The 72,089-nt window shown below is 29.0% G+C and overlaps 2 protein-coding genes across 5 annotated transcripts; both read left to right on the top strand.

The window, feature by feature from the left end:
• The first annotated feature begins 20,488 nt into the window (after window positions 1-20,488).
• Window positions 20,489-42,800, top strand: LOC110283572 (uncharacterized). Of its 4 annotated transcripts, XM_071183172.1 has the most exons (4): window positions 20,521-21,173; window positions 24,222-24,271; window positions 25,966-26,090; window positions 42,055-42,800. In XM_071183172.1, exons 3-4 carry the CDS (start codon window positions 26,051-26,053, stop codon window positions 42,519-42,521), a joined length of 507 nt encoding a protein of 168 aa, XP_071039273.1. In that variant the 5' UTR covers window positions 20,521-21,173; window positions 24,222-24,271; window positions 25,966-26,050; the 3' UTR covers window positions 42,522-42,800. The 4 variants fall into 4 exon arrangements, 3 of the variants coding, with proteins under 3 accessions (XP_071039273.1, XP_071039272.1, XP_042897836.1); XR_011637226.1 differs by lacking the exon at window positions 25,966-26,090 and having other exon boundaries at window positions 20,489-21,173; XM_071183171.1 differs by lacking the exon at window positions 20,521-21,173 and having other exon boundaries at window positions 23,908-24,271.
• Window positions 42,801-48,356: 5,556 nt separating this feature from the next.
• On the top strand, window positions 48,357-52,013 carry LOC122269340 (uncharacterized). The gene is made up of 2 exons (XM_043041911.2): window positions 48,357-48,722; window positions 51,398-52,013. The coding sequence occupies exons 1-2, from the start codon at window positions 48,563-48,565 to the stop codon at window positions 51,799-51,801; spliced, it is 564 nt and encodes a 187-aa protein (XP_042897845.1). The 5' UTR covers window positions 48,357-48,562; the 3' UTR covers window positions 51,802-52,013.
• Window positions 52,014-72,089: the final 20,076 nt, after the last annotated feature.

Below are 72,089 nucleotides of genomic sequence, written 5' to 3'. Positions count from 1 at the left end.
TAAAATTCCAAATAATATCACTTTCAAGCAGATTACAAGAAATCTAAAGCTATTGAAATTACTTTTCTATCCTATGATTAGTTCCACAGTAAAAAGAGAGTTTACTTTATTAATAGTAAACTGTAATAACTTGAAAATTACTTTTATGAAAAAAAGTTTAATTGAAAAGTTTGGGGTATTACAATTATAAGCTACATTTTCAAATTGTTTAGAAGAGAGTTCTTTAAGCGTGTTTTGGCTAAAAATACTATGATTTCCATGCCAACAGTAAGATTTTTCTGTGTATTGTGTTTTATCCAGAGGTAATATTGGAAATTTATAAAGTATTCATCTGAAAACAGTACTAAGAAACAGTTTGATGGAAATATATATCTTTTGGAAAACTGTGGTTTATATTGGCTCTATATTGCTCCAAGTTCTTAAATTTAAGTGAATAGGGAACGTAGATATATGTATAGATTAAAAATTTTAAATTTTAAGTCATGCTTGATGTAAGTATTTTGTTAGATTAAGATAACTGATCTTACCTTTACAATCTGATTAAACTGTTAGCAACCACTGAGTGATATTCAGGCCGATACCTAAAGTGAACTTTTATTTTAAAAATTTTAATTATAAAATTTTTCAACTAAATTTGTTGAATAATTTAATTTAATAATTTTGAAAAAAAAACTGGCAGTTTTAAATTTCTATTTCTCATGATCTATCATCCTATTAGTAAGTAACAAATTGTATTTCTGAAATTTTTATTCAACAAATGAACTAGCTAGTATTTAATTATTTGAATTCCTCTTTTTCTCTTAATTAGTTGTTGGATTTTGATAATTTTGTATTTCTTCACGTTTTAATTACTCTTATATGTTTTTTTTTAACAATTTAAAAAATATATATGAAAGGGGGTGATTATGGAGCACTCAGAATATCAGCACCCCTATTCATCTAAATGGTCTTGGTTTTATTCATTCTCATATCTTGATTTGTAATTTTCCCCATTAAAATTAAAGTATTTTCTAAATATCTATTTATTTTAACTCAAATTTTTTTTTGTTGTATTATCTGTGAAATAAATTTTAGTTCAATAAGGTTAAGTTAATTGCATTTTTTTTCTCAACAATTGGTTTGTCAAATTCCTTCCTCTTCTGCAAAATTTGTTTACTTCCTAAAAATCTCTTTATTTTGATATAAGTTTGTTTTTTAGTCGCTTTACGTGATTTTTATTATCTGTGAAATGAATTTTGTAAGTTTCATTAGTTGCATCTTTTGTTCTACAAATTAACTGTCAGATTTTCTATTGCTGAAAAGTCATTTATTTCCTAAATGTGAGTATCTTTATATTTTTATACAAATTTGTTTTTGAATGGCATGATTAATGTTGCTTGAAAATTTTTTTTTTATTCTGTATTACAACATGGTCCTATATCTCCGCTTAATATTGATCAATAATATTCAAATTAGACCAGGTATTATATTACCGGGTACTTGTGTACCCTACCAGAGGAAATAATTATAGGTCTAATAGGGGCCCAACATGTGGCCCTATAGGATACTATGTTACTATAGGTTACTGTTAGGTTACTCTTTATTTTAATACTAAAGTTTTTCGGGATTACGTGATCTATATTGTCAGTGAAATAAATTTTATAAATTTAATTGCATCTTTTACACTACAAATTAACTATGAAATTTTTCCCTGCTAAAAAGTAATCTATTTCCTAGGTGCAAGTATCTTTATATTTTTATGTAAATTTGTTTTCGAATCACATGATTTATGTGTTATCTGTAATAAAATAAATTTTATTTCAACAAGTTTACTCTCTCTTTATTTTAATACTACTTTTTTGTGTTACATGATCTATATTGTGAATGAAATAAATTTTATAAATTTTATTAGTTGCATCTTTTGCTCTACAAATTAACTGTCAGATTTTCTACGGCTAAAAAGTCATTTATTTCCTAGATGCAAGTATCATCATATTTCTTATATAAATTTCTCTTGGAATCACATGGTTTGTGTTATGTTTAAAATAAATTTTATTTTAATAAGTTTACTATTTCTTTATTTTAACATTGATTATTTTTGGGATTAAATGATCGGTATTATCAGTGAAATAAATTTTGTTTTAATTATAGTTTAATTTAGTTGCCCCTTTTTCTCAACATATTAATAATCATATTTACCCTACTAAAATTCGTTCATTTCCTTTTTATTATAATACAAATTTGATTTTGAATAGCATAATCTGTCACTAATAAAATCAATTTTGTGTCAACAAGTTTAATTTAGTTGCACCTTTTTCTAGAAACAAATTAACAACTTAAACAAATTAATTGACATTTGTTTCATTTCTAGATATCCCTACATTTTGTCCCAAAACAAATTTTTTTAGGGTGTAAAAAAAATTCATTTAAAAAAAATAAAATTTTTTGAAATGAGTTCAGTTTAAAATTCCGTAATCAGAAAACATTCAAAATCGTAGCATGTGCTTATACTTACCTGGATTCGTATGAGTTCTTGTTAAAGTCTTGCCCTGTATATTCATATGATACTTTTTTTATTCTAATTAAAAATACGATGGTTGTCCATAAAATAAGGTTCCCAACGAATTTTCACAATGAAAAACATGTTTATTGGCATTGAATAATACATGTTTGGAAAGCTTAGACTTCCCTCTTTTTTTCGGCATAATCGCCGTTTAGATCAATGCATTTTTACATGCAGTGTACCATCTTCTTTATGCTTGAGTCGTAAAACTCTGCCGCCGCTCCGCGAAGATAGCTTAAAACAGACAGAATTTGCTTAAACTTCTTCGGCTTTGGCGAGCATGGATGCTTCCACTAACGGGATTGTTCTTTTGTTTCCGGTGTCATGTAGTGGACCCAGGTCTCGTCCCCAGTGACAACAGAGTCCAAAAATTCCTTGCCATCGGTTTCGTAGGCATGAAGAAATTCGCAGGCGGCTTCCACACGTTGCCGTTTGTTGTCATAGTCATCCGTCCGCATTTTCGGGACCCACCTTGCCCAAACCTTGGCATATCCTAAGCGGTCTCTCAGAATGTTGTGAATGCAGGACTTACTGACAACAGGGATCATCTCGCTGAGGTCCCGAACCTTCACCCTTCGATCTTTCAGCATTGCTTCTTCCACTTTCGCAATCGCTTTGTCCGAAAACGATGGCTGACCAGAATGTTGTTCGTCATGGACGTCTGTAAGTCCGTCTTTGAATTCTCTGCACCATTTGCGCACAGTTTGCACACTCATACACTCTTCCCCGTACGCCTCACAGAGTTGGGAATGAATGTCCACCGGAGGAAAGTTTTTTGCACTCAAAAACAAATCACAGAGCGTAATTCGCACCTGGAGTGAGAAACAAATGGAAGCTTTATCTTTCACGGCTACCAAGACAAGAATTAACGTTGTAGATACCTCGCCGGGGCGGGAACTGGGGCAAAGGGAGCTAAGTTACACGCCAGTCTCAACAAACCCCGCTTAACAGCGTTCCTAGCATCCGCAGCTCCTTGGGAACCTTATTTTATGGACAACCCTCGTATATTAATGATTATCCTCTGGTTACTTATGCAGGGGGTAACTTATGAAACTTATGTAGAGGGTAAATGAAACAATTAAATTATCCTTTTTTCTGGTGCAAAAAGAAAAGATTTTTCATGGAAAAATAATTACAATGGATGATTTTCTTTCTTTTTTTGAGTAGTAATTTATTTTTGCATGAACTTTTTTATTGTATTCAAAATTTTTGAAATTTATATGCATTTTTTGATAAACTCTTTGTTTTTTTCATACAGTTTTTAAAAATATTTCATGGAATGTACTGTTTTTATGGAAATGATATTTTTTTTCAAATACATTGATATAAAATGCAAAAAGATTTTCCCAAATTCTGCTTAGTTGTTTTTTTTATTTAGTAGTGCTATTATTTTTAAAGTATTTTTGATTTGAGGATTTTTTAAACTATTTACTGTAAAGTAAATATTTCTTACTGTATGAGTTGTATATATAATGTTGTTTATATATGCTGCATAGATTAGTGAAATTAGTGATTTTTCAATGTATTGTTATTCAATAAAAATTATTGTTTATGCAAATATTTAATCTTTTTTTAAATATATATGTGATATAGTATTACATCTATCTAGAAACTCATTGCATTATGCACAGTTTAAGCTTTCCAGAGTTCATTTTTTTCTCTAAACGTTGATTAATTTTACAAAACTTATTCATATTTTTTCTTTGTTTAAAAAGATAAAAATCCAAGACTTTAAAATTTTATTTCCTATACTGTACATTATCCTTCTTTTTTTCAATCAAATTTAAAAGTATATATTTTAATTACTTATTAACACTCAATTCAACATCATAAGCAGTTTGTTTTATACAAAAATAATTCATACTTTCACAAATCTGTCAATTTTTAATTTTTTTTTAAAATTTTAAGAAGTTTCAGTTATTTAAAAGCTATTTATTATTGTAAAACTAGAAAAACAGGCGTTGCGTTATTTATTATTAAAAGTTTTTTTTTGTTCACACATTTTATTTTCTCTGAAGCATTGAAAACATGCGGATTGACTGTATAAAATATCTTTACAATTTAAGACTATTAACTAATATTAAGAACGTAATTTGTCACCATTTCAATAAGTTAACATGATTTTAATTACTCGAAGAATAAATCAAAATTCCGTTTTTCAAATATTTTACGAATTTTTATTTCTTTAATAATTAGTTACAATTTTAAAGCAAAAACTAAAAAATACACTTTGTTGCTTGAAAATTGAACTTTTTTTAGTGTTCATTTTCATTCAAATATTATTTGAATGCACACGAACTAATTTGACAAAACAATATTCTTATACAAAGAAAGCATGATTTAAAAAACTTCTTTCTTGCACTATTTTTATACATTCATCATATAAATATTTTTTAAAAAACTATAAAATATAAACTCACATAATCAATTTCTTAAGTCTATGTCATAATCAGCATTTCAATGAATTAATCAAAAAGTCCATCAATTTTTTGATTTTTAAAAATTTTTTAACAATAATCTCATATTGTATATTAACTATTAAGAATAAATTTTTGTTGTTTGGAATTTAAAATTTGTTAGTTTTTAATTAACAATTTAAAATTTGTTAGTCTTGATTTTCATTAAAATGTCCTAAAAATAAACATTATATTTCTAGGAAATATTATTATCAATTTCAAAATAAAATGGGAAACACTTAATTTAAAACCAACATTGTAACTAAAAATACCGATAGAAAGATATTTCTTCTTTTGGTTTTATTAGTATTTTATGAAAAAAGAATATTTTGAAAAATATTTTCAACACTTTTTTTAAGAATGATCTAGTATTTTAAATTAACTGTTCATTCATAGTTTTTCATTTTCTCCCCTTGGTTTTCAGTAAAATGTCTTATACTAAAGGTTTTCAGTAAAAAACACAGACACTGATATTCTAGGAACATTATTCTTCGTTTAAAAACAGAATCAGATACATGATTTGTTCTTAAAAATAAAATAAGATTAACTTATTCATTCACATCATAATCAACATCATATCTAATAAAATCAAAAGTTCATTGGTTTTTAGAAAAATATTTCTAAAATCTTTTTGAAAAGGTTCTGGTATTGTAGATAAATTATTTAAAAATACATTTTTCTTATTTACTATTTAAAGTTTTTCAGTTTTTTTTAGTTTTGGTTTTCACTGAAATGTTACATAAATACCTAGTGCAATTCTACGTAATGCTGTTCGTAATTTAGCAGAATGGGAAGCATGGTTTGAAAATTTTCTTTTCTGCTTCATCCATGCTTCGCCTCGCCAGTTTCATTATGCCTTTCATTTCTTTCGATATAGATGGCATATTTATGTCAGTCACAAAACCAAGGAAATCATTTTTCTGTGTTTCTTTAGCCGTGAAGCAAATTTCATTGTCTGCACCACTCAGAGAATTAGGATGGAGCTCAACATCTTTGTATTTAACGACTTTGTTCGATGCGCAATAAAGCCATGGTGTTCCATTCTTGTAGCAATTAGAACCATACTGGTTGGTTGCGCATCTTATCTCTTGCTCTTTACCGATTATGGGGTTGTAAGCTGTTGTCATGGAATTTGTAAGTCTTTGGTTGCTGTAATCTTTATCTTGACACCATCTTATGATCTGACTCACACATTCACCTTTACTGCTAAATCCATTGGCTTTAACGACTAAGATGGTTATTTCTAAGAGTAGTATGAAGACAGCAATAACTTTCTTGCAGGACTGAAGCATTTTTAGGATATTGAATGCCCAAACAATCCAAAACAAATCCAAAAAGTTGAAGTTTTAGGTTCAATCTAATGAATTATTGCTGGATGTCTAGACTTGCCGAATCCCAGAGCATTCAGACAGGTGAATGGTGTGTTATGAAGGTGCCGTTAAGACAACCGTGTATCAAATGTCACCTTAGTAATTATTTAAAATGGTATTCTAATCTAATTTGTATTGATTTATAAACAGCTGTTTATCGTCATAAAAATCTTTTCTAAGGTTCTCATTCCAAGAACAAGCTCATAGATAAACATATAATCACTTAATAGATAGTGTTCGAAAAGTAATAACCATAAACCTAAACAAACAGCGTTTTATCACCCATTATTAAAGATGTCACCTTATTTTTTATTAGATTCCATTAAATTGAAACGTGCGGCGCTATATTTAATTTCTTTGTTGTACCGGATAAGATATAAAAATATATAAGATATAATACTCATTCTGAACCAGAATTCTAAACAGCTGATGGTTTTATTATATTTAGAATTGCGGGGAGTGGCCTGATGGCTTCTCTGACATTTTCTTTTTTTGAATTCTTTATGGACCGTATAACTTATTAAAATAGACAATTATCTAGTATGAACTATTCAGAGCAGAATGGAAAATTTATTCTGAAAATCCTTACTTGAGTATTACTCATTTCTTTCTAACAATACCCATGAGTTTCTGACATTACTTTTTTGAATTCTTTAAGGGCCGCAGAACTTATTAAAATAGACAGTCATTTTGTAGGAATTATTCAGAACAGAGTGGTAAACTTGTTCTGAAGATCCTTTATTTGAACATCTAAAGCAAGAAATTTGTACAAATTCCTTTCTAACAATATCCATTAACTTCTGACATATATTTTTTCTAGCAATTCTTTATGGGTCGTAGATTTTAAGAGGATGCTATATCGCGAAAGAAATTCTTCACGGCAAATTATCTTTTACCTCCATTGATGGTTTAAAGATTAAAGAAAAGCGTGTTCAAGTAAACCCAAATTAAATTTCGAAGCTTCAAAATGCTGAAAAAATGTTTTAAAAGTACAAAAATTCAAACAGATTGACACAGGACACACTTTTTTCGAAACTTTAAATTTTAAATAAGTTTGGTCGATGAAAGAGAATTGGTAATAAAGAGTTTCTTCCTCGGTCCAACGTAATAGACAATCAAGTTGTAAGTACTATTCAGTAAGTACTATTGAAAAACTTGTTTTGAAAATCCTATTTTGATTAATGCTGCACATTCTTTTCTAATAATATCCGTAAGTTTCTGAGATCTTGACAGTTTTTTACTTGTTCTGAAGATGCTATTTTTATTAATGTTACACATTCATTTCTAATAATATCCGTAAGTTTCTGATATTTTGACAGTTTCCGACTTGTTCTGAAAATCCTATTTTTGATTAATATTCACATTCCTTTCTAATAATATCCATAAGTTTCTTACATTTTGACAGTTTCTGACTTGTCTTGAAAATCCTATTTTTGATTAATATTACACATTTGTTTTAATCATATCCACAAGTTTCTGACATTTATTTATTTATTTTTTATTTTATATCTTCACGTAATGAAGAAGACTATCGGGTTGATAAACTATTTAGAGCAGAATGAAAATTTTATTTTTAAAATCTTTTTTGCTCTTTTGTTCTTAATATTTTTTTTCTCCCTTCTAAATATTTCACATTCCTTTCGAACAATATTCATAAGTTTCTGATTTTCTTTAATTTTTAAAGGACGGTACATATTTTAGTGTATGCAAGATTTTATAAAACTAATCCAAACACAGCGAGAAGCATGATTAAAAAATATTCTTTTGAATATTATCCATGCCTTTTCTAATAATATCCATAATATTTTTAAATTTTGTGGATTCGTCATGAACAATAGATGACTCATCAACAACGTTGGTTGCTACATTTCCTAAGTAGTTATTATTTCGAATTTTTTCAGAGGTTGAGCAGATTTCATTGTCTGATCCAATAAGACTATTCAAACTTAGATTTGTGTTCTTATACTTAACGACATGATTAGACGTGCATGATATCCACGGAGAACCATTTTTGGTACATGTAGAGCCATGCCTATTTGACACACATCTTATCTGCAGGGTTGGACCATTTTCAGGGTTGTAAGAGGTTGTCACAACGCTAGAACCTTTTTGGTTACGATAATCGATGTTTTGACACCATCCAATAACTTGATTAACGCATTCAAGGATATTGTTTGTTCTTCTTGCCTCTGTCAGAAATAAAGTAATAATTGCAAATGCGAAATAGGTAATCAATTTTGTATTAGTTGGGAACATATTCAAGGATAGTTATTTTATAATCTAGAGATTTGAACACAGTGATATGAGATAAACAATCCAAGCATTAAAAAAATAGTAGTTAAAAGGTGTCTTATAGTAGGTATTTATATAATTCAATTTCAAAAACTGCTACTCTTTCTTCCTTAATGTGATTTTAAGTGCCAGTTTTATTGGTAAATTTATAGATAATCATTTTATACTAACTTTTATAGCTCGAAAAGTGATAACTATAAAGTTACTTAAAATATTCTCTTTATTCTTGTTCTTATTGATGTCTATTATTTGTTCTATGATGCCTATTTAAACATTTTTAATAAGAGTCATGTTAAAAAAATATGAACCGTAATAATATTTTTTAACTGTTAAGAAAACAACATTTTCGTATAAGGAAAGGAGAATCACAGAAGGAAAATTTTCATATAAAATACATGTTTACCATGTATCATTAAACAAGGTGTGTTTGTCAAGTTTTCAACGAATTGAGTTTTTATGTGGCAATTAGAATTTAAATTGGAATTTAAAAAACAAGAATCTTAGAGAAGTTAGCAAACGATTAGGCTTAAGTTTTATCATGAAAGATTCGGGAGCTACTCCCAGACTCAGAGTTTGGTCGGTTGTTCAACGTCGGTTATAAAATAAATTGAAATATTGTTTGTTTGAAAAATATATTTATATGTTTTTGCTTTTTTAATTATATATTCGTAGGTTAACTTCCTTTATGGTTAAAATTCTCGATGTAAAAGCATTGCTCAAAATGGAAAAAAAAACTGTGCAAATGAAAAACAACTTGTTTGACATTGAATAAAAGGAGTACGTATTTTCCAGGAAAGATATCTTCTCTAGAAATTTATGACTTACTAAATCGTTCAACAAACATTGATGAGGGGAAGGTATTGATTATATAATAGCTTTACGTTTCACGTCTATATTCTTAAAGGGATCTCCAGTATTCTCAAAAGTCAGATCTTTAAAATTCGATTTTTCAGGTTCCTTTTTAAGTTTTTTCGATTTAAAATTCGATATTATTTCGCGCAAAAAAATTTCCAACTCGCTTAAAACATTCTCGAAATATGGTGAAATACGCAAAAAGTAAAATGATCATTAAGGGGTCGAAACTTTTGACAGCTCAACTATCTTCTGTTTGAACTATACCAGATTGCTGTTATTTTGGGTAAGGAATCATAATCCGTCGTAAAACCGATATGTTTATTCAGAGAAAATACGTTTTTGCGTATGATTTCGTAACCTAAAATATTGTATGCACTAATTAATTCGCATATTTGCATAATAAAATAGCATAATTAGCATTAATTAGCATAGTCACCCCCTCGAATCATTGGAAGTTCAAGTACATAAAAATCCGATAATAAAATCAAAAATTATTCAAGGTGTTTAGTTTTCTCCCCATTTTTTTCAATTTTTTTTCCTAAACACTGTACACGTAAATCAGCTTCTCAAATGTACTATTAACATAATGGGAATTTGCTGATATAAATCTTAATCTTTTTTGTAGAAAGTAATCCTATTTTGTCTCAAAATGTAATCTGAATTTAAGTTTTTCATCCAGGTTTCGGTAGATTTTTTAAAAAATGGGGCTATTTAGGGTTAATTTAAAGGTTAATTTCCAAAATTGTTAGTAAACATTAGATAATTACCAATATCTTAGTAAATTTTATTTTAACAAAAAGAAACATACATAATTTTTTACAATATTCTGCATATTTTTTAATCTGATACACATTTAAAATTATTATTAAAAGATTTTCTGGGAAACTAAACTTTACTTAATAAAATTTAAAAACAAGTATTTTGAAATATCAAAATAAAACTTATCCTCAATTTAAGAAGTCCTCTTTTCGTTATTGTTTGTATTAGACTATTTTAATTGGTGCTTTTTCTACAGTGCTAAATGAGTTCCAGTGCATATCCAGTGCTATGCTAAATGAATTTTTCTGTTAAGTGAATTGCTATTTCTTCTTATTTAGGATCTTAAGTATTTAGTTTCAGTTTATGAAAGTAAACAATTACTTTTATTCACAGTTCAATAACATTTAATTAATGTTCACATTTAAAGAACATTTTAACACGTTCTAATAATATAGTACTTAAATTTTCTGATTTTAGACTAGGGATGGGAATTGATTTTCTAACAATGATAAGAAAAATATGCACGAGGTAAAAAATATTGAGAATATTTGTTCTAATTGCTATTTGTTTTGTTCATATGTTTCTTCAGTCAACATTTTATTTTATTTTATAACCGTCGTTAAACAGCCGCCAGCTTTTTATTGCTATAATCAAGATGTATTTCATCGAAACTGTTAAGAAATTGTGTTCACGACGAATTATGCCCTCGATAAATTGTAGTTGCTACGAGTTGTTCCAGCGGCAAATCGTCCTATGGACGAATTATCTTGCAACGCGTTGTGCCCACGCCGAAATGTCGTTGCGATGAGATATGCCTACGGCAGATTGTCGCTGCGATGGATTATGCCTACGAAAAATAGTCATGCGACTTATTGTGAGCACGGAGAATAGTGCTCGCGATGAATTGTGCTCGTGACTAATTGTCCTTGCGACGAGTTGTGCTCTCGTCGAATAGTCGTTACGACGAATTGTGCGCGATGGATTGATGTAGATCTGCAATCTGGGAATTATGGCCTCGATAGTTTGGTTAGGAGAGTCTAAAATCTGAACCTCTGTTGAATTTACTCTTTGTGTATTTCTACATATCTTAAGAACTGTAAAGAAAATCAAAAAAATTTTCCAATTATAAAAATTTTTTAGACAAAATAATTCCATGAAATTTTTTTAAAATTACTCTTATTATTTCTTACTGTTTCATTGAATAATAGTAAAAACATTGTTGAATTGCAAGGTATACAGACTTTTACAACATTTTAAAAGATGTAATTTTAAAATGCGGAATACAAAATTTGAACGAAATCAGTCGAATACTTGCTGAGAAATCGAATTTCAACTACTATACAACTTCATCATATTAGTAGTTCAGCTTATGAGACACAGCAGTTTGCTGCGATTCTATACTACTTATGAAAGTTTTTACATAATTTTTATAATATACTATTTTAGTTATATTTTTTAAAAGCTATAAAAAGAATTGGTGTTCATAATCGCTTGTAAGCATTAAAATATATAAGTAAAAAACCCATAAAGGACGTTTTTTTAAACTTTTTATCTACATCTTAATGAAAACGCACCAAACTAACCTTAATTTAAAAAAAAAAAAAAAAAAAAAAGGAAGCTTTTTTGCAACTTGGGAAAATGACCCGATCGATAAGTCTATAATCCCAAGGTCTATTTTGTAATGAAAAACAGTAAAGTTAGTAAACATTTATTCATTACATAAATTCAACTATAATGAGATTTGGATATTAACAAAAGAAGTGAGTCATATACAAATCCAATGACATTTGTAATCTTTGCGAAACAGGATCACTTGCATAGTAATATACTGAGAGACAATAAATTCGAATAAGAGAAATTTAAGTTCTTTACTAAAACAGATTTCTGAAATGACCTTTTACACTAGTAAAAAAAATATTTAAGCTCTAATATTCACTATTTTCTCTAACCCCAAGCTCTAACCGGAAACCAATTTTACTTAGAAACTTAAACGTTTCCAGTCGTAGAGCTCAAGTAAAGATCTCTAGGATAAATAGAATTCATTCAAGACGTGTTCTTTTATGTTTAAATTAAAGCTAAAAAGATATTTTGAAAAAGAATAACTAAAGGAACATACATTTTTAGAAAAAAAAACACATATTTATATTTATTTGAACATATTTATTTGAAAACATATTTATTTGAAAATTGATTTAAATGATTATAATTCATAATAATTCGTAATTTACGAATCTAATTTGTATCTTCATTTTTTGAAAATTGTTAATCATTATTACTAATGAGAGGAAAAGGTCAAACGTTAGTTTTGATGCCTTTCACACCACGCCATAAATATCGCAAGCAAACGATAATCTTCGTTAAAAATAATTGCGGATGAAGTTATTATTATTAATATTTTAAAATATAATCTAATTAAAGCACAGGGGGGGGGGAAGACTTTTAAACCATACGTTACTTTTGTTAGAAATTTTTTAAAATTTCATTTTGTTGAACTGCATATTAAATATCATTTTTAAACAAATTTTTTGTTTATTTTCACTTTGAAGAGTTGGCATCAGGTAAAAATTGTTCTATTATAAGTTATCACACTTTACTTTCGTTAAATATTTGTTTTAATGTTTTTCTAGTTACATAACAGTTTGTACTAAATTAAAACTTCTATTATAATTCTGAACTAGTTTGAAGCTGTGAAGTGAAAGAGAATGATGTGGTTAGTTATTTGACCTTTATGAATTAATTCTTGAATTTATTTCAAAGTCTAAAAAGAGTAATAATTAGATATTTTACAATTAAATACCAATTTTACATTTGTAAAGAACTCATTATAATGACGAATATTGTTATTAAATCATATATAATTTTTTATGAATAAATTCTTAAATTTTCGAATCTAGGAATGACAGAACTGCATAACTTACTTTCATATTCTAAAAACCATAATAATTAGATATTTTTAGTTCAGATATTAGATATTTTTAATGCAATTCTCGAGAGAGAGAAAGATAAGTTTTATTAACTTGAATATAGATTTTTTAGTATTATAAAAAAGAAAGACAATAATTAATATGTGTAAGAAATTAATATTTAAGGGAAGAAAAAATTAAAATGTTATTCAAATTTAACGAGCCGTTATTGCGGTAGCGTGGTTAAAAACATCAAATGCATTTAATTTGCTGAACAAAATTTGAAAGTGTTTCTAAAAATGCTTTTCATTCCCTCTTAGCTTTTTATAGTAACAGTTTTGTAGAGTATTTGATGAAAATATACTATTTCACAAGTGCTAAAAAACCATTATAGTAACACGCATCTTGCTTGTATGGATTTCTGAATCCAAGATGAATATCTTCATAACATATCTTAAAATTAAATAGTTGTGAAGAAATAGCTAAAATTCTAACAAGTCTCGCACAAAAAGCTGAAATTCTACATTATAACATCGCAGATATAATTACAGACTAAGGGAAAAGAGCGGTTTATGTTCATTTGTCACAAAAAAGACTATTGGGCTGCCATCTTGTACATTTTGAGCATTAGTAAGTTTTCACAAATCAATAACATGAAAAATCTATTCTCACAGAGAGTTATTACAATGTGAAGATGGGTCTCGCAGGGAAATAACTTCCTGTTGATGTCTGGGCAAGAAGAATAAAAAAAAGTTTAGTGAAGAAGAGGACGTGATGTATAGTGAGTATTGGTGAAGAATTTTGAGGAAAAATGGTTCTCAAAATCAACATAATTTTTTCTAACCAAAATTTGCAAATTCATTTCGAAATTTTTAGGGGACGAAAATAAATAATATACCTGTGACATTCGTGACTATTTTTATTTTTACGATTTTAATCGTATGCTTGCTCATGAAAATTTTCAAACCTTTGAACTCGTTTTTCTCAGAATCAGCTTTCATGAATATAAACAGTTTTCCCCTTGATCTTCAATTGTCGCCTATAAAAGCCTCCTACTGCTTCAAAAATTTATCTTATAATATGTGCAAAAATTATGCAGACTTTTATTAAAAAAAAACAATTTAAAACTAAAAAAAAATAATAAAAATAATAATATAGTTGAAGGTATCCAACTCCAAGTGTTGGTCTCATTGTCATTTCTCGGTAAGGTTGTTATCCCTAGTTTGAAAACTACTGATTTGTTTCTTGGTGTTTATTTTGTCTAAGCTATTTCGATGGGGGATAGCAAAAAGGGTATGAACTTAAAATGTAATGCATAATTTTGGTGAAACTTGCATTTGCATATATTTTTTTTCTTCATATGACTCTGAAAATATTTTATTGCAGCCATTAAAGCAAAACAGTTTAATAAATTTTTTGATTTAAATGTTTTGACTATTAAACAAAACAATTTAGCATGCAAGAGTCTATAACTACCAATTGAAAAACCTTATAATTTTTAATTATGATTTAAAGTAACTTACTAGAAGTCTTAATCAAAATAACTACTCACTAAATTTAAAAAAAAAATATTTCTTATTTTTTTTAAAGCATTGAATTAGTTGAGTTAAGAAAATATCATTAAATCAGTTCAGACAGTGCATTTTAATGAAATGGTTTGATGAACCAAAAACTTAGTACTGTTTTTTAAAACTTAAAAAAGTGGTAATACTATTTCATAAAATTGGTTCTTTATTCACTTGCCTTTACTTGAATAAATATCTTTTCAAATTTGAGCAAATAGTTTTATTTCTGTTAAGCACAAAAGAAGCAATAAACACAGTTGAGTTCTGCAATGAAAAAAAATTAATATTACCGCAAATGCGAGTAAAGTTTTATGCAATTAAGTTATATCCTAAATGACAAGTGGAAGAATTATGCCTTAAATGATAATTCAATACACATTTTATCCCTAATTTCGAATGAACAAATAAAGAAACTGATATAACATTAGTATCTAAGACAAATTTTGGGTTCAACACTAAGTTTTTAGATTAAATAAGCAACATATATATATTTCATAACAAGTAGAATCGCAGTAGAGGAGAGGACACAAGAAATAGAAAACGTTATTGATAACTAATGAATGTATTGTTAAAGCATTAAAACCTGTTTTATTCCTGGTGGAAGCAGAGAGGAAATGACTAAAGATTATAACTAACACCTTCAGCTTTCATTAAATAACCAAACTGGTTTTAGCTTTTTTAGTCCATCTTATTGTGATATCTTAAATTTCGTTTGAAGCTTTTTTCCTCATCTAAAAATCGATTTTTCTGTCCCTAACGTGTATATTTTCTTAACTTAATTTTTTTATGAATACAAATTCTATAGGATAATTATGAGAAATTTTGAATATTAATATAGTGTAAGACAATATATACATATACAAATTACTAATCATGTTAATTAGCATTGAATATGCACAATGTATTTATGCATTATATTCATTATACATGCATCTAGCAAACACAAAATTAAATAGTATTTTTTTGTCAATTTTTTAATCGCACTTTTATTGCAAGAAATAAAGTGATATTACTAAAGTAACTAAATTCTATCTAAATAAGTGGAAGAATTATATCTTAAGTGATAAGTCAAGCTCACATTCTATCTTATAATTTTTTTCATCACTATTGTTATCGATTATACTACATATTACAATTTTAAAATTTTTTCTACCGCTAATCAAATTCTTCTACATTTTATGCAAACGGGTTTTTAATCACAGAAAGGAAAACATTTTTGGAAAATCTCCTCATTTACTGCTCTCGAATTAGTTGAAATTCCAGATCCATTGCTGTTCACAGTTCTAGAAGCATCACAAATTTCGTCATCAGCACCCCTTCTAGAATTTTCACTCAGAGTTATCCCTTTATAAGTCACTTTATGATCAGGAGAACATTCGATCCACGGAGAGTTGTTTTTAGAACATTGTGTACCACGCGAGTTCGATATGCAACTAATAGCCTGATATGAACCATTGATAGAAGTGCTTGAAAGAATACTTTCTTGTCCAATGTTTCTATAATCTTTATTTTCACACCATTTTATTAAATCATTTATGCAGGTTATTGATTTATTAGAATCAGCTTGAGCCTCAACTGATAACAAAATCGTTATTGCAATAAACAAAATACAGACCATCGTATTTTCAATATTATAGATTCGTTTTTAGTATAAAAATTTCAATAAAGAATACAGATTCAGATGGGCAACTTTCAGTTCACTTTTTCTTGATTTTTCACCTATATTAGAATGAACAGTAAGTTTTAAGATTTATAATCTTTTGTTCACCTCCCTATTACTAAATGTTTGACCAAGACAAAAATGATTAAGTCAACTCAGTGCCCAATTCCTTCTTGTTTAAGATTTAGCAAAGGTAAAACAAAAAAACAATTGTTAGACTTGCAGTAATTTCAGCAGCCGATGTAGATTATTCACATTGATAGCTTTTAGTCCACTTTAGCTGAATTTCTCAGCAAGACAAAACGGAGGTGACACCAACTCAAAGCTTAACTCCTTTTAATTAAGCTTTCCAAAAACGGTAAAATGGATAACAAGCTTCAGATTTATAACCAAATGTCCAATATCTTTTTATTCAAGATTTAAGCAATAAAAAATACCAGGGATCAGGCTTTAAAAGGCTGTATTTTTAAAATTCACTTCAATTTTGTAACGACAAAATGGACAGTAACTTTCAACATGATTATGACTAATTTCAATTTAACGATCATAGAATAATTTATTCATTTTATACATCACATTGTGCTTCTGGGAAATATTTTACATGCGTGAGCTAATGGTGCAATTGCTCTTGACATTTGCCTTGAAATGAATTCCATTCAAATGTCACGTTCGTAAATAAAACTAAGCACGCTTAGTTTTATTACGAACGTGATTCAGTTTTATGTTTACTTTTAATGACTTTACAGGTGTAGAAAGATAACATTAAGTGTCAAGGAAAGTATAGCTTACGATACAAATTTTTCACGTTATTTCGCACAATTCATTAATATTAAGGTTACAAATTTTTCACGTTGTTTTGCAAAATTCATTAATATTTCATTAATATTACTATAAAAACTACTATGTACTTGGGGTAGGGATTATACAATTTTACTTATTCAAATGTTTAAGTTGCACTTTATATAAGCGCGAGAAACCACGAGCCGTGCATACTAACAGAATAAACTTCAGGAAATTTTAAACTGCATTTCATTTAAATCTATGCTCAAACTTTCAAAGAGTAGGTTTATTTTTATTTCTATTCTATTCAAAAGCTTTTGTAGAAATTAAGCTTAACATATAGCGCAGAATGCGTTGACGTGTGGATTTAATATCTTTCCCAAATATGAAACAGCATTTTCCGGGTTCCATGCGCGCGATAACGTTGTGATTTTTTCATTTGATTAATTTAAACTTTAATACCCTGCGCATACATGTAATTATTTAAAAATTCTCTGACCTAAAATTATTTTGAATAAAGATATACTAACAAAGGCAAAATTATCACCCATTCAATTTTAAAGAGAAGATGGAGATGGGTTCCACATACTCTTCGTTTAAAACGGAATAGCTGTGCTAACATCGCACCTACTAGGACGCTGATGGAAAACGTTAAAGAGGAAGTCCGAGTCAAAGCAACATGCACCAAGATCTATGCAAAGCAAAACTAAATAGATGGTAGGAGGTAGAGGATGGCTCAGAACAGGGTGCCTGAAGAGACTCTGGCCTTCTGTGCCAGTGAAGAGGGGAGGGATGGTATAAAAGTAGATTGCGTCATATTTAACATCTTTTAAATTAGTCCAGTAATTATATCAAAAATTTAGGTTTGAGAATAAAATTATTTCGGGACAGGCATGTGAGACATATTTTCCTTTGCATTTTTTCTGGCTGAAAAGAATTAAATCCATATCAAAACTACCATACTAATAATTCCGAAGTTATAGCACAAATTTGTACATAAAACGCTTATAACTATTTACTTATCTGATAAAGCTACCTAAACAAGTGATGCATTGTTTCTGCACAATTTCTAATGCTGGATTGAATGAGACTACACACGTCAATGGACCAAATAGTTCAAAAGGTTTAGGTATGAAAGTATTATTTGCGACGCGTACTTATGCATACCTTTGACATTTCTATCAAGGAACTATCCTAACATGTGATATATATATATTTTCCGATGAATCTTATATACTCAACCAATCACGAGACTATCACCGGACTAATAAACCTGTAATTAAAGCTGTTTGACAAACCATGGTTTCCGATGTATTTTACTTTCTGAAATTTTCAAGTTCCAAGATGTCACCCGCACGTTTCCCAATAAAATTCTTTATGATCTGAAATTCAATTTTATGTTTCATCATTTAGGATTTGTCTATGAATTAATGCATTTCCTTCTAAAAGAGTACATTTTCTTTAGTATTTCTGCAACCATAAAATTTTACTTCAAAATTTAAAGGAACTAAACTTTAAATATTGTTTTTCAGATCTAAATCAAAATATTTTAGAATTGTTTAACAGATTAACATCTAGTTTACTGTTCATTGAAGTTTCGTTGCTTTTTAAATTTAAGACTTAATTCAAGATGTTACTCAAATTCCTCTAAACTTATTTATGCCATGCTTTTGAGATTGAATAAGTTATGCTACTTAGCAAAGTGTTGGCTTTTTTCAACAAAGAAAATTTTATCTTAAAATTTGAAGGTTTCTTCCTAAAATAAATTAAAAATTAAAAAAAAATACCTATTTGAAAATAAAAGGCTTAAACAAATTCATGTGTAAGCAATGCATAGCTGAATAAAAAATTTTACAGTAGAAATATCTACAGTAGAAATATCAACCGGAGATAATTTAAATCTGTTAGACTCAGTCCATAAAATAAACCGCCCGGTGACTGAGTGGTAGCGCTTCGCGCTCCCGTGCCGTAGGTTCTGGGTACGATCCCCGGGATTTTTCATTGATTTTATGAAAAATACCATTTGTACTTCCAAGCCACAAACCGCTTCTGACTTATTACTACAACCTCCAGCTATCTATCAAGCCTCATTCCTAAACTACATTAATGGAAATGCAGAGCTATAAGCTAACGCAAAGAGCTCGTCGCTCTCTTTTACAATCTACCATTTTTGAAATACATTGTCATAAATTTCCTTTCTTCCCTTAAGAATAATTAACAAGTTTCCTTCCCCAAAATTCAACTACATTTTACTTTAAAATAGCACTATTATTTTCTCTTTTTAAAAAGTAATCTCATAAAACTGTAATTTACAATATTTGACTAAATAAGAACCATTTCACTACTTTTGAATGAGAACTCAGAAAATTGAAAACCTTTAAAATTAAACTCAGCATATTTAGGAGAGATAATACTAACAATCTCGCTTAAAAATATAAACACTTTTTTCCATGTACTCATCCTAAAAATAAGTCATTTTTTCATTCACAAAATTTAATCAAAATTATCAGAAATTAAACCCTTATTTTACATTTTTCAAAGTGATGTTTGCAATTAAATTAGAATTATTCCATTTTGTATCGAAAAAATATTGACAATGTTACTTTTAAGAAATTCCTGTTAATATATTTCATTATATTTAGTTTTCAAAGTATACTTAACTTATCCAGAAAAATATTCGTTTACATAGCTATTTCTGAAATTTTTCTAAATTCGTAATAATAATTTAAAATGAACTTTTATCGAATAGTTCAGTTATCACAAATCTGTTTTTTTTTTAAAATCTATAAAGGGATTAATTAAATAGTGCTAAAATAACCTGCACAATGAAGCATAAACTACCATCTCTTCGTATAAAAGTAAATAAAATCATCGAATTATTAACTATTATGAGTTGATAGTGTATCAATTAACTTTCGTCCCATTTAATTTGTATGATTATACCTTTTCATTAAATATCAATATCTGTTAAATTCATATTTTTAATCTTAAATTTTTTGTAATGAAGAGCTTCATTAAAATCGTAAGTTTACTTAACGAGGACAACCTCAGAAGTAAGGGCTCTAATTTTCACGAAATACAGAAACCCATTTAATTTCTACATTATATTTTTTTCCAAATATTTTTAAAACTATTCAAATTTTAAGCCTATATCCATACTTCTACTAGAAAATCCAACTTAAATTTAAGAATTCCATTTTACCCTCCATCGCGAAAGGTGACAATTCGGTTACAACCCTTTTAATTGCTCGGGAAATTCTTAAAATACTGAAACAATCAGGGTAAAGTCAAATATATTTTTTAAAAAATAAAATGAAGGTTATAAGTTATCTAATTTTACACATATGAGCATGCTCGGTTTTCTCCCCAATAAAAATGCCAAGTAATATTGACCCTATATGATCTGAAGTACAAGTGGACACTCTAAGGAGAAATTAAATAACGTTGTGATAAATTTTTTAAACATGAAGTGAAAAATATTTCGAAATAACCAAAACTATCTTAAATCCTAAATTGTACTATATTATTAGGTTCTTAATATGATCTATTTACTGGAAACAATTAGGCGTTTAAATAATGCTCTAGATTGAGAATGGGTAAGGACTGCTATCAATAAGCTGTGGATAATAAATCTGGTGATAAAAGTATAGTATTTTAATTTACAGAGTAACTAAAGCCAAATATTTCTATTTTGTTCTCTCCCTATCAATTCATTTGCATCTTTAGTTTCTAGACTGAAGTTAAAAGAAAGTTCTTAATTGAGAGATCCAGTTTGTTTCTGAAAGGAAAAGATACTACTCTGAAAGACTGTTTTCTTATAGAATGGGTAATTCGTTGGGTTGTGTACTTCCTGAAGAACGCGCAGCACACTGCAAAGCAACCGAACTATTTTTCCTCACCCATGTTTTGATGAAATCGAAGCGGACCGGACGCATGGGCAAACGTGCATAATGTTTTCAGATAAAAAATATACAGTCTCACCATTATAGAGGTAAACCATTCATTTTTTATGCATTTTAAATAATTTATGTATTAAAAAGCTACTCTTGGCAAAAATCCATTACACTGTGAACATCATGTAAAATTTAAACATTCTAAATTTTTTAAATTAAAAAAAAATCGCAATTCTAGTTTAAATAAACTTAAATCATTTTTAAAGTAAATTTAAAATGCTTCTTACACAATTAATGTTGCATTAAATAGGAAGACTAATGATTCAAATGGAATGAATCATAATTTTGCGGATTTTTATCGAACTTAAGGTGAACTGAGAAGTTTTCTTCATACTTTAATTTGTTCTCAAATTTATATTAGCATTAGTCTATATTTTATACAATGAGTTGTAACCGTAACAAAAATGTTATGTGTTATTAACATACCTATAGATATTAAAGTGCCAAAATTCATGAACAGACAGCATTAAAATAAGTTTTTAAATATATATTAAGCCCAATAAAAAAAAATTTAAAGTTTATTAGATTCAAAAATTTCCTGTAGTTTGTTAACTTAAAAAAAATTAAATTTGAACATTTTCAAAATTTCACAAAAATGCTGCTATGAACTGGCATTCAACGGATGCTTTTATGCAGTACGTGGACATCGATCTGCAACAGGAAAGTGTGCAGGTGTCGATCGGAAGTTTCGAATTGACTGGAGGAATGTGAAGCATGAAGTGGAGATGGTAGACGGCCGTTCTGCTTTCTCTTCATGTTTCACACTCATTCAGCAGTTTCGGAACTCCTCGGTTCATGCCTGCAAGTTTCTGCTGTGGAACAATGTCCTCGTACTGTGTCGAAAGTTTAAAGTTAAATCTCAGTCATTGCAGCATTCTTAGATTGTAGAATATAAATTTAATAGCTTCTTTATTAATACACTGCGCGATGATTTTGTAAAACAGACGAAATAAAATCATGGCATGACATAAACATGTAACTACATGCCATGAGCAGATTCTGCAGAACTTCCAAATTTGCTTTCGAATAATGTAATGTAAAGTGTGTAAAAAAAAATGCGTTGTGTTCCAAAACTTACTCGCACATTCACTGAAAGTTTCTTAAAATTTGTATAAAATTTAAGTTTATTTATATCTGATCTATTAATTTGTATAAAATTGCATTGTTATGGATGTTGAAAAAATAATTTTTTTTAAAATTGAAATTTAGTTTTTAACTTATTTTTAAAATTTCTTTGAATGTTTAAATCAGTACTATATTTCAAGATGAAACTAAACTATATAAACGAAAGTTGTTGTTTGTAATTATTTTTATATAATTTTGTGCAAAATTAATGTTGCACTTGAACAAAACTGTTAATGTTCCATATTGAAGTGTTTGAGTGGCTTTGATTCAAAATCTGTTAACTTCTATTAAGTTAAAATAAGGATTTAAACAAACCAGATTACACAAAGCTTAGGCCAAATTTTTTAATAAAAAATAGGGAAATAAATTAACAATGAATCCATGAAAAAGCTTCATATTATGTAATTCACTAGTTTCTTTTCGAAAATAGCAGTTAGCAAGTTTTTTTATCTAGAAAATTGCAAATAGAATGAAAGCTCTGTAATTCTTTATTGAAGAAAGACTGAAAAGTTGTTGTAGATTGTATTTCGATGTTATAGCATTGAGTGTACTTGTATATTTAGTTCAAACTAAAACTGTTTTGTGAATTTACAAATGTAATTCAATATAATTTATGTTCTTAAAGAGTATCAAGTATCACGTCTAACTGTTAGTGTATCAAGTCTAACTCAAATTTTTGTCACTGTTGTAAAGGATAGATGTTACCGTGACACTTTGACATTTTTAGAGTGCAAACAATTACTGAGCATTATTTTAATAAATTTAATTACATTTCAGTTAGGATACTTTCATATTTTGACATAAAATGAAGAAAAATGAAAACGAGTTTTATTATAAGCAATGTAGTAAATACGCATTTCAATCTGTGTCCATCTTGACACATTTTGGTTCATTCTTGTGGATCTGTGTGCAATTTTTTTAAATGCGCATTTAGATCTGTATAAATTTCATTAGACTCCCATTTTTAACTGTGTCCATTTTATTAAACACGCGTTTTGATCCATTGTCTTGAATACTCATTTAGATCTGTCCATTTTCTTAAATATGCATTTCATTCTGCCCGTTTTCTCAAATGCGCATTTCGATCTGTGTCTATTTTCGTAAATACGCATGGACGTAAATACGCTTATATTATGAAATCAAAAACAAGTTTTTTAGACCGCAATAAATGTTTTTCCTTTTATTTGAAAAATCTTAAGTTTATTAACTTTAATTTACTTTTATTAATAAAGATATTGCAAACAATAAATATTAGTAATATAAGTAAAAAGGCAAGGTCAAGTCACTTGGATCATCCAATAATATTTTATTTAAGAGTTGCAATTTAAAGGAACTAGTATTCTAATATTTAAAACTATTTTTATTAAATTTATAGTTTTGTGGAACATCTTAGAACAAAAAGTGTTCTTCCTCGTGCTACTACTCGTGACTTAAGGGGATTCATCATATTTTACAAAAGAGTAGTAATGTCTAGAAAATTCTATAAGCTCATAGATTATTGCATCAGAGAATGATTTTGCTGATTTTTGTTTCCGAACGCTATTTTTTTCAATAGCGAAGGTCACCTCCATAGTTTCCTGTATTTACATAACATAAGTTATTCCTCCTTTATTTTTTTGTTATTTCGCAAACGGAAATCGGACAGGTATTGAAAAGAAACAGAAAATACGCTCAAATATAATGTGTCAAATTTTGTATTACTTTCCTTTTATTCTTTATCATATGGATTTCAAAAAATTTAAAATTGCTTCTATTAATGCAGTTATTAAAATAGTTTTTTTTACAATAAACTTTTACAGGGGAAGTGTTAGATTATAAATTTAAATGCTTAATTTAAAGTTCTAAAATTTAGTTGAGCTTATTTAAGTTTAGCTTTATTAAGAAACTTTAGTTAAATTTTAAAACTGTCAAATACTCATACTAATATTTATTACTTCGTTTCTTTTTTATCGACTTGGCAGCTCTTTGGGGCCATGGTCTTCAAAACCTTTTAAAGTCTTCTCTCTTTCTAGTAAGTGTGTTCCGACTTTTCTCTTCATTAATGTAATCAATACGTCTTTGCTCGGGCCTGCCATTGGTTGGGGTTCAAGTCAATTTAAGGATTCTGGGTGTTAAAGAGGATGAGTCTAGCAAATTTAATGCGGTTTTCTTTAATGTGGTTAATAATATTACTCTCAATACAACCTGCATGGCTTATTATGTATTAAAATTCAGTGCATTTCACAAAACTGTTCTCTCGGACATAACTAGTAGATATTTAGGTTATTTTGTTATAGCCCAGATGCTAACTATGCGAGTAGAAACAGTTTTAATAATAGTTTTGAATATTTACCAATGCAATTAAATTTTGTTATGCTTATTAACGTACATTTAGAATTTTTTATACATTTAAATAAAGCTCCTGCCCGCTGGCACATTTTGACTCTTAAGTTACCTAATATTTCCCCTCATTTACAGATACTTTTACATTTTTACACACGTGAAAACATCTTTACGCGTTTATTGACACTTGAATTAGAGCAATTTTGATTTCTGATTCTGGCATACTAATAAGTTAATACTGTTATCTGTTGTGATCTGGTGTGAAATAGTGACTTGGACGGTTTATGTACAATAACTGCGTTCGGATACCAAACTTTTTCAAAACCTTAAAATTTGATGAAAATCAGGAGGTTGATTTATACACCAGTAATTAAGCCGAGCATTCGTTGATTGTGAATTATGGATGCATTGCAAGCATTGAGTAACTCCAACTATGAATAACTCTGTCACTTTACCTCTTCAAAAACTACATTGAATGAGTTATATACAATTTTACATTTTTCCTCATCAGTTTTTTGAACATGTATAGTGTTTTTTAGAAGCAATGCTTTAAATTTCTTTCGGGAAAATAAATTAACCATAAGAAAAGGTAATTTATTCAAGAGTATTTCAAACAAAATTTCACGCTTTTTAAGACTTCGGAATAACATTTGAATCTGTAATAACCTCCCAATGACTCGGGTTCGAATCTAACAGTGGCTGGTCTATACGAATTCAGCTCCCGGCTCGCACTGACTACAGTGCTGGTGTAAAATATCCCATGTGATGGACTGATCATGGGTGAGAATTCTCTTGTCAGAGGGGGAGGTTTTTCGGTTTTCCTCTCCATCTTCTGCAAAAGTGGATTAATTCAAAGTAGATGAAGACGTCACTTTGTCCCAATGCTTGATGCAACAGTTCCCTTCTCTTCTGCGTTGGGTTAAAAATTACAAGGTTAAGGAGTTGAATATCGATAGTTGTTAATTCGGAATCTGTCGGCTGTTAAGCGCCGGTTATTACATGAAATAAAATAATAAACCACTAAAGCTACGGTGTCTTAAGGGATAGAGCGATAGCCTCCCAATCAGGTGATCGAAGTTCGAATCCAAGCGATGACTGGTCGCACGAATTCTGTTCCCGGCTTGCACCGAACACAATGCTAACCTAAAATATTTATGTGGTGTGAGTACAGAGTTGTTTCATAGCTTTCACCGTGAAAACTTGTTCCCATGTGGTAAAAATCCTTTGAGAATGCAGATTTTCTTTCCAAATTTTACAGAAAAAACTTGTTTCTTGTATTGTAAAAAATCGTTGAGGGTACGGAATTACTTCGCAATTATTACGGTTTTGTACAGCCTATCAACTGCAGCTTTAAAACCGTAAATTTTACATTTTTTTTTATAGTGCATGTTGCTCTTCAATAGAGTAGAATCAAACATAGCCATACAAAACCCGAGCCCAAATTTCACTCCAGGGAATAGGAGTTTCTATGGGTTCTTCGCTCTACTTCCAATTTTTGAGATTGAGAGGTAGGGATCAAATTTCGTATTCTTGAATGTTTTTTTTTAGTAAATATTATGCTCATGTATTTTTAGGTACGTTTATTTCTTGAGACATCATGTATTTATATATACTTTTTCCATACACTTTAGACACCTCGTACTTACTTAAAACAAACTTGATATTTATTTTACTTGATATATAAGTCATGGTAGAGGCAAATCATTCTTGCGCGTAATTTTGGGAATTTTGAAATTGTAAAAATGTATACCTGTATTTTCAAATATTACCTGTATATTTGCAAATCTATTTCAGTTCTGTAATAAGTGTATGCTCTGTAAAAATATTTACAGAACCCTCTACCAACTTTTCATTTCTTTTGATATATTTTCTACAAAACTGCTGAAAAACTTATAAACATAAGTACAGAATTTGTAACTGAAGTACAGAAATTTGCAACTTATTTAAAAAAAAGTTTTGTGCGGAATTTGAAATGATGCATCATTTGTTTTTAAGATCTTTAAATATGTTTTGAAGTATTTTTTTTAAAAAACTGAATGATGATGGATCTGATTGCCGAATCAAGTTGATGTTTTGAAATTTTTATTGTAGATTTTGAGCAAAATTTCAATAAAAAATTTTAAGCGTTATTTTTACCTGTTATATTTAAAATGCAGTGCTATTCCCTTTATATATTAAAAAGGAAAAAAACTCTCAAACTAGCTGCAGTTGTTGACCAAAAGAAAAGGGAATTCAAATAAATTTTTGAGAACCATAAAAATCTATTATTATACTATCTATATTAGGTACCCGTAATAATAAATTGGGTATTTATTACAACAATTAAGTTTTACTCGAGTCAAAAATAGTTTCAGGAATTTTTCATGGCTTCAAAACTAAAAGTATCGGTTATTAAAATTTTTAAAAACTCGTGCATTTTTATAAGATTTTAATAACGATTTTAATCTTGTAATTTAATTTACTTTTCCTTCCAGTTTTGACAAATTTATGTCTTTATAATTTATATTTTAAAACAAAAACTAATTTATATACTTTTTATAAAAATGTTTAGATACGGTCTGACCACAAAAGAAAAAAAAACTGTACTACTGTTCTATAAATGGAACTGAACATACTGATTTCTGAAACAGGAAAATTTATAAAACAAACCAGAAATTTCTTTTGTATGTCTAATAATTGTTATTTCAAATTATTATTTCAAATGCAAAATTATAAATATAATTACAAATTATAAATATCAGTTATTAAATAAAAAATGTAATTGTCAATTATTAAATGCAAAATATACTTTCCTGTGATTAGAATTTATAAAATAGTTATTTACTTATATTTTTTATTGATTGCTTTAAAGTGAAAATCAACGATTCCGGCGAAAATTTAAAAATTTTTTAATGTCTGTATTTAAACTTATAAATATAGTCTAAATTTCAACGTAAAAATATTTGTTTCCTTATGTTGGTATTATTTGTTTTAATATTTAAAATTCGAACTCGAGAGAGTAAGTTTAATTCAATAAAGTTGACTTAAAAAGAAAAAAATGGATTAGGATTTATTTTATAAAAAAAATGATTGATTGATGCACATTCCTGAGAAATGAAAATGTAACAGAGCAAATTTTTTGCATTCTATTAAACAAAAAATTATTGAATATGATTTTAAGCATATGTTGTAAGTGCTTATTTGTTGTTTGTTTTGATAAAAAGTCTCCGTGGAAGGGTTAAAATTCAAAATAGTACATAAATACTATTAGAAAATTATTTTCTAATTTCACTAATCAGCTCAACTTAACGAATTTATTTTCTTATGTCTATAAATTAGTAGAGATAAAGTTTAGGTAATTATAAAGTATAAGAATAATAAATATACATTTAATAAATGAAAAATAATACTGGATACTTTATAACTTCAATTACTCTATCACTTTATAATTTAAATAACCAAAAAATTAGATAATTTTATGTCTGTATATATACGTTAATGAACTTTATTTCATTTTCGAGTTTAAATTTTCAAATTTTTTAATTCAAAACAGCTCTTTTTATTATTTAGCATATTTTCAAAACTTCTTCTATTAAACGACATTTCTCAAGTTATTGTATTTAATGAAAAGAAATATATATCTATCTTTTTTATTTCTTTATGTCGTACACAACTTTTTACACACATCCGGATATCTAATGAAATATGTAATTTTACACAGAATGCAACTGACCTTTTGACTAGATGCGTTTTTACAGTTTCTAATGCATGGAAGCTACGTGAGATGCAACTAAAAGAAGAAAAAAAGATCAATCGAAGCAATATTTACGGATGAAGTTTTTAAAAACAATCCAATTACTCTCTCTCGAGTTGGTTCGTTTGAGTAACACTTGCACCAGGCGTTTCAGTCGCAGGATCTTTGCCATCATATGGAACTCGAGCAAAAGGATTCCTTGGACAGAAAGGGAAACAGTCACTGAATATATGACTCCGCAACAGATCAAATTGCTCCTGCAGATCAGCCAACACATCAAAGAAGTTTTCCATACCCTTCGTGATCTCGTTTGTTGCATTTACGGGATTGAAAGAAAGGTTCTGTATGAACATATCATTGAACGCCATCTTGGTCGTATTGCAGATGCCATCGTCAACGCCGTCGGTAGAGTCTTTCTGAAGCTGCACACCTTGGTAAGTCAGTTGACGGTCTGGATTACAAGAAAACCACGGAGATCCGTTTCTGGTACAGTTTGTACCGTCCGAATCAGAGTTGCAGAAGACTCGGTAGAAGTTTCCGGAACTGTCAGTGAGAGAGATAGATATCATCGACATTCCAGTGCCTTCTTTTGGATATTGCATATTGTCACACCAATCGACCATTTTGTTTACGCAGTCGACTTTGTTATCGGATGTAAAGAATGGATCATCTTGGGCTGTTGCTGAAAAAATAGAAGCAACAGCTATAATCAAAACGAAACTAACTCGTTGATGCATTTTAAATCACAGATATGCTTTATAGTAAACAGTTCTAGCTGAATCGGTTCACTTTCGTAAAGTCAAAGTCCTCAAACCACAGATGATGTACTTTTTTTAAACAAAATTTTCTAATTAAGTTCGCTGAGAGTTGAAATTCGACAATCGAAAATCGCGCTCTTCGGTTTTCTAAGTTTCAGGTGAGGTTTCTTTTGAATTAAGCCGGTCGGTAGAATATGTAATATATACGTAATTATGACGTAATACCTTGGCCCTGAAATTTTGCTGCCTTGTTTATTATTTTGCTCAGTCATCCGCTCGCTTTCTTTCCTTTGTCGCAATATCTCTATTAGCGAGTTTTCAGAAAGAGAAAAAAAGCTATATTTTGAATCATTACACGTGAGTTAAAATGACGAACAAATCAACTCACTTTTAACACTCAATAGATGAGACACATTTTCTATTGTGTTGTTTTACAGGTGGTTTTTTTTTGCTAGAATTCTGCTTTTGTAAGACAAGTTGATTGTCATAATTTACGAGAATATTCTATTCATCTAAACAAAATGAACGTCTCTGTCAAATCATAAATGATTTATTTAATTGATCTTTAAATACTATTCCAAAAGCTATACGACGGATATTTATTCTTTTCCAAAAGTCTTTAATTTCTTGTGAAACATTTCAACATCTAAAACCAAATTCTCTCTTTTCATCAATTTTGCATTTTCTCCGCTGTCTAAGTTCGAGTGCGCAATAATTTTAATGAAGAATAATTTACTACCCAAATTTGATTTTGAAATTTAAGTCAGTTGTAAAATATGTGTCAAATCTGATTGCGTTAGTTTGATTTATCTTAGTGCATTTGTATTTCTATATATCAGCTTTAATTCACTAAAATAATATATATTTACGTAATTTAAACATGTTATTTCAACACATTAAACCTAATATATATGTTAAGCATATGTAATATATATTGAGGAACGTTACCTCTTCTAAAACCATATTAGTTATTTTCTTTTTCGATTTAAAATTATTTTTACTGATGTATTTTCTCTGCAGTACAAATCTGACTGCGGATTAATATTAATAAGAAATAGTTTTCTGCCCAAACCTGATTTTGGAGCATGAGTCAGTTCTGAAATATGTGTGAAATTTAACTACGTCTATTTGATTAAGCCAATTTTATTTTCTTCGAATTTAATTTTGTATCTTTAAGTTTAATTTGCTAAAATAATATAAATATTGCTTAATTAGCACATTGAACATAATATTTTCGTTAAGCATCTGTAATATATCTCAAGAAGCATTTTTTAACATCTAAAACCATATTAGTTTTTTTTTCCTTTTTCAATTTACTGAATTGTATTTTTTCTGCAGTTTTAGTCTCACTGCGGAGTAATATTAATTTTTTAATATGAAGAATGACCAATTTATTACCCGAATACCATTGATAATTTATTTCCCAAATCTGAATTTGAATATGGTGCATGAAAACTAATGATTTTTCATTATTAAATTATTATTTTTTTATTCAATATTATGAGTCAACTATAGAAGTTCTATAACATGTGCCAGTTTGATTTAGACTTTTTAACTTAACATGCATATAAAACTTTTTTTATAATTATATAAAAAAGTTTATGCTGCAATATATATAAAATTATGTAATTCATATATTATATGATACGGGGTCCGCGCTAAGTGTTCACCGTCTCTCCAGATGCGATAAAATTTGGCGAATAAAATTGTACTTTGGCTGAAGTATTGGCGAATGATTTTTTCCATTGGAAACAGAAATATATATTTAACTCGATCCTAAAAATTACGTCAAAATGAATTTTTCTAAACAAATCAGTATTTTTTATTCGATTACAGTAAGTTTTGGTAGATGCGCCGCATAGTCAATTAGAATTGGGTCCAAATAATATAAGCCTGTAACAAATTGCCGTAAAATACAGATTAAACCTAGTTCTGTGGGAAAACTTGGGGGATAATCATAATTTTTTTTTTTTAAGATTTACATTTGGCGTGGATTTCTAAAATTGGCGAATAATTTTGATATTTGGCTAATTTACTGGATAATAATTTAAAATCCGTAGCGTTTGTAACAATTATTAATTTAGTATATTAAAATTAAACTGCATTGCTGCTGATTTAAACAATCAAAGGTGGCAGGAAATCATTGGTTAAAATTCCTTTACAAAGTCACAGCTTTCGGACCGAAGGGAATTCTTCAAAATGTAATGTAATAGCTGTTTATTTGACTAGGTAGACTTTTATTTCCTAATTTATTTATATTTTATATATTGTATGAAACTATTAACTCACATTGGGCGCTAAATAGACCATATAAAGTTTAGATGTGCAACGATGAATAAATTAGTAATATATTGTGTGATACAAGGGCTCGAAAAGTTTTAAAATGTTTGCCTCTTGTCTTCTGGATTGGGTTCAAAATGACAAGGCTGCTGAGTTGAAAATTAGCAGTCGCAAACCCAAAAAATTGGGTCAGTTATAAAATAAAATAAAAAGTTTGCATGCTCTGCCTGAACATTTAATTCGATTGTTATTAAAGTTAACCTCTTCAGGATGAAAAAGAAGTGCTTCCCTTTTCTCAGAGAGTGTACGTACTAATACGAAAGCACCGTATTGAGAAAGGGCAAATTAGAGAGATGGAGAAGTCAGATGTCTTCTTACGTGGGCAGGGACTTCGCAACAGCATATATCAAGTCAAGTCAAGCCGTATTGAGATCATGTCAGAGTGATTTTGCTCTGTAAAATAACAATTAGCTGCGAAAAGTACGGGCAACTTGAGTGCATCATCAGTAACATCCTTTTTATCGCAAGATCCATTTTTACTGTAAAACTTTATACCATAATTTTAATAGAGTCAATATTTTTTTATCGTAGCTTGATTCGTGATTTAATAAAGTGCGACTTTCTTGAGTCAGAAAGACTCGTTTTTTATATGATAGTGTGAGCCATGAAGGAAGAAACGCGTAATCACATGTATGGGATCATGATTTTGAAGTGGTAAATTCAAATGATGTTTTACAATTGTGTATTCATTATGTTAGTTGTTGTTGTTTCTAATGACACTTGGGCAAGCTAAGCACACCAGCCATTTGTCTTTTACGAATTAAGTTAGGAAAGTGCTTCTTTTTTTAGACATGAGAGCATCGCAAGGGTGAAAGTATGTCTTAGCTCAGAATTCAGCGGATAGATGACAGCTTCATTCATTCCTGAGTCCACTTCCACAAAAATTCTCAAGAATATATTCCTTAGTTTTCCGCACACAAAATCAGAATTACAGCGTTATTTAGGAGATTTAAATGAAGATTATAATGACATTAAAATAACTATCTTAAAGAAAGATAAAAAGTAAAATATGGAGGATAACATACTTTATATTCAAACAAGATGATGGGATAATATATTCCACGGGTGTGAGATATTTAAAAATAATTTCACATTGCATTTTTATTTTCGTATGGATATAGTTAGAGTTACAATTAATAACTCACTTAATTGTTGTTCTTGTTGTCTTAGACAAGCCAAGCCAGTCAGCCAGTGACCTTTTCGCGAATTAAGTCAGGAAGGTGCGCCTTTCGTATAGCAAGAGAGCACCTTAAGGGTGAAAGTACGTCTTTCCAAGAGTCTGTTCGAGGATCGAACCTCGAGCCCTCCTAACAGGAGCAAACCACTTACCATCTCTAGCCACTGGGCTACCTCGCTCCCTATTCATTATTTTAATTGAATGCACTACTTTACATAATTATTATAAAAACAATTACACTTTGTCTACTGTTTAGTAATTGTAAAATGGCTATGAAGTTATTCACTGTTATTAAATTATGTAATAAAATGATGCATAATATGGTAATCTTATAGGATTGTTTTGTAATAAAAAGAATATAGATTAGTCTTCAATTTTAACTAATAAGCAAAAGCAAAAATGTAATTTTAGAAGAAGATAATACTATAATAACGAACTTTTAAATGACAGTTTTCTTTAACGTCCACCTTATGGTCACAAAAGAGTCGTTGGTAACGTTAACGTTAACTTCCACCTTATGGTCACAAAATAAATCTAGATCTTCTTTTTAACTGAGGCATGTGATTGGCTGGCCGATAAGAAGGCTCCGATAACAATGAGAAACAGATTTAGACCATTATCTTTTTATTTTATATACAAATTTATAGAATTTCACTTATTTAAAATTTTAACTAAGTTAAAAACTTTTAAATCTGAAAATAATGAAGAAGGAAATTAAGCTGAAAATAATAAATAAAAATTGCCTTAAGTATCACACAATAATAATTTGAATGACTTTAATATTGCTGAACGGGTTTTAACTTCACATAATATTAATTTTTACGTGACTTCTGAAATTTCATGAAAACGGAATTCATTCTAAAGTTCTAGTTTCATATAGGGCTGATTACATTTAAAAAAAAATATAAATTGATAAGACAAAATAATCGATAAAATAAATAAAAAATAAAATCACATAAAGAATAAAAACCACCCGTAAATCAGTTTATCAATGCACGCACCTGTATTCCGTGCTTTAAATTCACCTAATATAAACTTTTAATTTCCTAAAAATTGATGAAATTTCCTGAAAACAGAGCTCATTCTAAAATTTTAGTTTCTCATAAAGCTGATTACATAAAAAAATAGAAATTGATAAAATAGACTAATCTATAAAATAAATAAAAATAATGATAAATAAAAACCATATGATAAATAAAAACCACCAGATAATCTGTATATCAGTAATGTACTTAATAACATCAGTCTAAATTTTAAGGCTTTTAACTTTGTCTAATATAAATTTTTAATATCAAAAAAATTGCTGAAACTTCCTAAAAATAGAACGTATTCTAAAATTTTAGTTTTACTATAAGCTGATTAAACAAAAAATTTAAATCGATAAAATAAGTAAAAATAATTATAACTTGTAAAATAAAAATAAATTGATGAAATTTCCTGAAAACAGAGCTCATTCTGAAATTTTAGTTTCTCATAAAGCTGATTACATAAAAGAATATAAATTAATAAAATAGACTAATCTAACAAATAAATAAAAATAATAATTCATTTGATAACAAAAACCACCAGATTATCTGTATATCAGTAATGTACTTAATAACACCAGTCTAAATTTTAGGGCTTTTAACTTTGTCTAATATAAATTTTTAATATAAAAAAAAATTGTTGAAGCTTCCTAAAAATAGAACGTATTCTAAAATTTTACTTTTACTATAAGCTGATTACACAAAAAATTTAAATCGATAAAATAAGAAAAAATAATTATAACTAGTAAAATAAAAATAATTCATAATAATAAACAATAAATCAATCGAATAAAATAATAAACCAATCTAACAATAATACACCTGCTAACACATATCGTAATATGCGGATTTTAATTTCAATTAATATGAATATATAATATCAAAAAAATTTTTGAATTGATATGAAAACAGATTTCATTCTCAAACAATGTCTTTATATATATATAAGGTTAAATGCATAAAAATAAGATAAAATCTACATCTAAAACAATTCTTGAAGGAAACAAAATTTCGACAAAACAACGCATTAAAAAACAAATGTCAAATTCAAGTTTGATTCAAAGTTGGTTCACTCAAGATGGTACAATAGGAGGAGCGAGAATTGATTTACTTGTACATTACAAAAAAAAAATCAATTCCAATTCAATGCAATTTTGATGAATATGAAATTAGAATTTCAGTTTAAAATAGGAATGACATTTGAGGAAGTTTTCTGGACAATAGTCCGAAAAAAAAAATTGAAAGTAAAAAAGAAAAAGGAAAGAGAAACACGTTTTTTATTGTTATACAATCTTCATCTTAAAACAAAATAACAGTGACCTTCATTTCAAGTCAGTTTGTATGGATAGTCAATATTTGTTCGAATTTCAATATTGTATTGAAAGGTATAGTTGTTTATAAAACAAAACAGTCTTATTTGAAATAGAAGTATAATCCTTTTAAATATTTTTTCTCCATCAAACATATTCTAACTTTTTCTTTTCTTAATTTTTCTTGACTTTCTTATCTCTATCTTGGAAATCTTTTTTAAAAGTGCATTGATATGTATAGAGCGTTACGCATGAGATGGCGGCTTTACATTATTATAAGAATAAAAATCAAGCGGGTCAAACTCGATTTTTTGAGTGATTTTTTACGATAACCTAAAACTTAGAAAAAGGAAAGAAAATTTAAATATTTAATTTTATTAATATAATTGAAATAAATTGTAGTATTATTTAACAATTAAATGACGGTCTTGGAATCCTATAACGATAAGGCACAGTTTAAAATTGATCAGGAGAGTGTTTTTAGTTACTAAAAAAGAAGAGGTTTCGGCGTATTGCATTATTATTTAGTAGAAATGAAAGTGAATCGTGAAGTACCTATCTGGAAAAGAAATATTAAGGAACAGTTCGATGTAAAACTACCACTTTTAGAAAAATTGTGGTAGTTTCAACCAAACCTTTCTATCTGTAACCCCATTCTATCAATTATTTTAATTAATTAATGTTCATTTAAATACATTTTTAATTAATTTCTTAACTAATTTTTAATTATTTTTTTACTTAATTAATTTTTAATTAATTATTTGCTTACATTAGCATAATATAGTTTGAAATACAAATGCAACTATTTTACAAGAATACAAAATATAATAGTAGTAAGCATTTTCGGTAAGAAAAAGTGTAGAAATATTGCTAATAAAGGATTAAAGGGCCAAAAACTAAGTATTTTAAGTTTCAAAAAGTAATGGAAATGATGAAAGACTAATTTAGGACGTGTTTTTAATAAAGTAAAGAATTCCAGCTACAGCCAATTGTTGGCCAGTGGGTCACTGAGGTTAAAGCGCCACAATTTTATGACCAACAACATGATCATGGCAACATTGTCAGCATCGCAAAATGCCATTTATATTTTAGACGAGCTGTTACCAATCTATCTGAATCTATGAGGGCTTCAAGCCACCACTGCGGCTCGAACCCCAGCCCTTTAAAATGACTACACGATGATCCGTAACGGCTCACATGTTTTCAATAATACAGTCATTTTTTTATCGTATTCATTACCAAAAATGTATAAATTGAATTATTATAAATTAAATTATTATAAATTGACCCTACAGTCATTTTCTATTTTGTGAGAAATTTTACACCATACTCAAATTTATAATTTCAAATTTGCGTTCTATGAATAAACAATTGTTTAAATTCTAGATATTAATGTTAATTTCGCATTGTCAGCGAATTTCCTGTGGATTTTTCAAAGGTGTCATAAAACAATTCTTTAAAAATTTGAGTAGCTTTTCACGAAATGAGTCGGTATTTTTTAAATAATACAAAGCTACAGAAATCTTTGATTGTTTTTCTTCTAGAACAACATCAAATAAGAATATTGTACATTTCTTTTTAAATTCATTTGTTGAAAGATGACTTGATTGTGAAAATACTGTGTTTACTTCTTATTTACGTATTGTTTTGTCGTAAAATACGACCTCCATGTCTTTAACTTAACACTTGAATTATAATCTCTCTTTCTTTAAAATGCTTTTGTTTAAAAAGCATTTATATATTAACAAATTATATATCACAAAACTTTGAAAAAAAATCTATGCAATTCTTTAACGCAGTATTGTTTCAGCTAGTAATGTTCGCAACATGAAAGTTGCTCTTCCTTTAATGTATTTAATTATTAATTCTTGCTATCATAACGAAAATAAATTAAAACGACCGGTTTTTAGACAGAAAATTTATCCAAAAGCGCATTATTTCATTGCAGGTAAGTGTGTTTTAAAATATTACTTTACTCGTGCAGAACTAATCTTTGAACATTATTTATACTATGATAGATATTATTCCACCGCTGTAGATTAACTTGCTTTAATATTGCTTATAATCTCGTAAAAAAAGAGACAGCAAACAAATACTGATTCTGTTGATAGGAATGGTAGTAATTTTGTTGAATTAAATTAGTAAGAACCGCAAATCTGTTTTATAAAAAACTTTACAAAAGCGCACTAGAGAAAACAAAAACCAGCTTTATGTATTACCATACTCGCGCAAACCTAATCTTCAAGCATTGTTTATATTTTGATGGGTAAAAATCCGTCACTTATAGATTAGTTCGCTTTATTAAACAGGAGACTTTTTTTGTTTAAACAGAAGATAACAAATAAATACAAATTCTATTCATAAGAATGGTAATAATTATGAAAATTTTAATCATTAAGAGCCTTATGTGTTATCAAAAACTTTTCAAAATCGCTCAAGAAAAGTAGAAAAAAAGCCAGATTTGCTTACTTATTGTTGTATTCCGGACGATTTTATTGTAACCCTTCTTTATATTCCTAATTATTTTATTTCCGCAGACCACATAGCAACTTTTTTATCCATTAAAGATGAAGAGAAAATATTTCGTTATTTGAAAATTACGAAAAAGTTCCTCACAGTTAACTTTTTTGAAATATCAAAATTTTGTAATTCGATACCTCATTCATAAACAGTCGATAATTATGTTTAACAATTTAAATATTTATTTTTTCTTCTATAAATGCCTCGTAGCAGACGATGAACGAATAATGATATTTGCATTGCATATGTTGGTGTGATATTTGAAATATTGATTATGATAAATTCGCCAAATTTAGCGATAAAAAGTCTTGTTTGGTAAAACCATTGGAAAATGTGGTAAACAGTCCGTCGTAGCCCTGCTAATGCTTAAAGATTAGTTTTGCATACAGAGTAAAGAATTAGGCTCTGTATTTATGCCCAAAAATAAAAATTATTTATTATTTTATTGTTTATTATTTTATTTTTAATTATTTTGTTGTTTATTATTTTATTATTTATTATTTTAATTCATAAGAGGACTATGAGGGAACGGCGCAGGTTTGATAATGCAGTATTATATAGATAGTTTATTTCTGTAATCCTTTTGACTGAGTAGACATAATCATTATTTTTAGATGGATTACAAGTTATATTTCTATTATCTTCAGATTAACCGTGTAAGGTTTTTATAGTAACAGTGTAAGGTTTTCATTGTAATCGTGTAAGGTTTTCTTTTCTACGTGACCCAATAGTGGGTAATTTCCAAAAAATTCTTTCACAACGGAGAACTAACTAGAAATTTGATTCGAAAGTACTCTTGTCTTCCAAGTTGGATGTGAAGTTACAAAGCTAAGATAAACGGCTATTGACACAAAATCACCAATTTGATAAATCTTTCACCAATAGGGATGAAAAAGAAACTGTATAAATGTATAAAAACGTTTTTATCATTATTTTCATGAAAAAGATTTTTTTCATAATTCGTAGGTAAACAAATTGTAATTATTGAAAAGCACATTAATTATTATTATTTATAAAAAACATGTCTTAAAAATTGTAAAACTATGTCTTAAAAATGGTAAAAACATGCCATATATCAAATCTAATTTCAGTGGGGAACATAACAGGAAAAAAGTGCATGATGAAAAAGATATTGCCTAATTCAAAGGAAAAAAATGCAAACTTATTGATTGTCAATTGATTCATAATTATTAAATGTAAATTTATTTATGGAATATAATAAAGATAGAGAAAACATTGAAAATATAGGGAATTAAAAATATAGAGAAAACATGGAAAATGCAGATTAATGAAATGAGATGAAGAATAATAAAATATTTATAAAATGTATTTAAAATTTAAAAAAAAATTAAAAAGCCAGGAAACATAATAATGAAAAGATATAATCCGTCATGAGGTCACACGATTATATTCACAAAAAGGAGTGCAATAGTGTGTGGAGCACTAAAAAATTGAAACGATAATAGAACACATTAAGTGAAAAATATTTACGAAATAAAACATATCAATCAAAGAACAGAAAATAAAGAACAAAATATAAAATGAAATCTATAAAGCGAGTAGCGAATTCAAATGAATTTACACATACCGCAATCTGTAAAGAATGATTTGAAATATTTTCGTAATAAGATTGCCAAATTACAAAATATGAAAAAAGAAGCACAAGTAGAACTAAAATCGTAAATAGAGGGATCTTTTATGTCGTGTTCTTACTGCAGTACTGAAGCGTGCTTGATTTTTTAGTTTACTTTGATTTGCCCGAAAATGAATGTGCTCAAGCTAATAATATTATACCGGATAATTTAAAGTTTATAATTGAAAAGGTTGATATTTAGTTATGCAATTTTAATGATTTAAGAAAATTAGCATTTATTTTTTTAAAAATAGAGAGAAACATGATTTACCTCTTTTGCACAGATTTTCAACCACGGATTCGCCCGAATTGGATTTGCCCATGGTAAAAATATAGATTAACATCGAAATTTGTGATTTATTAATAATAACATGCAATTAACTCAATTATTTTATATAGAACTCAATTACATTAGTTGGGTATCCATTGTTTTTTTTAATCAAATTTTGAAAAAAAGTTTGTCTATTTGTTTTTTGGATAAATAAATATTGCTTCATATTCTTTTAATTCTATTCATTTGATTTAAAGTTGTATTGAAATAATTGTTTTTACAAGCATTAGAATTTCAAGTAATAAGTTTATTTTTATTAAAATATCCAGCCGACCAANCGCACTAGAGCTGCACAATGGGCTATTGGCGACGGTCTGGGAAACATCCCGGAGGATGATCCGAAGACATGCCATCACAATTTTGATCCTCTGTGGAGGGGATGGCACCCCCGCTTCGGTAGCCCGACTACCTGCGTGCGAAGTCGAGCACTTTACGGTAGCACAGTTTAACGAGGACCAATATCGCACACCCTCGGTCCCTACACAGACTGATCCAAGTGGTCAGCCACCCGCACACTGACCGTAGCCAGTGATGCTTGACTTCGGTGATCAGCTGGGAACCGTGTCTTAATGATCAGTTCACTGCGGGCCTAGTTAACTTTGATTTGCCCGAAAATGAATGTGCGCAAGCTAATAATATTATACCGGATAATTTAAAGTTTATAATTAAAAAGGTTGATATTTAGTTATACAATTTTAATGAGTTAAGAAAATTAACATTTATTTTTTTAAAAATAGAGTGAAACATGATTTGTCTCTTTTGCACAGATTTTTAACCACGGATTTGCCCGAATTGGATTTGCCCATGGTAGAAATATAGATTAACAGCGAAATTTGTGATTTATTAATAATAACATGCAATTAACTCAATTATTTAATATAGAACTTAATTACATTAGTTGGGTATTCATTGTTTTTTTAAAATAAAATTTTGAAAAAATTTTGTCTATTTGTTTTTTGGATAAATAAATATTACTTAATATTATTTTAATTCTATTCATTTGATTAAAAGTTGTATTTAAATAATTGTTTTTACAAGCATTAGAATTCTAAGTAATTAGTTTACTTTTATTAAAATTAAAATCTTTTCTTTATCGTAGAAATAAACAAAGCAGATATTTTCATATTTTTTAATACCCAAATCCAAAAAAATTAAAATTAATATTATCATCATGAGTCCCCCAGTGTCTTTTTTCCCCAATTTTGAAGTACTTTTGGAAATCGTCAGACAACAACCACAGTTTACGAACATACAGTTTAAGAAGATAAAAGTTTGTTTTCGACTTGTGAGATGCAGAACATTCTGTAGAAGTTGACGTAAACTGTTATGGAAGGCATGCATGTGTTTTTAAGTTGTTTAAGAAAGATAATTTTCTCATAAAAAGATTTACACAAATCTAAGTTGTAATTTTATAATATTTAATTTCGATCCTCGTTGTCTTTTTTAAGCCTAACTTGGAATTCATAATAATGTTCTCTCTGTGCTGTGAATGTTTGATTAGCAATTTTTATATTAAGAAATATTGCTTACATGCATCCTAAATTAATCATTTTTCTTAATATTGTACAGTAAAAATAACTTTACTGACTCTTATGAGTAGCATATATTATTACAATAAAATTTTTTAGTGTAACTGAAAAATAAATAAGGTGGCTGCTACTCTACACCAAGTAGTGTAAAATAGCTTCCTTGATTCTTGGTGTAGAGCAGAGTTTCTTAAACATTTTGGTCTTGGGATTCCACAATATTTACGATAAATTTGTGAGGCTGTTTGTGTTGCGAGAGGTGTTGCACAAATCAGACACACGCGAGGGTACTGTCAGTTTCCACACTTATAATGGAACTATTACTATGGTACTATTGCAGATTTAGGTCATTAACTTTAATTTTAGGACAAAGATTAATGTGAAAATTTTAAATAAGTAACTAATTTAAAAATATAGAACAATAATAAAAATATTTAAATTGGGTAAATTTGATTACTCAGTCAAATCCACTTAAAAGGCACTTAGTGGATTTAGACGGTCCACTTAGAAGGTCACTACTAAGAAAATTCATTTACTTCTATCAGCGCATCTGCAAAGATTAAGTAGCAATGGAAAGGGTGTGCGTGTTTATTTTTAATTACATTAACTCTTGGCAATTATCTTTTTTATTGTGTATTTTTATGAATATCTTTTTTTTATTATTAATTATTACATACAGTCTCATTATATATTTCTTTATATACGCTGAGTAAAACTATTTGGTTATTGTAAAAGTATTATAATAAGTTAAAGAAATATTAAAAAAATAATAAGATTTTTGCAACTGGTGCAGGTCTCGCGACCCCAAGTGAGGTCGAGATCCAAATTTTAGAAAAGGGGTTTTATTTTATGGTGTGGGGAAAAACTAGATCCAATGGTTATGTACAGTATTTTATTACACCACTTAAGTGAAAAATACGTGCAACATTTTTGGCATTGAGATACATTAAAATTTTTAACACTGTAGTATTTTATAGCATATTCAAAATTTCAATGGCTGGGTTATTTGTTGATAGGCTTATAGACGATAATATTTATGTTTCACTTTAAATTGTTTCTAAAGTTAGTTAACTTGTGTTGTTAATTTTTTTTTAACTATTTGATGTATCTTTGGTGCAGAAAAACAAAAGCTGCCAACTTCAAATGAAGCAACTACTTCTTCCAGCGAAGCAACTACTTCTTCTAAAAAAGCTACTACTGCTTACATCGAAGCAACTACCTCTTTCAACGAGGCAACCACTACTTCTAACAGAGCTACTACTCCTTTCACTAAGGCAACTACTACTTTCATTGCAGCAACTACCACTTCTCAGAGAGCAACTACTTCTTCCAACAAAGAAACAACTTCTTTCAACGAAGCAACTACTTCGAACGAAGCAACTACTTCGAACGAAGCAACTACTTCGAACGAAGAAACTACTTCGAATGAAGAAACTACTTCGAACGAAGAAACTACTTTGAACGAAGAAACTACTTCGAATGAAGAAACTACTTCCAACGATGCAACTACTTCAAACATAGCAACTACTTCTCCCAACGAAGAAACTACAACACTCGGCGAGATGTTCATCATCGTAACTATCTAATAACTGCAATTGCGAAGAAATTAAACTGTAAACAAATTTGTGTACACTGTAAACGAATTTAAGACTAAACTGTAAACAAATCTAAATTAGCTGTAAATTGTAAGCAGAATTAAGCTATTTTAATCAGTTTTACGCTTTAATAGAAATTCCAAACGCCAGTTAATTATCAGCTACAAAGTAAAAAAAGAAAATCAACAGAAAATCTTTTACATCTAAGAGTTGTAAAAAGGGACATTTTTGATAAAATGAATAATAAAATGAAATAATTTTTTATACAAATATGGCTGTCCTTTTTTTTTAATAATTCTCTTCTTCCATCAGTGTGACAGCCAAGTAAAGGCCAGAGCCATCCCAACTAGTTTTCTCTGTTTGTCTTGATCAGGCATTAGGTTTCTGCATTTATTGATACCCATGGTTTTGAGATCTCTTTCCATAGAATCAATCCATCTGTTGTTTGATCGTCCTCCTTTTCGGTTGCTTGTAAACTTTCCTAAAGTAAGCTTCATAACTGGGTCACCTTCATCCCCTCTATAGAGTTGGCCCCGCCATCTTATTGTTATAGGATTTAATAACTGAAATTATGCTTGGTTGCTTAAATTTTTCTGTGTAATTCATAATTGAAATGAATTCACCAAACACTGTTTTCTTTAACCAGCTGAGAATTTTTCTGTCAAATATTAATTACTTATTGGTTATTGATTATTACAATTACATAAATTTTCAGGCTTGTGTGCTCAAAATAGGCTTATAAACCTTCGTCAAGTAGAAGAAGCAGATAGCACAATAGGAGAGACAGCACCATATTAGTTGTTTATTTTCCTCAGTTTTTTTAAAGACCAGCATTCGTTGCCATAAAGTAATACAGGTTTAACTAGAAATAAATTCGTTTTAGTTTAATGGAAATTAGCTTTAATTTCAGTATTTTTCTAAATCCGAAATAATACCTATTAGCTATCGAAGCTGTTATTAATTTTTGTTTTGATATCGTTATTAACTGTAACAATTGTTCCTAGATATTTGGACTGGCAGACAAATCAAACCTTCAAATGTATAATTTGTCACATATAGATTACTGACTGTCATAAATTTGGTCTTATCCTGATTAATATTTAAACCCAATGTTTTAGCAACTGCCTCAAGTACATAGTACGTTTCCCAACGTCTCGCCTCGATTAAAATGTGGTCTGTCTGATTCTGAGTTAAACTATCCAGTGACCTCCAAGTTATCTTGTGTATATTTTTATGTTGAAACTGGGCGTAATAATACTCCCTGACTCTGACTGAATATTATTCCCACTTAGCAAATTCGCTGCAGAAGCAAAGTCTGCCAGCCTGGTTCCATTATCATTAAACTCATCAAGTAGGCTATGCCTGTTCATATAAGAGCCTGTTCATGTTCATAAACCACGTTTTGCATTTACTTCACCAAATCTTGATATAATTCGATGGATATTTTAGGTATTTATTTTCTAGGGTATTACAGAAATAATATTTTCATTCTCATTTTCATCTTTTTTATTTTCAGTTTTGTTGGCGCAAACACACATACAATGCTAATATTCTGAAGTTTGCCCCTTAAGCGCAATTTGCAGTTTCTTTCATTTATTGGCAATGAGTCAATAACTTGTTCCCTAATTCGTTTACTAACCTATTCGTTACTACCGATCGGATGAAACTGTTTGAGATATCTGAACAAGAATATTTTTACAAGTAGGGCAGTCAAAGATATACTCAGCCCCAACGTGGAGAACCAGGTTATTCCTCTTGATCTCCCTTTTGACCTGTCCGGCTTGGATAGCCCTACCAGGAGCCGAAGCTTCTTCCGGCTTAACTCTCGAGATCAACAACACACACTAATCACACTACTACTATTTTGGGAACTCCGTTGAGGTGGAAAACCTTGATCCAAGAGTTACGGACGACGTTTTACTATACCATTTTAGTGCAACGTACATGCTTAATTTTTGGTATTGAGTTACGCAAATTTTTTTTTACAGTCTAGTATTTCATAGTATGCTGAACGAAACTTCAAAATTTTAATAAGTAAATTATTTAATGATGGGCTTATAGATGGTAATATTTAATATTTAAATTGTCTCCAAAGTGTGTCAACTTGCATTGTGAATTTTTGTTAACTAATTGAAATTTTAAGAAATCTTTGGTGCAGGAAAACAAAAGCTGTCACCTTCAAGTGAAGCAACTACTGCTTCCATCGAATCAATCACTTCTTTCAACGAAGCAAACACTACTTCTAACTGAGCAACTACTACTATCAACTCAGTAACTACCTCTTCTCAGAGAGCAACTATTTTTTTCCAACAAAGCAACTACTTCTTTCAACGAAGCAACTACTTCTTCCAACGAAGCAACTACTTCTTCCAACGAAGCAACTAATTTTTCCCAAGATGCAACTACTTATCCTAACGAACAAACTGCTACAATCAAGGAGGTGTTTATCATCGTAACTATCTAATAACAGTAAACGTAAAAAAATTTAACTGTAAACAAATTTGCGTAAGCTGTAAACAAATTTAAGTGTACCATAAATTAAACTGCAAACAAATTTAAATTAATTTTAAACAGACATAAGCTATTTCAATCATTTTTTTGCTTTAACAGACAAAAGACAGTTAATTTTCAGCTCCAAAATAAAAAATAAATAAAAAGAGGTTCCTTTACATGTAAGGCTTGTAAAAAGGGACATTTTTCATAAAATGAAGAATAAAAATGTAATAATTTCTTTTATACAAATATGATTTTCCTTTCGTTAGAATAATACGCATTTAAATTTCACGAAATAAGATTTAATGTTTCGAGGGTCTGACCGTAACCCTTTCTTCTCCACTGGGACACTTATGCCCCGCATATGAAAACATCACTTGAACATATGTCCCGTCTAAAGAATACGGAGGGACACATGTGTCCCAGTCCCTCAGATTGGTTAATTTTTTATTTTATTTTAGCAGAATATTGCTATTTTTTACCTTTTTTGATCGAGTAAACCCGTAATTTTTTTTTATATTGGAAAAGAAAAAAAAATTGATCTTGAAAGGGTTAAATATGCTATTTAACTAGTGCAGATGAAATTTTAAGTTTCGAAATCAGACATAAAAACGCTTTTTTCTGAATTAATATGTCTTTTTTTTAAATTTTTTTTTAGCAGATTTGGATTCTTAACCCTTTTAATATTGGGAATTGTCGTAATCTGAAAAATATGGTCAGATAATAGTTAAGGCTATTGGCATCATCGCCAGCTTCACTCTACATTTTCGTTGATGGAAAGTTTTGTTACTTTTTCTCAATAACTTAGAAGTTGCCAGCTTATTTCTTTACATTAATGAGTAGATCTCCTTTGCACAGATATAACAAATTATTTTTAAATGGTATTAAAACAAATTTGATTTTTTTTGTGTATGTTATATTTTCAGGATATGCGTAGAAAGTTACTTTTTAAGTTCATATTTTTCCTTCATAAACTTTTTATTAAAAAATCATGTAGGTAGGTAATTGATTTCTATTGGCAACAATATCGAAATATATATAAGAAAATATTATTAAAAATGTTTTTTTCTCGAGGAATAAAAGAAATTCTTCTCTGAAATTGTTCTTCAATTCCTATTTTTGTCCACAGGTGGCTACGCGGCGAAATCACCAAACCGTGAATAGAGAAACACCATCAAATTTCTATTATTACTGTAAATAAATGAATGATACCTTTCGTGACGGAGCGTTTCAACGATCACCAAAAAATAGATCACCCATAGGATACGATCATCTACTGAAAGAAATGAATAGAATGAATAAAATTATTCATGGAATTTTCTTTCACGGTCTAAGAATATATTTTTCAAGATCTGAGTAATGTTTAGCTACTTTCAGTGACAGAGCTTAAATAAATTAAATAAAGCCATAGTCATGAAAAAGTTAATTTTGCTGAAATTCTTAATTTCAATAAAATTCTTTTCCACAATTTCTTAATAATCAGAAGTTACCATAAAGTCAAATTATTTCGGGACACTTTTTGGGTTTTTTATTTTTTTAATGATAACTTCTTTAATTTGTAATTTTGGCCTCTAAATATGTTACAATGCATGACTGTCTCATGGAAATCTTTTATTCTTAATTTTTTATTTCTCAAGATCTAATTGTCCAACTTATTTCAAATTTTACATTTTGTCATTTAAAAATTTATAAAATTCTTTGGAGTTAAAATTTCTGTACCATAGAATTTAATGTGCTTTCGACCATGGCTAAATTAAATAATAAAATATAAAAAATTATTATGAAAAATATTTTTTTCCACTGAAATATCTTGAATAAACGAGTTTCACAACTATGGGGAAGTTTTTTTGATGTGTCTAAAGAGTTCAAGAAATAAGAAGAAATACAATGCATGGAATTATTATTATCAATAGTTCCGGACATTCAACCATCCTCATGTTTGAACTTTTGCTACCCTTTTCCCAGGTTGCGGCTACCCCTTCCTATTTTTAGGGTTAAAAATTGTAATACGTGAAGAAAACACGCAAATTTGTTCAGGAGAAGCATATTTTGTGTTCAGTTTCGTAAACCTAAAATATAGACTGCAATAATTAATTAACGCATCTGAGCCACTTACAGGAAGAGAAACATACTCAGGAACCATATGTACTAATATCCAGCTCATGCACATAACTGGCAGTCAGGAGGTACGTCATCTGTGAACCGATTGTTAGATAATTCACCATGAATGGTTGGGTACGTTGCCACCCGCCATTTTTTTCCAGCGATCGCACCAAGTCATAGGGGACCAATTTACATAACATCTATCGAAGGTAGTCTTCTAATCCAATGTGTATTCTTTAGGACAATACTGACCCCCTTGCTAACTACCCTCATGCAGTTTACCGGCAAAATATTTGAACCCTGAATTTCCATTTCTCTTTGTCGACCACTGACTGTTGTGGAAGTGTTTTACTTAAGTTAATTGTTTAAACGATTTTTCTTAAACATTACTCTACTCTGTTAAATATACTATTTAACAGAGTTAATGCATATGCTATTAAATAGGCTATTTATATTTCTAGTTACTAAATGTAAGTTTTAAGTAAGTTAAGTAAGTTTTCAGGCCGACCAGGTGGCCGAGTGGTTAGCGTGTCTGACTGCGGAGCCATTGGCCGCTGGTTCGAATCCTGCTCAGGGCAAAGATGTTTCTTTCTCTCTCTCTGTGTTCTATGTCCTTTCTCCTTTGTGTGAATGTGACCAGCCCTATAAACAGGTTTGTGGTTGTGTGACGTGGGCGATGCTGCTCCACAGGTGCCCACTGGGTAACGAGTAAAGAGTAGCAGTTCTGGCATTCCTGTGGCCAATGGGACAATCCCCAAGTGCTCGCCATTAAAAAAAAAGTTTTCAGTAAGTATTCCTTAAAACTCTCCAAAACTGTTACCGAAAAATTCTTGCTCTTAAAATTTAAAAGATTATAATATTAAAAGAATTAAAATTTTAAAAATTAAAAAATTAAATTTTTATTTATTTATTTAGCCTTAAAGATGAAGGAAATAAAACAAAAAAAAAATCAAATGTATTAGTTGCTCAATAAGTAAGGAATTCGCATTCGAAATAATGTCAATTAATCATACTTACTACACAAACAATACTCAATTAATTATGCACCTCACTTGCGAAAGAGAGTTTTCTAAGAATTTTTGAATATAATCGTAAGAAATTTGGACTTTCTAAATATTTTCACATACATTTCTGTCAAGATGAGATTAATGAGTTAATATCAAACTATTTTTTTTATTTATTTATTCATATATGTTTTTTCACAATAAATCATCTACTTTTGCGCAACTTGATAAGAAATCCTTATTTAAGAAATCCTTATTAAGTCATGTAATATATATTTGTGCAAATATGCAAGATGATTTAAGTTTTATAAAGTGATTTCAATTGCAGCTAAACTCTATTAACCGCATTGATTTTAATCTTTTGAGGTCCCATTTGTTTAATCTAGTTAAGTAAAGAGAATAATAAAAAGTAGAATAATAAAATAAAGAAAAATGACTTTTCCCATTTTACCTGTGATAATGATGATGAACCAGTACAAGTATCTTATGGGCACGTACAAACCAACGCCAATGATTATGCAGCATTTCTCAATATACGAACAGCCGAAGAAGAATATACAGGTACACCATTTTATTGCGGTGGGAAATCGTGGTAAGTGTGCTTTATTTTAACGAAATTACACTGCAAAAGAAATTTTTTTAATTTCAGTTCAATCAAAAAATTTCTAACATGTAACAAATTTTTTTTTTAAATTTAAACTTTTACTTGTTTCCTCAGTATGGTTCGATCCCAAAAGTTCGTTAGCGTTTATATACTTTATATATGGTTCAAAATGTCGATATGAAAAAAAAAACACCGAAAGTTCTCGAATGTTTAGATGTTTATGTTCAGAGATAATTTCTTAGTATGCCTTTAATTATTTTTTATGAACTACAAATTTTTCTCCTATATTTAAATAATGAGTGAAAATTACTTTTTGAAATATACACATTAAATAGTATGAGACGGGAACTTAAAAATTGTTGAGGATCAAATTTAGTTATTGCATGATATTGCACTTTTTGATAAATTTTTACGGTATTAAGTGAATGCCCTTTAAAAACTCAAAGTGCCCTTTTTTATTCATAGGGAGAACTCTATAAACAGAACACAATTAAAGATTCAAATACAACAATAATGAAAATTTAAGCGAAAAAAGTATAAAATACATAATTCTAAGTTGCTACAGCGCCCAACTGCTAATGCTACAACCGGAAGAAAAGCTTAAGAAATATTTTTTATTAAAGTTATTACCTCATAAGATAACTGAAAAAGATTACCACAACAGGAGACAACCAAAAAATAATAGCAGGAAATAACATTCTAAATGTCGAAAAAAAAAAAAACTACAAGAAAGAAAGTAAAGTGGAAAAGTAACAAATATAGATAGATATAGATTGATAGATATTACAAAAATCTATCTATAAATGAAAATTTATTCATTCATTAAATATATTTTTGTTCTCCCTCTTTATACACATTCTAATTTAACACTCGAACTCACATACTGATTTGGTATTCGAACCTGCAACTTTCTTAAATTCATCCGAAAAATTCTGTTTCCCATGCGGTAGTTTATGCACTTCCGCTTCGATTTTCAAAATTACGGTATATAGTCTTCGTATGACCTGCTGTTGCTTTCTTATGTTTTTTCTGGGGGAAATTGGGGGTATGGTTGCTTGTAGTAATTAACCGCAAACCGCAGAAACTGCTCCGGCACTGACTGCATGATAATGCCTCCTCTGACGAAGCTGCCAGTGCCTTTACTATAATTTCTTTTTAGCGATTTTTCTTTTTTGATCTTCACGATGTTATTTCCTGTTATTATTTTTCAGTTTTCTCCTGTTGTGCTTTAAGCTCTCTTATGAGGTAATGACTTATTTTGTTTTATTTCAACTCAAAAAGGTTAATAAACGTCCGAGAATGGCCATCCGAACGATGAAATTCGGCATAGTGATAGTTCGAACGAGAAAGTTCAATGTCGACATTAGAGCATTCTACAACGTATCATTCAAAGAGGAAGAGCGAAAAACGAAAATTAATTTCTTGATTAGTTAAGCGTTAGCCATTGTTTTAAATTAAACTATAGACTATATATTCAAATAACTGTAGACTTTATTCATATAGCTATAGACTATAAATTTAAATTAAACTACATATTAAACTATTTTATCAAATATTTTAAAGATAACATTCCAAACATCACATCATTAAATATAACATTCGAAAATGCTATGTACCAGAGAAAATTACTTGATAGAGGTAAATTCTGACTATTATGAGTTGACCGCACCATGCCAAGTGAGGCTGAATACAGTTAATTTCTATTCTGATAGGATGAACTACAGAAAACACGTTTTGCTTAATTCGTAAAGTAACTGGGAGGGGCAGCAAATTAATAAATTAAAAAAATTGAGTTTTTTTCAGATTTATTAATTGTATCGGTAAATGCTTTTCAGTTACGTGCATGATTTCGTGGTGTTGTTCAGTAGGGATTCAGGGATTGTTTTTTATTTATACAGCTCAAAGAACGGGTATTCAGCTAGTAATCCATATGTTTACTTCTCTTACGTGTTACCTAAAATGCGAGTATTTCTCGATGCAAGTTGACTACATAGTCATCTATTTATATTAATTTATTCCCTATATATTCATTTTGTCAATTTGTCTTAACTAATAATTTAAGTAGAGTTAAATAACTGGTTAAATGTTAATTAGTTCATAATAATTAGTCATGCGTTACGTAACCACAATTTAGAACATATCGGTTAACACTCTGGATAGTACTATCTTAATTGCTTCTGATTTGTTTTTATGTCTAAGCTTAAAAATGTACGCCATCCTACATTGTTACTGTACTTGTACCGTTTACAAAAAGATGTATACTATTTACCAGTTAATATCTAATTCCATTTACCTTAAGACGAAAACATTAAAATCTGAATATAACACTCGAAGCGTGGTAAACTTTGCACTTTATTTATGCCATGATCGATTCATAGTGCCAAATCAATTTATGACTTTCGACTTTTCAGAATTTATAAAACACAAAAGAATTCTAAGGATATTTAAAATTAGGTATAAATTTAAATGCAATTTCAATAATAAAACTTCATCGAATATCAAGCGTGATCACACATTGACTAATATACATTAGTGAAAGGAAACATGGGGAGTTTTAGAGATTCTGCTTTGGCTTAAAGTATGTGAACTTTGTTCTCATTAAATTTATTTTATACAAGACTTTTAATTGATCTTGATAAAAGTAAAAAAAAATTTTTTTTCAGATACGAAGCACACACTGGTGCCTTATATATTAACAGATAATACTGTAACAACAGCAGCTGATGAATCAACAACAGCTGTATCTGCCACATCCACAGCAGCTGGGGGATCAGAACCAACAGCTGAACCTACCACTACTTCAACTGAATCATCATCAACTGTAAATGAATCATCAGCAGTTACAGAGGAATCATTAGCAACTATAGATGAATCATCAGCAACTTTCGAGGAATCATCAGCAACTGCAGCTGAATCATCAGTAACTGCAGCTGAATCATCAGCAACTGCAGCTGAATCATCAGCAACTGAGACTGAATCAACAGAATCGGCAACTGAATCTGCAGAAACTGAAACTGAAGCAACTGAAGCTGAAACGACTGAAGCAACTGAAGCTGCAGATGCATAGACAACAACAGATTCGACAGCAATGACTGCAGGATTACGATGACAAAATAGAAAATAACCAAAATACTGAAGGAACTTAGCTACAGCAATTATAGTGATATTTTTGTACAATTGTATATTTTGCACACAAGGAGGAAACTTACTTTATAAGTATTGCATCCCTTCATCCAAAACCTATGAGTGAAGTAAAACTCGAATTTTATTTTTTGTTCATTAATGTTTTAGCATTCTGCTTTCACTTACTGTAAATATATTTTTATCCTTTATTTCAGTAAAAAAAAGATGCTTTATTATAAAAAATTTCCTTGTGAGCTTAAACTTTCACTAACAATACTCTACGTAATGTAACTAACTCTCCCTGGTATTTCGGAAATAAAAATGTCCGTAATGACATCTGTACGCCTAGCCTTCTTAACATCGACATAATTTGATCCCTAAATTATTTTATTAATAGCAATAGTCCTTCCAATCTCCTAATCTGCTCCACATCTAATTATAATCCTGGTGGTAGGAGGCGGCCCAAGGCCATCCTCCATTATTATAACGACCTACAGGACATTCTCTGGGTTGCGCACCCCCCGGACCGGCACCCCATCTCTATCTTATAAGATCATTACTACTTTTAAACCTGCTTCGGTTGGCCTCCATCTCGTGGATTTACTGCAGCCCACTCCTTCATCATCTAACTACCTACTAACAACTTACTAAACAATTATTTAATTAAACTTTGTGCTGACCCCTAATTGCGCTGTCCTTTCTCTCTTTTCTTTTCTCATCATTCCAATTAATTTATTTTATTTTATTTTTTAAATTTTCTTATAACCGTCGTTGAACAGCCGACCCAATTTTTGGGTTTACAACTACTAATGTTCAACTACGTAGCCTTGTAATTTTGAACCCAATCCAGAAGACAAGGGGACTCCTGGATCAAGTATTGGGAGAAATTTGCCTTCGTGGAGAATTTTTTGATGAACCCCTATTTGTGCTGTCCTTTCTCTCTTTTCTTTTTTCATCATTCTAATTAATTTATTTTATTTCATTTTTAAAATTTTTTTTTATAACCGTCGTTGAACAGCCGAGCCAATTTTTGGGTTTACGACTAATAATGTTCAACTACGTAGCCTTGTAATTTTGAACCCAATCCAGGAGACAAGGGGACTCCTGGATCAAGTATTGGGAGAAATTCGCCTTTGTGGAGAATTTTTTGATGGAACTAACCCGCATTTGGTTACATGGAGAGGAAGACTACAAGAACCTCCCCCTTTTAGTCGGAGGGCATGATCTGTCTACTGCTGATGATATTTTATGTCAGCACTGTGGTCGGCGCAAGCGGGATGACGAATTCGTATAGACCATTCATGGCTGGGATTCGAACCCGGTTCTCCTGATTGGAAAGTAAACGCTCTATCCCCTGAGTCATCGCGGCTCTAATAATTAATTTAACTAATTCAACTAATTTTAAATAGCACTGGCCTTCAGCATTCAATCTATAATTTACGGGGATGGTATTATAGGCCAGGTACTTCCCCGCACAACTTCCAAGTTTTTGCATTGCTTAAATTTAAGTAACACATCGTAATCTGCATTGTTATTGGTTGTAATTGCTTCTATTTAGGGCAACTTTGATCAGTAGTTATGATTTTATTTGCTGAAACGTCGTTGAAAGGCGTGTGTAACTACTTTATCAGAGTTTAGCTTCTATGCCGACCGGCCAGTGTAGGCCCTTCATCGGAAAAGTTCCGGTTTCGAATCCCGACCAAGGCATGGATGTTCTTTCCTTCTCTGTACTATCTGTTCTTATTGTGGGAGCAACGTTGGCCCACCTAATATGGTGCCCCTGAAAGAGAGGCCAACAAATCTTCCCTGTAAATGCCTGAATTGAGGAAAAATGTTAACACAGGTGGGTATTGGAAAAAAAAGTTTAACTTCTATGTAGCACTGCAAACCACATAATTTTGTTGACCGCTTTACACATCGATCCTCTTTCCATAACTATAACTATTAGAGATGACTAAGTACCAATTTTTTAGTTATCACTTACAAAAACCTGATTTTTTTTTTAAATATGAGATTCACATCAATTTCAATTTATAGAGGGAATGGACAGTTGTAAAGCGAAAATTCCAAAGATTTTTTAGCATTAATTTCAAAGAATCATTCAATTTAATCATTTAAATCTGAATTTAATCTTTTAAATCTGAATGTAATCATTTAAATCATTTAATCATTTAAATCTGATTTTATCAATTTAAATTTGATACAGAATCACAAATATTCTTATTAAAAGCAACATATTTGACATGCTTCATTACTTTCCATTTCTCTTAATATATTATCCTTGTCAAAAAGTGAAGTTAAAAATCTATGCATATAAGGACTTACAAACTAATAGTTGATTGAAGAATTGAAGTGAAAAAATTAGGATACAAATCATTAAAGCAAATTTGATGACATTTTGATGACAACAAATTTGAAACATGCCTAATGAATTTTTTTAAATAATCGCCTCTGGGCAATTCCATATGTGACGGAATGACATTTTGACTTGCATGATGACAATTAATTGAAGTTTCTATGCATCTAATTTCAAATAAACATGATTTTTTCTCATGCATATCATTATTATTGGTATAATGTGATTCATAAACTAAAAAAAAAGAATTTTGTATTTTTTTTATTTTTAATTTTATGAACTTTTTACTTGTGTGACGGAATGACATTTTGGCAACCAAGCTTTCGGCATGCCGCTTAGAACTGGTAGTTTCTGTGAATTTTGCAACTATTATTTTCCTGAACTATTTTTTACTTTTAGTATAATGTGTAAGCAATGTAAATTGTGAATTTGGAAAATTAACCTCAGGTTGGCTAGCAGTTATTAACATCTATTTGCTGTGACGGAATGACCGTGACGGAATGACAAAAAGTTTAGTGGAAGAAAGTCTTCATTTAAAAAATGTTTTATTAATATGTAAATGATAAACAGAATGTAACAGATAAACAGAATTAATATTTACGTAAGAATCAGTTAAAATTTCAACAATTTGAAAATTAGGTTGTCTCAGAAGAGGTTTTATATCTAACTTGCCAATGTCACATCTTATCTTCGTTCTCAGGAAATTTATGCATAAATCAATTTTTGTCCCATGTTCTTTAAATACTTTAACATCTAAATCGTCTTTGTTTATCAAAGTAATTTGCGCTGCATATAAATGTGCCTTCTTTTTTTTCGCAGTATGGGACAATGATTAAAGAGCCGACCGCATACTCCTCAATCATATTTTCCATTTCCTCTTCAAAACAGTGGCTTTTCAAATCATACACTTGGTTTTGGTTAAAATTAGAAAGCATTCCAATTTTGATGATTCGCTTCTCAACTACATGAGCATCTAGTGCAGGTCTCTTGTTCCTGGCAATGCTAATGTAGCAAGTGTCTAGCTGAAGTCATTCTCTTTTGCCCTCTCTTAAATAGAATAGCTGGACAAAAACAAAACTTCAACGATTTGTTGCTTCGACTTTATGAAATCATAAAATTCTTTTACATATTATGTGCCGTTTTACAGCAGCCAACATCTTGTTTGGCCTTTTAGAACAACATCACAATTACATGGTATTTATAGGTGCATGTGCTGTGAGGTATTAATGAAATACACTTAACAAAAATGAGAATAAGAACAAAAATGAGATAAGACACACTTTACATCAATATATGCTTCTTTATGAAAAGCCTCTTTTAAGGCCATAAGTATATATTGCATCTGCACTCTTCGTTACTCTGTCAGAGTTTGTATTATGACTGAATCCTTCATACTTGGGGGCTTGTAACTAACATCATCTTGACAGTAAAATTTTTTTAACCAAATTAAACAGCTCATCAACATTACTTTTCTCACTTAGTTTCTTTTGAGTTCGATGTTAAATACTTCTCACATAAAGACTGAATTAATTTTTTTACCTCTATTGGTGATTTTGGAAGTGAGTGTACAATTTTTTTTATGGTGAGTGTACAATTTTTTTTTTGGGTTTACCAAGACTCTGCAGGAATTTGTATAGGGAATTTAAATTATTTGTATGTGAAGAGATTGGTAGAATTTGATTTTTTCTTTGTTTACACAATCTCTGCACAACAGCGTTTGCACTTCTGAGTTTTTTAAGTCCAACTTTTGTCGCGGAAGCTTTCTTCTCTGCCTTTCTTTCTCTGTTTTTTTTCTTCATCATATCATGGGGATCTTGGTCTTTTTCAACATTTTATCTGTCTTTCAACAGCTGTTTTAGCCATTAGGTTAATTGAAAAAAAAATAATTCCCTAGTTTTTGACTAAGCTTCTCAAGGACTCGTTTTGTCATTCCATCGCCGAAGATGTGTCATTCCGTCACGCTAATTATTGGAAGTTAATAATCAAATGCATAGAATTTTACAATTTCTCATTGATTCTTATGCCACATCTGCTTTATATTCCAAAATATACACATTTTCATTCAAAAACGCAGTTGCTATTTAAAAAAATATACTAAAACATGTGACGGAATGACACAAAAAAAAGTTACTTTTATTTAATATATTAAACTTAAAATGACTTAAAGGCTATGTTTTAAATGTTTAAATTTTGTACTATATGCATATTTTTATCAAAATATTGCAAAAGAAAGATACATTTCTTTTATTTTATAAGTATTTTTCAAGAAAACAATTTGAGCACAAATGTGAAGAATTCACTTGTCAGCCATGTGATTACTTTAGAATGCTGCCAGATTCAAAAAACTTAAAATTATCAAAAATTAAACAGTAATATGTAGACTTTGGCTATTTTTGAACATATTTTTAAAATTAAAATATGCAATTCATAAAAAAAAAATTTCACTTAAAAGTTGACACTTTCGTGGAATTGCCCCTCTCCATTTCCTCAACAATTGAACAAATTTTTCAGTATCTCCTTTTCCGATCTTGATTCATTGGATATATGATTTATTCATTAGATATATTACTTTCTTCTTTTCTTTTCTTAAATATTAGGTATACTTTTTGAGAAGGTTTTAAAAACATACATTAGGAGTGTTTATTGGAGAATACCCTGTTCATCTAGTAGTTTTAATAAAAATTGCAGTACTTTATTTATACAAAATTAATTAGTTTTATATTATTTTTAAAATTTAAAAAAAATGATTAAAAAACAATTGTTTTTCTAAAAAATCAATCAAGTTGAATAGAAAAAAATACAGTTTAATTTTCAATTCAAATTAATTTTTAAATTTTCTGTTTACTTTCTTTGATAAGAAAAGAAAACATCGAAGTTTTTAGTTTATCGTTTCAAAATTGAGGTGCATCTGTTATTATCATAAATTACTAGGGTTTATTTTCTGCATTTATAGCGGGATATCTCATTTTAGCCATAAGCATGATAAGTTCATGGCGTAATTCTCCTAACTCCAAGGTTAAATTAAAAATTAGTTGCAAATAGTTGTATTTTTTTTTATTTATAAGAAAGCCTTTCTTGAAAATGATTGCAATGAAAGGAAATACGTTTAGATAAAATGAAATGTTATTTCTTTTTATTACCGAAATAGATAGTTTAGTAATCAAAGAATTTAAATTATTATGTTTTTATACTTAGTGATATAGAAACTGAAAGCAGTGTAATTATTTCATTGAAAATACATTCAATAAACATTAAATATTAGATCTGCTTATTGTTGTAAAAATTTAAAAAAATTTAATTATTTTAATTAAAAAAATATTTTCTGAAAACATTCGACAATAAACATAAAATATTAGATCCTTTTATTGTTGTAAGAACTGAAAACAATTTAACACTAAATTTGCTCATTGATTAAAAGAGTGAAAGCAGTGTAATTACTTCAAAGATAAAAATAACACCCAAAAATAAAATTAAATTTCGAATTTGCTTATTGTTGTAAGAACTTAAAAGAACGGAATATTAATTAAAAAAAACTAATATGTGAAAAAAAACACTTGACAACGAAACATCTTTAAATTACTCATTGTTGTAAAAATTTACAAAAAGGGAAACAGTGTAATTATTTTCATTAAAAAAAACTAATGCATGAAAAAAAAAACACTCGATAATATACATTCAATTTTGAACTGGTTAATGTGCTATTATATGAGACCTATATGATTTTTTACTCTTTAAGTAATGATATTTACTTACTGTAAAATTTATTCCGGGTTACTTTTCTTAAAGAATCATATTTTCAAAGCTCACACAAAATAAAAATTATACATTGTTTCGAAAAATATTATTAAATAATAAATTTTCAATAAAAAAAACTCAATAAATGAATTTTTAAATTTTTTTTTTATTTGTTTAAGTTCAAAAACATTTTAACATTAATTTCAGAAACCTTTTACTAATTACATAGTTTCTGCTATTATTAGTTTACTTTTTAAATTATTTAAAAAATGCTAAATAATAAATTTTCAATGAAAAAAAAAACAGCGATTGAAATTTTATATAGTTTTTTTTTATCTAATCGTAAATATAGTTTTAAAAATGAAAACTTATTGCTTATTTTCCATTTATTACTTTAAAAATTTATTCCTGAATAATTTTCACATATTTTCAATTTTATATTTATCCATTATTTTAAAAACATGATTAAACTGTTGACTTCCAGAGAGAAAATGCTTCTTAATTAACATTAGATTGGCTACATATATACATTAATTATTTATATATTATTATTTATCTATATTATAATAACTATAATTTAAAAATAATCTTGTTAAATTAAAATTTTAATTTAAACATTATTTTAGGAGATTATCCAATTCTCAAATGAGAAAAAATAAAAAAAAAGAATACTACTATCGAAGTAAAAATATCAAATTTGACATCGGTGTAATGTTCACTTCTTCTTCATTCAGTCAGAATTACAATTTAATAAAATGAAACATATTATTTTTATTTGTTGATTTTGAAAATTAATTCCAGATTGCTTTTCAAACACATAATTTCCAAATACACACTTAATAAATGTATTACATTTATCTTTAAAAACAATAATTTAATAGTAAATATTCAGTACAAAAAAATACTTTAACTTTGAGTTTTAAATTTGCTCATTTGTAGTCTCAATAATTATAAATATATTTATAGCTATTTATTTTTAAATATTAAGTTTCAATTATTTTAATTATTTACAACATACATAAATAAATTTAACCTTGTATCACGCCGAAGATTGAGATTCTTTATCTTCAGTTTGTTTGGTCATTTCTTCAGTTTGTTCGGTCATTTCTTCAGTTTGTTTCTTCATTTCTTCAATGATTTCCATGTAGTCAGTTTTAGTGGCATCCGGATTTTCCTTCAATAATGCAAACTTTCTCATGGCACCCTCAAATTCTTTAATACCCCTTTTTGAAAGTTCTGTTGCCCTCTCTGTTAGCACCCTATCCAACGTTTCTCTCCAATTATCCAACTTGAAAGCTTTTGCAATCTGGTCAAAAAATAGACGACCAAAAGTTCCCAAATATGACTTGATAGTCATCACAGCCATATCAATAATTGTGCTGATAATATTTTGCCCAGTAGTTACATTTCCAATACACAATATAATTCCTAAACTCAACCAAATTCTCATTGCAAGTAGGCTTTAGTTAATCGTTTGTGAAACGTGATCTATAACAAGCTTGGTTGTTTAAAAAATGTGCTTTTTGAAAGCTATGAAATATGGATTTCAAATATTTCCTTATAGTTGAAGAGTGAAAAAGAAGTTTCACGTGGTCTTTATAGGACAGCAGCATTGTTTTTTTATAACATAAAATGTCTAAAATTAGAAAAATATTGTTATAGTTTTGACATATGAGGAAAAGTTTTGCTCCTCTAGCGTGCTTGGGAAAAATCCGTGCTGATTTTAATTGAAAATTTATGTTAGTTCAGCTTATTTACAGGATCTGAGAAGTTTTATTCGTTATTGTAATGAAGTTTTTTTTCTAAGAATTTTGATTATAATAAAAAGATTGCAGTACGAAATATTTCATTATTGTAGTAAGAAAAAGGGGAAAAAAATCTTGAATGATTTTTGTCTAGTTAATTAAATCCCAGTCCCTGAAATACGAATATCACAAAAGTTATTATAGAATAATTATTTAAACTCAGATTTTAAATTAATATTTGTAATCTCGTTATCGATTTATGAAATGTACTGCACAGGTTTATGTATGAAGCAACATATCAAGAAATAATTGAGAAGCTTTAGTGTGTCACAAACAAACCTAATATTATTAATAACTGTTTGGCAAAAGTGTGAGCAGAGTTTCGTAGAAGTACCTAAAATTATTAATAACTGTTTGGTAAAAATGTGAGCAGAATTTCGTCGAAGTACCTAAAGTTATTAATAACTTCTTCACAAAAATGTGAGTGGAGTTTCCTTGGAGTATTTAAAATTATTAATAACTGTTAGACAGAAATATGACTTGCGTTTCACTGGAGTAAAAATTATTAATAACTCTTTGATAAAAATGTGAGCAGAATTTCGTCGAAGTACCTAAAATTATTAATAACTTTTTTACAAAAATGTGAGTGGAGTTTCGTTGGAGTATCAAAAATTATTAATAACTGTTAGACAGAAATATGAGTTGCCTTTCATTGGGGTACCTAAAATTAATAATAACTGCTTGGCAAAAATGTGAGTGGAGTTTCGTTGGAGTATCTAAAATTATTAATAACTGTTAGACAGAAATATGAGCTGTCTCTCATTGGAGTACCTAAAATTAATAATAACTGCTTGGTAAAAATGTGAGTGGAGTTTCGTTGGATTTCCTAAAATTATGAACAACTATTTGGCAGAAATATGAGTCGAGTTTCGTTTAAGTACCTAAAATTATTAGTAACTGTTTGGCGAAAATGTGAATAAAGATTCATTGATACAGCGCAGAGCACATAATTTAATCCTTTAAAGAGAGAGTGATCTTGAACTTGTTGGTATAAACCTTAGTCTTCATTTTTGTGTAGTCTCCAAAAAAAAGAGGGGAAAAAAAAAGAAATTCTGATTACTGAAATGAGAAATCATGTGTCCAGGAAATGACGCAACAATTCTTAACCTTCAAGATATCAAAATATCAATCGTTAGATCAAAAGTTATTTAGGGTATTCGCTTTTTTACTGCGTGCCGAACAAAGATTAACAGAAAGTTCAAGCAAGGAAAATAGAGTAATTTTTTTTGAGACCGTTTCGTCATGCCCCACTTTGTGTAATCGTGGACAAACAAATGCGCGTTTAAAGTGTTCGTTTCATATTTGTATCCAAGAGCTATATTAATTCACACTAAGTTGATGATGCTTTACAGATTTGTGATTTACATATTTTTCATCTCTCTCAACATTTTTATGAGTTTCCTCAATTGGCAGCAAAATCTTATCGGGTATCCATTTTATTATACTTAGGCCATTTTTACAACAAAATCTGAAATAATCTGAATAAACTCCCTGATATAAACTCCTTGTATACTTTTGCAATCCTTGTAAAAAATGAAGTTAAAGTATTTACATTACAATTGAAAAATTATGTTTAAGCAAGAAAATAACAAAAGTGATATCAAAATATTACTGACCACTATTTTGGAAGACATGATTAAAAGCATCAAAACTTTTTTGATTGCTGGATGAAACATGGAGGTGTTTTTTTTAAAAATTCTTTTACATCCTCTTGCTTGCTTCCAGAAATCAAACAAGTTTTGATGAATTCAATCTCATCTTCTTCATAAATAATTATTCCGATGATGGGACAATTTTTTTCTTAAATTTTGTTTTGCAATACCAAATGAGAAAACCTTTTTTTTGCTTCATTTTTGACAAGTGTTCTAACAATATAAACTAAGTGCATTGATTCCAGCTATCCCTGTTTAAAAGACGCGATATTTATAAAATCGCTTTCCGATCGTTGTCATCTGATTATATACTAATATTTCTCGATGTCTCTTTTTTAGTAAAGTTATTTTAATATGTTTATCTTAATTCATGAGATTGATTTAATACTCTTAGTACAGTAAAGATAGATAAAAAATTGACTAACCCCGGACATCTAAACCGAAAATCCAAACCTGTGATAAACTGTTACCACATAAGTGGTAAAAAGTAGTAAGACGGAAGGAGGGAAAAGATACACATAATTGTGGAGAAACATACATACAACTTACATACAAACTTACTTACATTCAGAAATAACAAGTTTTTTTTTCTCTCTCTTTTTTTTAAAAATCGAATGAAGCTACTCCTTCTACACTAATAGTTCGATTATCTCGTGTTCAAGATCTTTCGAATCAGTGTAACCAAACTTACAACGTAAAAACTTACATCGAAAACGATACCTTATAAGTCTTGATAGTAGCATGTAAGTTTCTATCCCATTTTCCCCTTCTTTCTCCCCTCCCTCCAAAATCCAACGATAGAAGCGATGCAACTTTTTACCACTTACTATGAGGATGGTACTTAACTTTGTTTCTTTCTTTGGATATTCGTGTTTTCTCCCCTTCATTTCTTAGTCATTTTTACGCTATTATGTAGTTGGTATTAAATTTCTCCACTTACGAATTCTTTAAGAATATTTTTAGAGTCTCTGTTAAAAATTAAATTTTGACAAGAATTTCAAATTTTAGTTTTTTTTACTGCTGTTAGATCTGAGCACTAGTACATTTCTTAAAAGAAGGACAATAATTATTATTTTGTTTCAAATAAAATTTGCGAAAATAAATAAAATTTGCATTATTAATTTAGTTTATTAACAGATTATTAAAATAAAAAAAACCCAACAGTATTATTTAAAGCAATCAAAAAACCTTTGGGCTTTTGAGATTCATTACTAAGCAATTTTGACATGAATTCTTCTTACATTTAAAACAAAAGATTTAAACAATCACATTTCCTTCTAAATTCTTAACACTGTATTTTAATCAACCAAAAGTACTTTAAATTGAAGAGATTTTCGAACAGAAACTAAAAGACTTTTTAGTTTAAAATGTTGATAAATATTCTTTAGTTTTGTTAGAAACTTATAAGGAATGTATTAAAAATTTCGAGTCAGTTTTCTGGTAGGTAGGTAATATTTACGTCACACTAGAACTGCCAATTTTATGAAATGACGCAATTTTTCTTAGTTAAAGTTCTTCTTAGAAACTTCTTCAAAAACTTCTTAGTTAAAGTCACACAAGAGTTTCAAAGATTTTTCATTCTAATATTAAAACATTTAAGAAAGCTACAAGTTTTTCATCAATGCTCGGGAAAATGATACAACTTTTCAACCAAATGAGTTCAGCGCCCTACATCGGTAACTAACTCAATTACCAGTTAGACGACGAGTTTATCGTTTTCTTTATTAATCTTTATTTAATGTATGAAATTCTTCTTAATCGTTTGCTTACTTGTTTTATTTTAATTTTGAAAAATGTATGGCAATGTTTTTCCTTTAAGAATGTCCAATGTCGATTACTAATGACTGCAAAGTACATTTTAACTTAGCATTTAAAGTGAATCACAATTATATACAAATATTTCAGCTTCTATTTTTCTTTTTCTTAAATGTATTTATTTATAACGTCTGTTGAAATGCTTGATATGAAATATTGATTTTTTTAACTCATCGAAGAAGAAGGTAATTGTTATTATTTATATAATCACTACTTAAACTCTTTTTGATAAATTATAAATGCAGCTTTTTTCTTTTCCTTGCTTACAGTATTATTTATCACACAACTGTATTGAATAAACAGAAGTAAATAAATATATGACAGGAACACTTTTTCGAATTATTGGACTTAAATTCAAGTTGAAAGATTTGGAAATGCTTAGAGAATTTCATATTTCTACACAAACACACAATGGAAAAAAACATATACATAAACGTAATTCAATTCTGATTCAATGTTTTTTTATTAAAAAAAACGACATCTTTAAGGCTTTAAATACAATGGACGACGTGACAAATATCGATATTGTTCGATTTCTTTGGTAATGAGCGAAATTAAGGTATCGTGATGTCCAATATTTAAATATTAATTGTTGATGTTGTTTACTTCATTACTGATTACTTGCAATCACGATTAAAATTGCAATTCTAGGTTTTAATTTTTTATAATCATGATTGCTTATAATTGTTGATTAGGATCATTAATGTTCGCTTTGTAATTGTAGATTTGGAGTATTTTTAGTCAAGATTAATTTTTACTACGATTGCTAATGTAGATGTTTGGGAAAATATAGAGACCGCCACTCTTTCAAATTGTCCAGGAAAGAATTTTGGTGAAAAACACCACGATAGAAAGTTTAATGCTTCTAAATAATTCCCTAATGGGAAAATAAATAGAACACATATACTAACACAATCCAATCCTAATTCATTGTTCTTAACTAAAATGCAGAAATTACTACTTAAAGAATTCAAATACAATAGAGCACGTGGAGAATATCTATATTGTTTGATTTCGTTTGTCAGGAGAGAAATTAAGATATCGTGATAACACGACCAGTGTTGATGTTTTATTTTTAATACTGATTATTTATATTTACTGGTATTGCTAATGGAGATATTTGGGGGAAATATAGAGATAAACTACATTTTCAAATTGTTCAGGAAAGATTTTTCCGAAAAACCTCTATAATTTCCTACAAGATAAACTTTCAATTTAGAAAAAAATAGTCTTTTAGTACTATTTTCCGTAAGTCCTTTAATTTTTCTCATAAATTACGGTTGATGGCAATGAGAATTAAACGTAATTATGATTTTAATTATTATCATAAATTATTGTTACGTCTATTCCGAATTACTTGAGTTCAGTAACGTATGCAGAAGAATAATCATCATTTTTGGATGCCTGGCTTTTTGACCCGTTTTGCAACTCTAACATTTCTATACTCGAGCACCATCTCATAAAAATAATAAAGTTTTTTTTTTTTAAATGTAAGGAAATATTTGCATAACGACATAAATAGATGTAATAGAGATAACTAATAGAGATAACTAAGTAGATGTTAAGCATTTTTTAAAAGAAGACTGCGCTTGAATTAAGAAAACAATCATCTCTCCTGAAACTATCAATATTTTATTTTTAATGTAATTAATCAATAAAGCTAGTTTTAATGATAATAATGATAAAAACTTCTAGTTTCAACATAAGCATTATACAGTCTACGCCTTCTAGCATGACTTCCCCCTTTTAGTGTGACCCTTTCATTATAAGGGCCCCTACATGAATTTCCGTTAGTTGTTCCATAGACGCAATGTTATTTTAATGCCCATTAGAATACCCAAACAATCCCGTTCACTTCAATAAAACAACCGAAAGATTATTTCATTTTTTTTATTCCCAGAAAATCACTCCTGAAAGAGGTGTTAGATATTTTTGCACTTTCAAAACTAACAGTTTACACTTGACAAGGGGTAAATGGATCACAAAAGTTTCAAGAAAACTATTCTAACTATTTCTTTTAATGTTATCACTCAATATCTATAAAACAACTTGAATTCTCTATAAATGAAGAGAGAGTGACAGGGTTACCTATCTTAAACCTATGAGATCATCGGCATAATCTATGGTCAAAAGAATTATTGTGCAATACGGATTGCTTGTAATAATTATTGAGAATTTGAAGAGTATAGTGCACTGTCATTTCGAAATGGGAGTTGCCTGTATCATCATAACATCTCAAAATTTATTTTCAAAGGGTTAAATATTAATAAACACATTTAGCTTGTTTGAAAATTGTATTCACTTTTTTGTGAAGTGTCGTAAGAGATGGTATTTTGTTTATTTCAATTTTGCTCGCTCTCTAGACGCATGTTATTTAGCGAAAATGCCTTTTCCTAACCAAACAGAGTAATACTATATGTTTAGAGCAGAAAAAAATTCTTTAAAGGCAGTGGATAGAAGATTATCTCCAAAAGCACATTGTTAACAAAATTTAAAAATCGTAATGCATTTCTAAAGGCAGAAGAACAATATGTTCCAATTCAGTAATATTTCATAATCTAGAAAAAGCACTGAATGGCTGACTAAATGTATGCCCAATATTAAAAGATACCATTTGAAAAAATTTAAATGTATTTCTAACCTTTTACGCATTACATCAAATAATACTTTTACTTTACAAATACTACAAAAATGAGTTTTATAATTTTATTTAAAGTGCAGCATATTTTTGAAAAAATAAATCCAGTATTTATGAAATCCATGTAAATATTTGTACAAATTTTATGTTGTCATGATATAACGACTTCTCGTTATAACGTTCTCGTTATTTTCGCTTGGACCTTAGGAGTCGTTATATCGAGCTACAATAGCACATCATAATGACACATAGCAAAAGACATATAATGACAAAATTTACCATCAGTGAAAGTGTAACACAGACAATAATCGAATTTTTCTTTGATAATCATTAGCATAAACTCAATAGGAGTTATATTGTTACAGTTTCCCTGAAAATATTTTTTTATTCCTAATTTAAATTTTAAGTTATTTCTTTCATTTGTTTATAATTCTGTGTTAACTATTTTAAATTAAATGATTAAAACTTAAGCATAAATTTATTAACTGCATTGTAATTACTAAACACTAATTTATAAACTCTTATATATTAAGTTTATTTTAAGTTTTTGTAAAACAGTGTTCAGTCAACATTGACACTTAACATAATGAATAAAAAATTTTAAAACATCCTAAGAAAATAACTCGTTTAATTAGTTATTACTAAATAATCTATTTTACTAAAAACATATAAAAACCTTTAATAATAACCGAAAATTAACTGAAATTTAAAAAAGCTAAATTGCAAATGAAGTTGTAATGATAACCAATCAATTTTGTCAAAACAGTAAGAATTTAATTTCAAATGATATTTTAATAAACTGATTACTATTAAAAATGAGTTATGTACACCTATAAATCTTAAGAGATGTGTTCGAATATGGGAAGTAGGAAGCGCAAGCAAACAGAATTCATTTTAAAGCAATAATTTTAAGTAGATATTTAAGAAGCGAAAATTATTTTAAGAACCAAAAATTATTGTCAAGAAATCAGGGGTGATTTGGGAACAGGTGGCTTTGCTCCTTATTTATTCACTGAAAATCATTATAGAGATGTCCTATTGTCCAAGCCAGAGGCTGAAATATATCACTCCACAACTATCATTCAATCTATTGCCATAATATTTTGATTGTCAATGAAAACCAGTTGTTTTTACCATTATACTTTGAAACGCATTCTAATTGGTTCTAATACTGTGGTAAAACCAGTTCAATTTTGTCTCCATGATCATGCGTAAAAACATCGATACAAACGTTGACGTCACTCGCAACTATCCAATTGTCCAAGTTAGAGGCTGAACTATATCACTTAACTGCTATCATTCCATCAATCGACGTAATATTTTGGTTGTCAGTGGCAACCCGGTAACTTATAACGTTTTATTTTGAAATGAAACGTATTCTAATTGGTTTTGCTAGTAGGTTGCTATTAGTGATCATTGATAAATTTTCAATAGACAGGTAAGTGTAGTGACGTCAGTTTAGATATTTCTATTTCACGAGATGTTGAAAACGTTATTTTAAAAGAACCTACTACGAAGAACAGCATTACGTCAATAATTAATATTGAGTTATGAAACTCACCAGAGGTTTCCAGGTTAATCAACACGTTAGATCAATCCTAAAAAGTCAGGGATAAACAAATGACTAACTCTGAATTCAAGTTGATCCGATGATAAAGACAATGAATTTATATGAAGACAATGAATTAAATTAAACAAATAAACTTGGCATGCACTTTTATCTTCTCATAATTACATTTTAAAATCATAAAGACAAAATTCAGGATACTTTTGAACTATTTTTGGAGCTGAAGATTGCGATTCCTTAGGCTCCTTCAGCTGTTTTCTTCATTTCTTCAAAGATTTCCATGTAGTCTGATTTGGTGGCATCCGGTTTATCTTTCAAAGCCTCCAGTCTTCCCATGCATCCTTCGTATTCTCTATTGCCATTTTGTGACAGTTCAGCTGCCTTTTGTGAAATCATTCTATCCAAAGATCCCTTCCAGTTATTCATTTTCAATATATTAGTAATGATATCGAAGAAGGGACCGCAAAAGGGACAGATGATTGTTTTAGCAGTTTGTAAAGCCATATTAAAAAGTGTGCTGAGGATATTTTGGCTGCTTGTTAAGCTTCCTACACATAACAAAACCCCCAAAGTAAGCCAAAGTTTCATTGTAGCAAGTTAAGTTGAAACAACTTGAGATCTGGTTAGCTTTACAGGTAAAAAGAGGAAAAGTGATTTTTGGAATAAAAATAATACCGATTTCGAATATTTCCTTATCGTTCTCAAATTATAAAATGTGCGTGAGTTTTAATTGATTGTAGAATTGGGTAATAAATAAAATGTTTCACATTTGAAAGGAAACACATACCTGATTATTTTTACCAAGAGGAAAAGAATTAGTGATTTTAGCGTGATAGAAAAAAATATTCGTGTGTACAATATAAAATACATGTTAGTTCAGCCTCTCTAAAGGACTCTTTTTAAATAGTTATATTCATTTGAGCTTTTCCTCTTAGTTATGAAATTCAATTATGATAAAAATCCTTTTCAAAATAATATGGCATGTTTATATAGACTCTTTCAATTTAAGCTTTTTTACCTTGAAAAACAAGACGAAACCAGGCAGATAAATTTTTGGTAACTATACACATATTGTAAGCATGCATTGAAGCTTCTTTTTATTCTTGCATAAATAATTAAACTTCTACATGCCCAACATTGATTATCATCATTGAAGCAGAAAGATAATAAGAATTGAATATTTGAATATTGAATATAATAAGAATTGAATATTACCACCCATAAATGGTAGAATAATCTGCTCTTGTAGAGTTAGAGATTTAAGATAAGAGCTTCAATATTGTCCAAAATAGAGGGTGCGAATGAAAAAGATAACGGAGACGGTTACCACAATTGGGGGTTTCTCTCAATCTTCACTTTCTTACTCCCAGTTAAAAGATTTTGGCTCGCAGTTTAATTTTTTATAGTTTTTTAAATTGTTTTTGTTAATATCTTGTATTTAAATTTATTATTATTTCAATGACGAAAAGTTGTTACAATTACGTGGGTGAATCAAATATCAATGAGACACTTGCGATGAGTATAACTAAATATTGAGAATGAGAATTACTGGAATGAGATTAATTGAATTGAAAGGGAATAACTTAATTGAGAATGAAAGTAACGATAATGAGAGTAACTAAATATTAAAATTTATCTTTCAAAAAATATTAAAATGTTATTTTTTGACTTAATTTCCGTGAACTTCTACACACTTTTTCCAACGTTTTGGAAGTCTTATAATCCATCGGTGTCATAGAAAGAAGTAGCCTGTGTAGTGAACCAATTGTGCAGAAAAATTTTGATTTTTTTATCGGATGAAAACCTCTCTCCCTTCAATACTTCTTCAAGGGGTCCAGGCAAATGGCATTCCGAGAAAACCAATTACAGGGTGTATGGAGGATGCTCAACAATTTACCAGTGTAATGCCTGCAAGTATTGTTGTATTACTGCGTTATTGTTGTATTACAATTTTTGACAAATGTCTTTTCTTGCATTCCTTCGATTTGTTTTTAAATTCTAGGTGCCCACCTTGCTAAGAATTTTGGATATTCAAAATCGTCATAAATTATGCTTTGCATACTTCCATAACTCATCTCTGTTATAGCACTACTTTCTCGAACTTTCCTTCGTCAGTCATAATGATTAAGGTCATGAAAGGCATCTTTGGGTCTCATTTCCTAACTTAATTGACAGTTAGTGCTAATTAATTAGTATATTTGAAGTCACACTCAGAAACCATTAAGATTGATACTTAGTACGCGAAAATCCGATTATTAGAACGAAAATGATTCAGGGTGATATTTTTTCTTTTGCGCACTGCACCTTACCATAGTTACATATCAAAGTCTTCTACCCCCAGAAATTGGTAAAATTATTAATAACAATGAGTTGTTATTATTAATAATTTAATAATCGATGAACAGTTTATTATGACATTGCATATTGTCGTTGAGATTTAAGTTAATATTGATAACTTTTTCCACTGTAAAAATGTTTAAATTAACTGTAGTTATTGACCTTAAGCTAATCACAATATGATTTCAATAATTATACAATAAAAAATTTTAGTTTTGCTCGTACAGAAGAAACAGATCTCTCTAAATAAATTTAAATCTAATGAATGGATCTTCACGTTTGAGGACTCAATCTCAATGGTTCGAGGGGGTGACTCAACTATATTAATTAATTAGTACAGATGACATTTTAAGTTACAAAATGAGACAAAAAACGCATTTTTTCTGAATAATCTTAACTTTTAATGATGAATTCGGATTTCTAAATTTCAAAATATAGAAGGTAGCCTCAATATGGGAAAGATGATCCAAATAGTTTTGTCTGGTTAGCGATCCAAAGTTTTGACCCTTTAATATTAATTTGATTTTCCCCATATATCAAGAGCCTTTGAGGCGAATGGAAAATTTTTTGCACACAATTGTAAAATTTGTTTATCCAAATATTCCATGCGAAGAATAAATTTTATTAAATATTTTTTATTATTTTATTTAATTATAGCCGAAAGAATTTTGAATTGTAATGTAAGCCTTTAAAGTAGTAAACTTACGTGGCAATATACAAACTGCGAGAAAATTGGCAGAATAGCTACGGAGAAATCGAATTTGAAAGAAGTTGTTTGTTTAAAATTCGATTTCTCATTCCCTAATTAACCAATTTTATTAACTCATTCACTAATTAACCGCTCAAATTTTGTATTTTGTCGTGTAAAACTACATATTTTAAAATTACGTTAAAATTTTATACCTTACAATTCAATTATTTACGACTATTATTAAATAAAAAAACAAAAAATAATAAATATTTATTAAAAGTTATATTTTGCATGGAATTATCGTTGCATAAGCAAATTTTTTAATAGTGTGCCATTTTTTTAAAATTCTCTTAAAAAGTTCTTGAGATATGGCAAAATACGCAAAACGTAAAATCAACATTAAGGGGTGCTAACTTTGGATCGCTGTCCTGATCAAACTTTGGGGACCATATTTCCCATGATTGCGGCTACTCCCTAAATTTTGAGAGTTAGAAATCCAAATATGTTATAAAATGTTATGTTTTTTCTGAGGAAAAAGAATGTTTTTCAGTCTGATTTTGTAACTTAAAATACCGTCTGCACGAATTAATTAGCATATTTGAGCTCACTCCCTCGAATCTTTAAGATTCAGTCCTAGAATGTGAGGATCTGATCCTTAGATCGAAAGTTATTCAGAGAGGTCCGTTTTTTGGCGCATTGTACATTATCGTCTAATATTAACTATACATTATTGGTAAATATTTATAATAGGTTAATGAAGAGTTGGACAACAGTCAGCATACATGTTCTACGTCGTTCCCGGAGATTTCTGTGTTGTATACGAGCTCATCTATATTTAAAAAAAGGGGGGGGGGGTTAACACAGTTTTTAATCACACAATATTAAAGAATTAGAGAATTATGAAAACGGCAAAAAACTTGCTTAAATCGTATTTTTAAGTTTGAAAAAATTAAGTTTGCTCTTCGATAAATATCGTAATTTTTCGAAACTCTTGTTATTTCTCATTTGCATTTATTCAGTTAAAAATGCAAGAAATTTACACACTTGTAATTACTATTTTTATATTAATTTATCATTTATTGTATAAATAAATTTTTGATTAGCTTAAACTCGAAGATATTTTGTTTTAAAATTAGCTTCAAAAACTGACAACTTCTCATTTAACATTATTATGTCTTAAATTACTATTAGCATAAGTTTTTTATACTTCTTTTATTAGACTCAGAATTTAAATTTTCAACCTTACTTAAAAAGTAGCATTAGAGTTATTCGTTGTAATGCACTTAAGGGTCTGTTTAGGGCACATTAGGCAGTTAGAGTTAGTTAAGTTTGTGTGGATGTGAAGTGTGAGTAGATTTTATGCGAAATGGATATTAAATTATAATTTATAATCACCGGTCACTATTATATTTTTTGTAAATAAAATAAGCGTTTCAAGCTTACATTATTTTTCCACTCTCCTCTTCTCTACCATGACCATGGTTCCGTCAAATCTAGCTTTTTTCCTACTGCAGTATAACACTAAATTGAAATGAACTACCATTGAAAAAAAGCAAGATTTACTGATATTGTTAGCGACGAGGGGAAAAGTTTGCGTAGCCTTTGAAACATTTATTCGATTCACAACAAGATAGTA

Source organism: Parasteatoda tepidariorum, chromosome 7 (assembly GCF_043381705.1).
Source record: "Parasteatoda tepidariorum isolate YZ-2023 chromosome 7, CAS_Ptep_4.0, whole genome shotgun sequence".
In the NCBI taxonomy this organism is placed as follows: Eukaryota; Metazoa; Arthropoda; class Arachnida; order Araneae; family Theridiidae; genus Parasteatoda; species Parasteatoda tepidariorum.
Note: the sequence above shows the minus strand (reverse complement) of the source record. Positions and strands in the feature narration are given on the sequence as shown.

Coding starts and splice junctions, on each gene's coding strand:
- LOC110283572 (XM_043041902.2), top strand. CDS start 36,753: ATGAAAGTTGCTCTTCCTTTAATGTATTTAATTATTAATTCTTGCTAT. Junction 36,874..42,054: donor AGCGCATTATTTCATTGCAG/GTAAGTGTGTTT, acceptor TCTTTGGTGCAG/AAAAACAAAAGCTGCCAACT.
- LOC122269340 (XM_043041911.2), top strand. CDS start 48,563: ATGACTTTTCCCATTTTACCTGTGATAATGATGATGAACCAGTACAAG. Junction 48,723..51,397: donor TATTGCGGTGGGAAATCGTG/GTAAGTGTGCTT, acceptor ATTTTTTTTCAG/ATACGAAGCACACACTGGTG.